General features: G+C 36.9%; 3 protein-coding genes and 2 pseudogenes across 4 annotated transcripts; 3 read left to right on the top strand and 2 right to left on the bottom strand.

Moving 5' to 3' along the window:
• Nucleotides 1–16,416: 16,416 nt before the first annotated feature.
• Nucleotides 16,417–17,157, top strand: LOC146936803 (uncharacterized). Its single transcript, XM_085749283.1, has one exon. It carries the CDS (start codon nucleotides 16,417–16,419, stop codon nucleotides 17,155–17,157), a length of 741 nt encoding a protein of 246 aa, XP_085605409.1.
• A 683-nt stretch (nucleotides 17,158–17,840) lies between these two features.
• Nucleotides 17,841–21,065, top strand: LOC146936802 (F-box protein SKIP23-like). 2 transcript variants are annotated; one of them, XM_085751413.1, is made up of 2 exons: nucleotides 17,841–18,800; nucleotides 20,834–21,065. In XM_085751413.1, exon 1 carries the CDS (start codon nucleotides 17,933–17,935, stop codon nucleotides 18,794–18,796), a length of 864 nt encoding a protein of 287 aa, XP_085607539.1. In that variant the 5' UTR covers nucleotides 17,841–17,932; the 3' UTR covers nucleotides 18,797–18,800; nucleotides 20,834–21,065. The 2 variants fall into 2 exon arrangements, with proteins under 2 accessions (XP_085607539.1, XP_085607538.1); XM_085751412.1 differs by having other exon boundaries at nucleotides 20,740–21,065.
• Nucleotides 21,066–26,693: 5,628 nt separating this feature from the next.
• On the top strand, nucleotides 26,694–28,259 carry LOC146936801 (uncharacterized). The gene has a single exon (XM_085749282.1). The coding sequence runs from the start codon at nucleotides 26,694–26,696 to the stop codon at nucleotides 28,257–28,259; it is 1,566 nt and encodes a 521-aa protein (XP_085605408.1).
• A 16,199-nt stretch (nucleotides 28,260–44,458) lies between these two features.
• LOC146936800 (agamous-like MADS-box protein AGL62 pseudogene) lies at nucleotides 44,459–45,200 on the bottom strand (annotated as a pseudogene).
• Nucleotides 45,201–51,976: 6,776 nt separating this feature from the next.
• Nucleotides 51,977–52,664, bottom strand: LOC146936799 (agamous-like MADS-box protein AGL62; annotated as a pseudogene).
• Between the last annotated feature and the right edge of the window lie 3,665 nt (nucleotides 52,665–56,329).

Here is a 56,329-nt window from a genome sequence, read left to right as displayed (position 1 = left end):
AATGAGGTACTTTAAAGTAACCCCTCTCTGCCGAAATTTCGTGTGAAATGACCAAAATGCCCCTGGGGCTAAAACGACTGAAAATGACTCAGATACAAATTTAAAAATGGCTTTTTAACAAGAAATTAAAGCAAGAACTTATACAAACAGGTTTAAAAGACTCAGAGACAATTTTAAGAGTTTGAACAGGGTTTTGACATATGAAAAGACTAAAATGCCCCTAGGGGCAAAACTGACTCAAAATGACTTCAAATGCAATTTTTGAACTGGATTTTGACATAGAATTGAAATCAAGACTTATTCTAACCAATTGAAAGGACTCAAACAAATTTTTTAAAAGACTGAAAGAAATTTTGACATAGGAAATGACTAAAATACCCTTACATGTGAATTTTGCAAATAACATTGAAATAAAATGCATAGAAAGATGTAATTGATCAGAGACAGTTCAAATAATTTATAATCCAAGATAAGAAGAATTGAGTTAGTATTTTTAGGTCCAAAATTAGGGTATAACAGCTGCCCCTATTTAAGTTTCTTTGTCCGGAGAGTCAAGAGACGAAGTCTTTGAGTTGACGGGACGAAGATACTTAAATATTAACATTTGCACTGCTTTTGGACATAAAAATACCTTTTCAGATTTTTCAAAACATGAATGTCATGCAACACTTTGATTATGAATACAAGACAAACAACTGGAGTCTATGGAGCCTGTCATGTCACTGGGGATTCAGGTGGACATTGACTGGGTAGGCAAACCAGAGGATAGAAAATAGGGTACAAGCTGTTCTTTGGGTCGAACTAGCCACTTGACCAAGGGATGCAAGACAAGAGATAGGTTCAAGCTATTCTTGGGATCGAACTTGGCACTTGTCTTGGAAACATAGACATATAGGCGGATACAAGCTATTCTTTGGATCAAACATGACACTTGATTGAAGATACAAACAGATAGACAGGTACAAACTGTTCTTTGAATCGAACTGGCTGTTTGGCTGGAGGTGTAGACAGAAGGGTAGAGACACATTGTTCTTTGGATCGAACTTGCCGTTGGATCATCACCACATCATGTGGGTAGGTGCAAACTGTTCTTTAGATTGAACTTGTCGTTTGACTGATAACAAAGCATAAGCTGGGTACAAACTGTTCTTTGGATTGAACTTGTCGTTTGTCCGGAAGTATATAAGCAGGTACAAGTCGTTCTTTTTGGATCGAACCTGGCACTTGAACAATAATAAGATACAGATTGAAAGTCTGATTTAACAAGATACCAATTGAGGGTAAATCGTCATTTGACTTGATTTGAGGGTAGACGTGACCATTTTGGTTGGCCCAAGAGTAAATTGAGAGTGGATTAGCATTGATTTGAATTGGATTGAAAGTTGACATTGAAAGTTGACATTGAAAGAGAGATTGAGAATTGAGATTGAGCAGAGACATAGACATAGACATTGGATTGAGAGTTGAAATTGAAAGAGACATTGGAAATTGAAATTGGATTGAGACATAGACATTGAATTGAAGAGTTGCAATTGACATTGAGATTGGATCGGAATTGGATTGAAGATTGACATAGACATTGAGATTGTATTGAAATTGGAGATTGACATTGAAATTGAAGTTGAGATTGCTTCGAATCGAGATTGAGTTGAATTGAAATTGAGATTGCTTCGAATTTGACAGTTGACATGATTTGAAATTGAGATTGGAGAGTTGAGATTGCATCGAATTTGATAGTTGAGATTGAATTGAATTTGACAGTTGAGATTGAAATAGAGATTGAAATTGAGTTTGACAGTTGAAATTTGGATTGAATTGAGATTGAAGTTGGATTGAAAGTTGAAGTTGGAAATGCAGCATGTATGGATGATATAACAAGATTATTGAATGCATGAGCACATAAAATGCATGATTATGCATGTATGAATGCTTGAAATGCATGATTGGTTGGCAGTTTGACAGAGAAGTTTCACAAAGGCAGACAAAACATTGGAAGATTGGGCACGTAGTGGCTCGTGCTGCAACATATTGTATCAAAACCATGGCTGAGAGCAATAAGTCCTGTAAAGGAGGGACCCTTGGAAAGTTCTTGGATACAGGTCGCCGTTGCTAGGCGTGTCAGTGCTGGGTAATCATTGGATGTTCGCATCTGTGGTCAATGCTTTTCAATATCCCATTTTTGCCTGAACCGCCCTTTCGGGTTTTCGGTTCACCGGGGAATAAAGATTCTTTTCATTGCCCCATTTTTGCCTGAATTGCCTTCATAGGTTGTCAATCAGCGGGGTGCTCATTTTTGCCTAAGCCGCCCTTTCGGGTTTTCAACTTAGCGAGCTTTTTATTTTCATTTTCATTTTTCATCTTCATTCTGTTTTTTCATTCTTGCCATTGACCACAGATCATCCTGGGGAGTAACCTGCTTGTAACATGTATTGAAATAGACATTGACACTCATTCATTCATGCATGTTTCATTGAAATGTACCCTATTGCTCAGGCTTGTTTTCAAAATAGACAGGAAAAGGTTTTTCAGTTTTCGAAGATGTTTGCTTCAGACATTGACATTATCAAATAGAAAGAAGATATTTTGTATATAGCATTGAAAGTAGAGAGAAAATAGAGTTTCAAACAATAGCATAGGCTCAAATTGATGTAGAAGAGTGAAAGTCCGCCGAAGGCATGACTTCACGGATTTACAAAGCTTGGAAAATGGTAATTTTATTGGTTGGTGATACATTGAACACGATGACCGCTACATTTCATAGAAATTTTGAATTCACAAGTATAGAAGCCTCTGATGAAGAAAATCATTGACAGTTGCAGATGCCCCAAGGGTGATGGTGATTTGCCAGATATAGTTACTTGTCTTTTATTGTCAACCTCATTTTTGCATGAACCGCCCTTTCGGGTTTTCGGCTCATCGAGGCGCTCATTCTTGCCTGAGTTGCGTACAATCTCAGCGAGCTTTTTCATATTCATTTTTTTTGTCCCTAACTTTTGCCTGGATCGCCCTTTCGGGTTTTCGATCCACCGGGAAGCGCATTTTTGCCTAGGCCGCCCTTTCGGGTTTTCGACCTACCACGCTGTTCTTTTCTTTCTAGACAAAGTATTTCTTGACTATATCGGCATTAACAGGATTTGGAAGCTCAACACCATCCATGTGTGTAAGAATCAAAGCACCACCAGAGAAAGCCTTCTTGACAACATAAGGACCGTCGTAGTTAGGTGTCCACTTGCCCCTTGGGTCGGGTTGTTGACTTATCCTTCTTTTCAATACAAGTTCGCCTTCCTTGAATTCTCGAGGTCGGACTTTCTTGTCAAAAGCATTCTTCATTCGCACTTGATACAACTGTCCATGAGTCATAGCATCCATACGTTTCTCTTCAATCAGATTCAATTGGTCATACCGACTTTGACACCATTCAGCTTCAGTCAACTTTGCTTCCATGATCACTCGAAGAGATGGAATCTCCACTTCCAGAGGGAGAACTGCTTCCATACCATACACCAGAGAGAAAGGGGTTGCCCCGGTTGAACTGCGCACGGTAGTACGGTAACCATGCAAGGCAAAAGGTAGCATTTCATGCCAGTCTTTGTAAGTAGTGACCATCTTCTGAACAATCTTCTTGATGTTCTTGTTAGCGGCCTCAACTGCACCATTCATCTGAGGTCTATAAGGAGAAGAGTTGTGATGTTCGATTTTGAATTCTTCACATAAAGCTTGCATCATGCTATTGTTCAGATTGGAACCATTGTCAGTGATGATCTTGTTGGGAACACCATATCGACAGATGATGTTATTCTTGATAAACTTCACTACCACTTGCTTGGTCACATTTGCATAGGAAGCAGCTTCAACCCATTTGGTGAAATAGTCAATTGCCACCAGAATGAAACGATGTCCATTGGAAGCTTTTGGTTTAATTCTTCCGATCATGTCAATGCCCCACATAGAGAAAGGCCATGGGGAAGATATAACATTGAGAGCATGTGGAGGCACATGAATCTTGTCAGCATAAATTTGACATTTGTGGCATCTCTTAGCATGTTTATGGCAGTCACGCTCCATAGTCATCCAGTAATAGCCGGCTCTTAACAGTTTTCTTGACATGGTGTGACCCGAAGCATGGGTCCCAAAGGTACCGTCATGTACATCATGCATCAATTTCTCAGCTTCTTGCTTATCAACACATCTCAACAAAACCTTGTCATAGTTCCTTTTGTATAGGATTTCTCCGTCCAGAAGGAATTTGCTAGCCCATCGTCTCAAGGTCTTTTTATCCCTGTTGGAAGCACCAGGTGGATATTCACGATTCTGCAAGAATTGTTTGATGTTGTAATACCAAGGCTTTCCATTATTCACATCTTGATCAGCTTGATCTGGCATATTTTCAATAGTAAACACATGAGCGGGTCTATCAAGACGCTGCACCTTGATTACGGGCACATCGTTCCAGTGATTGACACGAAACATGGAAGACAAAGTAGCAAGAGCATCAGCCATTTGGTTTTCATCCCGAGGGATGTGGTGCAGCTCAACCTTGGTAAAGTATGTCAACAGACGTCTTGCATAGTCACGGTATGGGATCAGCTTTTCATGATGAGTCTCCCATTCACCCTTTATCTGATTTATAACAAGTGCAGAATCTCCATAGATGTCAAGGTGTTTGATTCTCAGGTCAAGGGCTTCTTCAATGCCCAAGATGCATGCTTCATATTCAGCTATGTTGTTTGTGCATTCAAAAGTTATTCGAGCGGTGAAAGGAATGTGGTACCCCTGCGGAGTTACAATGATGGCTCCAATTCCTTTACCGTAGGCATTAACAGCACCATCAAACACCAATCCCCATTTGCTATTGGGATCCGGCCCTTCATTGATCAGTGGTTCTTCACAGTCTTTTGCTTTCAGATACATAATCTCATCATCAGGGAAATCAAACTTAATTGGCTGGTAATCATCAAGAGGTTGACAAGCAAGATGCTCAGCAAGGACACTTCCTTTGATTGCTTTCTGAGCTTTGTACACAATATCATATTCAGACAACAACATTTGCCAACGTGCAATCTTTCCAGTAACAGCGGGCTTTTCAAAGATGTACTTGATTGGATCCATTCGGGATATCAACCAAGTTGTATGATTCACCATATAATGACGCAGGCGTTTGGCAGCCCAAGCTAAAGCACACCAAGTCTTTTCAAGCATCGTATACCGAGTCTCACAGTCGGTGAACTTCTTGCTCAGATAGTAGATAGCATGCTCTTTCTTACCAGTCTCATCTTGTTGACCGAGAACACAGCCCACTGAATCATCTAACACTGACAGATACATAATCAAAGGCCTTCCTTCCACTGGCGGGACAAGGATAGGTGGCTCTAACAGGTATGCTTTAATGCTGTCAAAAGCTTCCTGACATTCATCATTCCATACAACAGGCTGATTCTTTCTGAGCAATTTGAAAATTGGTCCACAAGTAGTGGTCATGTGAGATATGAATCTTGAAATATAGTTCAGACGTCCGAGGAAACCTCTGACTTGCTTTTCAGTTTGAGGGGCCGGCATCTCTCTAATGGCTCGGACTTTATCAGGATCAACTTCAATGCCTCTTTGGCTGACAATGAAGCCTAGCAATTTTCCAGATCTTACACCGAATGTACACTTGTTAGGATTCGAACGCAGCTTGTACTTTCTCAGTCTTTCAAATATCTTTTTCAAATACACAACATGCTGCTCTTCATCACTTGACTTCACAATCATGTCATCAACATATACTTCAATCTCTTTGTGAATCATATCATGAAACAGAGTGGTCATACCCCTTTGATAGGTAGCATCAGCATTTATCAAGCCAAACGACATAACTTTATAACAGAACGTTCCCCACGGAGTGATGAAGGACGTCTTTTCTCTATCTTCAGGAGACATTCGTATCTGATTATAGCCAGAGAAGCCATCCATAAAGGAGAACACTTTGGATTGAGCAGTACTGTCAACAAGCACATCAATATGAGGCAAAGGGAAGTTATCTTTTGGACTGGCTTTGTTCAGATCTCTGTAATCAACACACATTCGAACTTTCCCATCTTTCTTTGGCACTGGTACAATATTGGCAATCCACTCAGGGTATTCAGCTGTCATGAGGAAACCCGCATCAATTTGCTTTTGCACCTCAGCCTTGATCTTAAGAGCCATGTCTGGGCGAGACCTTCTCAATTTCTGTTTGACAGGAGGACATTCAGGTCTTGTCGGTATCCGATGTTCCACAATCTTGGGATCTAGACCCGGCATATCTTCATAGGACCATGCAAAGACATCTGGATAATCATGGAGGAGCTGAATAACCTTCCTTTTCACTTCTGGCTCGAGTGCAGCACCGATCTTGATCTCTCGCTCGTTTTCTTCAGTACCCAGGTTGATAAGCTCAATCTCTTCCTGGTGAGGCTGAATGGCTCTTCTTTCTTGCTCAAGTAGTCGAGTGATCTCATATGGTATCTCTTCATCATCATCATCCTCATCTTCAGCTTCATATACCGGGAATTCAAAATTTGGAGGAACCATAGGGTCACTGTGTTCAACGGGTTTATTATGGTTCAATCTGCATAATATGATTGGGATGATTTTAGAAAAATGTTTTTCATGCAGATTTTTGAAATTAATAAGAAAATACAGATGTTTTGGTTTTTTCTGGCATTACCATTATTTCCAAGAAAAAGGCACTAAAAAGTAAAAAACAAAGAGTCGTGAGAAAGACGACAACTTTTATTGATAATGGCAATGCCGAAACAAACACGCCCTTACAATGATATCACTTTCGCCTTGGGCAGAGCGAAAGGATTCTTATTTTGAAAACAAAGAAAACATGAGCAACAAGACACATTACATGGAAGCATGCATGACTAAAGGAACATTAATGGCCTCCCAATTTCTCACAGTGCCTCCTGGTACAACAAATGTAGGCACATAACTACTTTCAGCAGCATCTTCAGTAATAGCATTGATGAACCCAGCACTGTAGAAAGTTCCTGTTGAGACACCAGAGGTTGGGGAGAATCCAAGGCCCTCTTTACGCTTGTTTTCCAAAATCTGAATCACCTTGCCCCAGCCAGCAGCTTGCCCTTCTTGAACAGCTTTCTGGGCATCTTTCAATGAAGCTATGCTAGTACCAGCCCTCCGGGGCTCTGCACCCTCAACAGTCAAGCCTTGAAATGACGTCCCTTCAGCGGACCCTGCTTCAACACAAGAGAAAGATGACACTTGGCTAACTAGATATGCTTCTTCACCATGCACAGTGACAATCTTACCATTCCTCATGAACTTGAGCTTCTGATGCAAAGTAGAAGTTACCGCTCCAGCGTCGTGAATCCACGGCCTTCCAAGGAGACAACTGTAAGAAGCATTGATGTCCATGACCTGGAAGGTGATCTGAAATGTCTCAGGACCAATGGTAATAGGCAAGTCCACCTCCCCAAGAACATCTTTGCGAGATCCGTCGAAAGCCTTAACCAGATAGCTACTTCCTCTTAAGGAGATTCCATGATGACTCAACTGCCTTAGTGTAGATTCCGGCATTACATTCAAGGATGATCCAGTGTCCACCAACACGTTGGATATCATGTCAGACTTGCAGTGCACCGAGATATGTAAAGCCAAGTTGTGGTGTTTTCCTGCTTCGGGGAGCTCATCATCACCAAACCCCAAGTTGTTGCAAGCGGTAATGTTGCCCACTATTCCATTGAACTGATCCACAGAGACTTCATGATCAACATAGGCCTGTTCCAGTATATTCATCAACACTTTCCTGTGAGCTTCTGAGCTCATAAGCAGAGACAAGATGGATATCTTTGACGGAGTTTGCAGCAGCTGGTCAACAATCTTATAGTCACTCTTCTTAATAAGCCTCAGAATTTCATCCAGGTTAGACTCGTCAACAGATTGGCCTGATGGGCCGGGGCTCTTGTCAACAGGAGGAGCAATTGGTGGAGTTATTGTGGCAATAGGTGTCACCACCTTCTTTTGGAACAAGGGTGGACGGACTTTCCCACTCCTCAGAGTTGTGACTTCACTAGCAACATTATCAACCGTAGCTGGGGATACTAGAGGCACCTCCACTCCATTCTCAATCATGGTTGCATTGTACTTGTAAGGAATTGCCTTTGTAGAGGCATAAGACACCGGACCAGGTAACCTGATCACAAAGGGCTCAACATTCCTTGTATGAGATATACTTTCAACAGGAGAGTCATGAAATACTGGCACAATCACACATACATCACTGGCAATCAAGTGCTTGTCATTCATCAGGCTCTGGATATCATCTTGCAGCACACCACAGCCCATATGATTCTGAAGACATTCTGAACAGGAAGCATGATTGTGATTGAATAAAGCAGCCTGGCAAAGCTTGACATGTAGCGGTGCCAAGGGAGTAACAACATTGCGGACATCCAACATGGGATCCTCTTGAAGAACGGGAACTCTTTCGAAAGCCTCGAGCATGTTAACAGCAGCATGGTTTGGAAGCGGATTGTCAAGAACATGCGGAACACTGTTCTCAAAAGTCAACCGTCCTTTTTCTATCAGGTCTTTCACAATATATTTCAGAGCAAAGCAACCTTCAACATCATGGCCTTGAGCACCCTGATGGAATTCACATGCAAGATCCTGTCGGAACCTGGGAGGCAATGGATTAGGCGGAGGCTTGCCTGGTCTAGTGACACAGTGTCCCTTAGCAAGTAGGGTTGGGAGCAATTCAGCATACCGCATTGGTATTGGTGGAAAAGAAGGTCTGGGTCGGGGACCCTGTTGCTGCTGCTGCTGTTGTCGAGCAGGGGGCTGTTGTTGTACTTGTTGAGCATTAGCATTAACGGGCACTGGTGGTTGACCCGGTGGCAGAGGATATTGCTGATAGAGTGGCGGGAAGAAAGGATGTTGAGAGTACTGCATGTAGTGATAGGGCAGAGGTAATTGTGTGGCAGCTGCAGATGGGTTACCAGATACCATCCCTACTTCGGATTCTTTCCTCTTGTGATGGCCATTACCATACTTCTTTGGTGCACTGGCTGAAGATTCACCCTTTTCAAGAACAATGATACCTTCTCTGACAGCCTCTTCTAGACGAGTTCCCATAGTTACCATGTCGGAGAAGTTGTTTGGAGCGGAGACTATCATTCTCTCCTTGTATTCCTTCTTCAGAGTCTTTAGGAATGTCTGTGTTAACTCTTCCTCATCAAGTCGAGGAGAAACACGGGCAGCTGCCCCTCTCCACCTCTGAGCATATTCACGGAATGTTTCATCTGATTTCTGAGACAAGGCCTTAAGAGAGTCCCTATTTGGCTTCAAGCGGGTATTGAACTCATAATGACTTTCAAAAGCAGCAGCGAGTTCCTCAAAAGTATGGATGTTGTCTTTGCTCAAACTAGTGTACCAATCTGCCGCATCATCTGTCAAGCTACTCTGGAAGCAGTGGATCATCAGTGCGTCATTATCTGCGTAGTTAGCCATCTTTCGGACGTACCGGATGACATGGTTGTGTGGACAAGAAGTTCCATTGTATTTGTCAAATTCTGGCTCTTTGAATTTCTTAGGAACCTCAAATCGGGACACCAAGCATAGATCACGAGCTTTAGCAGGAGCACCATTGTTTCCCCGGCTAGCCTTGACCTCACGGAGTTCTCCAGCCAACTCCCTTAACTGTCTCTTCATAGCTTCCATTGCGGGATCTTGTCCACGCGGAGCATCAACATCAATCACATGTTGCACAGTGTGTACAATAGGGTCAGTAACAACAGTAGTCACTTGAGGCATAGCGGTAGATACGGGGATCTGTCCTTGACCAGCAAAACCAGAGACACCAGCAGCAGTATTAGGAGAATAGTAAGCTGAGAGGCCATAAGGACGGCCGTTGGGCATAACAAACCGAGCATCAGTAGCCACAGTAGACAGTGGGATAGAGGGAATTGCTTCAGTAGACACTGGGACAGATGTGGCTGGTCGTTCTTGTGCAGCCATCATGGTGGACATAGCGTCGTGAGCCTTAGCCAAGTCTTCTTTCATAGCAGCCAATTCGGCACGGAGCTGAGCATTTTCTTCTTCAAAGTTAGCCATGATTCTTCTCTTGTAAAATCTTGTTTGATGAATTCTATCTGGTTGGTAGACTTTGCGAGCACGAGCCACTTTTCAGACTGCGGCGGACAAAACCAGGAGGCAATAAGCACGAGAGAAGCTTTTTGTGACCAATGAATGCATATGATGCTTGAAATGTGTAAATGCATATGCAAAAAGATTCTTTTTATGTGTTATCGAAGGGTTTTAGACAAACTAGAAACTTGTAAACATCACTAAACAACAATTAACATAAACGGGGAACAAACAACCAACATATAGTTTTACAAGACGATTCCCTTTGAAATGCTAAGCCAAAGGATAGACTTTAAAGTGTAAAACAATACAAGCAAATGGAAATAACAACAGGAAATGGAGATCCTCAAGCATAGGAAGTGGAAGCATCATCCTCAGACTCAGACTCATAGCTGCAGTATCGTGCATAGAAGTCACGGGCACCCCTAGCCCTCTTAGAGTCCCTCATAAGCAACCTATCTTTCTCTTCGATCTCTCTCTTGGCCTTAGCTAACTCTTTCTTCAGTGTCATCACCTCATGAGTCTGCTGCTCATCCTTTCCATCCAAAGTCATGATCAAGTTCTCAGCCTCATAGTATCTAGCCCTCCACTGATGCTTCTCCCGACTCTCCATAACTAGATGCTCCTGATACATCTCCTGGGTAGGTGGGAGTAGAGGCAAAGGCATGGTAGGAACAGATGCAGACACATATCTCATAGAGGGGTACGACATACCAATCTCCTCAGCTTGGTTTATCACCCACTGTGTATAGGCCTCATGAGCAATACCGGACCTTACACCCATATGCTTCACCTCCTTCTTTCGAAGTTTAGACCAAGCTTCCATGAAATCCTCTCTAATTCCCGTGGGAGCACTGGAGTAGTGAAAGAAGTAAGGGGCTGTAGCAAGATTGATGGGCTTATCTTTCATCGGGAAACCAAACTGTCGCAAAGCAAGCTCCGGGTTATAGTTGATTCCACCCCGGGTACCAAGAAGAGGTACATTAAGAAACTTCCCACCACCAAAGATGATTTCCTTAACCCTAGAAGCGGGAGTAAGCCAAACCACTTCATTAGGAGTGAGAGCCATAATCCTCTGTGAAATAGACCAATTCTCCGGATTGTCATGGAAAGACTCCGGAAGGTGCGAAATAAACCACCTATAGAGAAGAGGCACACAACAAAGAATGTATCCACGGCCCTTGCCGGAACGATCGTGAATAACATGATATGTGTCAGCTAGCAAGGTAGGAACCGGATTCTTGGAGTGGAAGATCATAATAGCATTCATGTCCACGAAGTCATCAAGATTCGGAAAGAGAATAAGCCCATAGATGAGGAGTGCAAGAATAGCTTCGAGAGTGTCTTGACAAGTGGTATTGAGGTTGGCTTTCCCAAAAAGATACTCTGAAGTGAACCCTCGGATACGTGCCTTAGTGACAAGATTCTTGGAGACATCGGAGGTTGTAAGATGGAGATCCTTAGCAATAACCAAAGAAGTAGGAGGATGCTCAAGTCCCGAGAAGGGTACCCCCTTAGCAATAGCTAGACCCATCAAGTGAGAGTAAGCCTCTAGAGTAGGCACCAACTGAAAGTCTGGGAAAGTAAAGCATCGATACTTCTGATCATAGAATTGCACTAGAGTGTGCACAAGCTTCTCATCCACATTAGTATGAAGAATAGAAAGCAAAGCCCCGTAACGATGTCGGAAACCAGTCGGATCCTCGACCTTGAGTGCCAAATCTCTCAAACTAGCCAAATCCACTTCCTTGAACTTGTAGGACTTAGTCTTCTTCATTCCTACAATGTTTACAAATTCAATTTGTCTAAGCCCTTTGATAACAATGCATGGAAAAAGGTTTTATGCATGTATGCATGTATGCATGAATGCATGATTATGTTCAAGTTCGGAGAAAACATGGTGGGTTGAAGTTCAAAGTCGAGGAGTCATGGGTGGACACGGCGTCCGGTGAATCTAGGGCTTTAGGATATAGTAACCGGGTTCTAAAAAGGTTCCCAAGTTGCAACCTCTCCGACGTATATCATGGTGTCACGAGACGAACACTCGCTCCATGATTATACGTGGAAGGTCTAGCTTGAGTGTAGTATCGCGTGACGACTAAAACTCGAGACAACACTCGGTTTAGCCTCCGCACTACATCCTAAAAAAATGGCCATGGATGGGTTTGGTTATCTACGGTTCATAGCGTCATAGAACAATTAGAAGTAAAGTGCCTAAACGCGACAACACGCGCCGACAACATCACCCCCAAAATGCCTCAGCTATGTGGGATTGATCGCATAATCCAAAACACGAGGCAACCCCCGGAATGAATTGTCGATTATATCCCTCCTAAATCCTAAGTTCACTCAGCCCGGGTGCAGGACTTTTGATATTCTCACCCCACACGTTTGCAAGAAATTAAACATTTATTTACATAGGAAAGCAAGTAAAAGAAACAAGTAAAAAGAGCGCAAGCGTGGAAATAAAGACTAGGCGTAACTCTCGAATCTCCCCAGTGAAGTCGCCAGCTGTTTTATCTTGGTTTTTCGGGTGTCAAACATTGATTACGTTTGAACCTTTTTAACCGGCGATATCTCATTTTTTCTTGGGAAGGGAAAAAGTAAGCAAAACCCTTGAGAATCGAGGTCCGGGAGTTGTTTTCGCTACGGGAAGGTGTTAGGCACCCATAACGACTATAGTATCCTATAGGAACCGTCTTTAATTTCTACGCGCGCGCTTTATTTTTAAATGCTATTTTGAAATGATATTAGGCCTAAGGGTTTTCTAAGTGAAGAATTGGAGGGAGGAGAATGTGTTTGAATTTTTATTTTAGTTGAATTGAAGGAATTTTAATTCCTTGCCTACGTACCCGTTTAAGGGATCAAATCCACCGTAGTTCTCTTCCAAAAATGTTTTTGTTTTTGTTGGTTGATTTTAAGTTTGAAAATGGGATTTTGAAGAATGAGAAGGAGGCCTTAAAGGCATGAGAATTTAAGAAAAGGTGAGGTTTGATTAGTCATTTGCAAAAAGGGTCTAAGTATGATTATTTTCATTGAAATTTGATTAAGAAAATGAAAAAGAAAGATTCAATGGGATTTTGATCCCAAGGTTTATTAAGAAAAGCATTTGAGTGAAGTTTGTTCATATTTTTTTGAAAAATTGATTTTTCTAAGTATAAAGCCTAAACATTCATCTAAGCATACAATCCTAAACATACATCTAAACATGCATATTCTAGCTATATACCTAAAGTGGTGTGTGTGCATGTGTCGGTGCTTGTGTCGGTGTACATCATTAGAGTCCATTGTCCTTATTACATCATGCCTTAGATACATTCTATGGTCTTGCAAGGAATTTAAATTGCATGAAAGTAAAGTACAAAGGAAAATCCTAAGTGGTACATTCTAATCCTTGGCAAAATTCTAAAGTGTAAGAAGATGAAGTGAAGCAAGGGATGAAATATGGGATGCTTTATGGAGTATGAAACATGAGATGAAATGGTTAGTAGCACAAGGTGTAATGTGGTAAAAAATATAATCAAGTGAACATCACAAAAAGGGAACTACAAAATACACCAAAAACAAAGGTAAAATATACCTAAAATTTAATCATAAGAGCAAAGCCAATACATGACTCCTAATCCTCCCATTTCAACAAATTTTCATAAGTTTTAATTCAATTGTGACAATGAGGACTAGGGGAAAGTATCAATCTATACAATTATGATGCATTTTTAGGTCTATTTTACACTTTAATCCCACATAGAACTATTTATATAACCCGTAACACAAGTAAACCACAAATCAGCACATCAAACAGTAAAATAACCACAAATTCGGGGACATATATATCATAGAATCACACACCAAATAGCACCATCATATATCAAAGCATTAGAATCAAGAACATAGTAAAAATCCACAAGATCTAACCAAACAAGTGAAGATACTAATGAGGAATATCACATATATTTTTTAACAGCTTCCAACATGCAAAAATATCACAAGAAACAAGTCTCAAGTGTCAATAACAATCACAAGAATTTTCACACAATTTTTTTGGAAGTTTTAACAAGATTTTAACAAAATTAAAAGTACTAAACTAATCAAGAAATCAACATCTTCACCAATATTTATCTAGCCAATATTAACAGGTAAAAATCACCAAGAATCAACAAAAATATCAAGAAAACATTAGGGAATTTTTTTTAGGAATTTTTATCAAAATTTTTGGTATCACAGGGGGTGTGAATAGCAAGGAAATGGCAAGAACATGCAGGAATGGGGGGGGGGGGGGGGGCGCATAGCAACACAAGTAGACAGGCATGGAATTGGGCCTAAGAACGGGTCAGGGTGGAGCCATGGGTTGAACCATGGGTGAACCGGTTCGTTGGCCTATATAAGGCCTTGAACCGGTCCATCACCCATTTCCCTTCTCCACTTCTCTCTCTAAGACAAAAACTAGAGAGAGAGAGTCTGCAAATGACTCTCTCTTCTCCGACGAGACCTTCCTCCTCCGACGTGGTGGCCCATGGTGGCGCCGCCGCGTCGGAGCTTCAACCTTCTCCGATCTGAGAACTAAATACATCTTCTTAAAGCTCTTTCTCTCCTCTTTATGATTTTGAAAACGTTTTCTTGAAAACGAGCTTAGATCGGAGTAGATCTAGGATTGAATCATTCGGTTCTATGTTTTCAACTTTCATGAAACGAAACCCTAACATGCTCTATTTTCTTCTCTGATTATGAAATTGAACTTGTATTTGAAAAACAAACGGTGAATCTTCATGATTTTTCAATTTAGGGTTTCGTTTCAAATTTTCTTTGAATTTCTTCGAAGTTTTCACTTCGATTCACCGTTTATTTTCAATCTTGAGTCTTCGATGATGATTTAAAGTGCAGACGAGAAGATTCTTTTGAATATACCTGGATTTAGTGGAGATTCGAATGAAAATCCTTGAGAAAATTTCTAATCCTTCTTCTTCTCCGTTTCTTGGACTGTGATCGTGTGAATCCACTGGATTTGCACTTGAATTGCAGTCCTCACAGTTCGATGATGATGATTCTTCGAAGAATCTCTGAGAACTGGTACGAAATCCACTTCGATATTGCTCAATTGGTGATTCTGGAAATTTCTTAGGGTTTGCACGTGATTTTGCTAATTTCCTTGTGTTCTTTGAAATTGAACTGATTTCGATGAATGTAATGGTTTCGTGATGTTGAATTTGGCAAAAACTGAAGGATTTTGTGATGAATTTGTTGTTTGGAAGTGTAACTGAATCGGTTAGGGTTTGAAGATTTGTTGAATCTTCAAGTTGTTCTTGAATTTTCTGGGTTTGATCTGTTTTGGTGAAGTGAGAGAAACTGAAATGTGTTTGTGGTGATTTTTTGATGAGTTGGCGTGAAGTGTGTGGTTCTGCAATGATTGAGGCCTTTTATAGGCTGACACCTGTGCCTGAGACCCAGTGATTAGCTGACACGTGTTATGGAATGATGACCTGGACAAAGTTTGGACAAAAGGACCAATCTGCAAATTCTTAAAACTAAAGGGCTACTCTGCAAATAAAAAAACATTCTGTAAATTTTTAAAAGACTTTAAAAAAAACAAGAAATTTCGAAATAAAAGACTAAAAAATATTTGAGACTAGAAAAGGGACTAAAATGCAATTGTTGGAAATTAGGACTTAAAATGAAAAATAATAAAATTGAATTAAAAAACGTAATCTGAAATAAACGTAAAGTGGAACGACTAAAATTGACAAAACGGACTAAAACGAACCAATGGCCTAAATGAGGTACTTTAAAGTAACCCCTCTCTGCCGAAATTTCGTGTGAAATGACCAAAATGCCCCTGGGGCTAAAACGACTGAAAATGACTCAGATACAAATTTAAAAATGGCTTTTTAACAAGAAATTAAAGCAAGAACTTATACAAACAGGTTTAAAAGACTCAGAGACAATTTTAAGAGTTTGAACAGGGTTTTGACATATGAAAAGACTAAAATGCCCCTAGGGGCAAAACTGACTCAAAATGACTTCAAATGCAATTTTTGAACTGGATTTTGACATAGAATTGAAATCAAGACTTATTCTAACCAATTGAAAGGACTCAAACAAATTTTTTAAAAGACTGAAAGAAATTTTGACATAGGAAATGACTAAAATACCCTTACATGTGAATTTTGCAAATAACATTGAAATAAAATGCATAGAAAGATGTAATTGATCAGAGACAGTTCAAATAATTTATAATGCAAGATAAGAAGAATTGAGTTAGTATTTTTAGGTCCAAAATTAGGGTATAACATGGTGGACAACATTCCCAAAGAAAAGTGGACTCAATCACATGATGATGGTCGACGATGGGGCCACATGACAAGTAACTTGGTAGAGTCGCAAAACAACGTGTATAAGGGTATTCGAGGACTCCCGATCACAACTATTGTGAAAGCATCATATTACAGGTTGGCGGCCTTGTTTGCTAAAAGAGGACATGAGGCAGTGGCAAGGGTAAATTCTGGTGAGCCATTCTCAGAAAACATCATGAAATATCTCAGGGATGAGGTGATAAAATCTAACAGTCATCATGTCACTCAGTTTGACTGGGATCGGTATACCTTCTCCGTCCGTGAAACCATCAACCATAAAGAAGGATTACCAAAGGGAGAATACAAGGTGGACCTGCAAAATAAATGGTGTGACTGTGGACGATTCAGAGTGTTACACCTACCATGCTCACATGTCATTGCCGCATGTTCTAGCTTTCGTCACGACTACAAGACTTTTGTCGATAACAAATTCACGAATGAGTGTGTATACGCCGTATACAACATCCACTTCGATGTTGTTCACCACCAGACATATTGGCCTGATTATGAAGGACTGAAGGTGGTTCCCAACAAGTCCATGAGTAGAACAAAGAAAGGTCGTCCACCAATTACTCGCATTGGGACCAAGATGGACGATGTGGAAACTGAGAGAAGATGCGGCGTTTGTAGGATGCCTGGTCATTCCCGCAAAAATTGCATTAATATTAGACATCAGTAGAAATCTAGTCTTTATTTCATATTTATTGTATTACGTATGTTTTTTATTTTATAAATATTATGATTATTATTATAATTACTTTTTTATTAATGCCTAAATTAACATATATTAAAAATGAAAGGAAGTATTTATAGTAGATGAAATAATACATGTTTCATAATAATTGTGGATTTTATGGTATTTTATTTGTTAAATAATTTTAATTTGTTTTTTTAAATTAAGTTATTATTATTTTCTTTTTATGCATGCATACGTAAAACATACTTCAAATTTTTTTTGTCCTTATTATACCACTCTACTCCAAGTAGAGGGATATTTAAAAATAAAAAAAAAACCAAAATATAGGACGCAAGCTTGACTTGCCGGATAATAAAAAAAATTCAAAAAAAAAATAGGAAAGTACCCCGCAACTCCAAGTAGAGGGGTACAATAAAGACAAAAATTTCATCACTTTTTAGGGTACCCCGCAACTCCAAGTGCAGTGTACCAGAGACACCTGAAAAAGTAGGGTTTTTCTGTAATTTTCCGAAAAAGTAGGGCATTTTTGTGTTTTTTGACATAAAGTAGGGTAGAAAAAAAAAATTCCCATATTCATTTTCATGGGATGACCACAACAAACACCTCTTCTCCGGGTTCTTCTTCCTCCAAACCCTCTCAATCCGTTATTTTAACGCTGTTTGTTTGTTTCAATTCAAACTTAGAACTCCTCTATCTCTCCAACCCTAACCCTAACCCTAATCCTAATTTCTCTTTCACTCCTTTCAGTGAAGAATCCATGGCAGCAGATTGGTCTCAGCTTCCAAAGGAACTTCTTCAATTAATATCTGAAAAACTCAACAACGATGAATTTTATCTCATTCGTTTTCGTTCCGTCTGTCCCTCGTGGCGATCTTCCATCTCAAACTTCCATTACAACAACATTGATTCCTTGGGCCCCAAACTATACAAACACAGCATCTTTCTCATCAAACCACCTACAACACCAAACCAACAACAAATCCTCCACCGCCCTTGGTTGATCAGAATCGGACCAGATTCCGATGGTAAAACCAAATTCTGGCACCCACTTTTACCTCATGAACGTTTACCTCCACTCCGTCGTGTGCTTGACTTCAACCAACTCTCTGTCTACAATCTCGGACATGTGTTATACGTAAATGACAGATTACTTCTTTGCAATCTCGGACATGTGATATACAGAACTGGTCGTACTGTGAAGATCGGAACGGACTTGAGCGTACATGTGGTGGCTGAGCCGTTCATTGGTGGCGACATTAAATTCCTGGTCGAGAGTGAAGGTGATATGTTGCTTGTTGATAGATATATAAGTAACGGTGGTGATGATGATGTAAGGATTGATGTGTTTAAGCTTGATGAGAAAGAGAAGAAGTGGGTTAAGTTGGCAAATTTAAGGGATAGGGTTTTGTTTTTGGGGGAAGGCTGTTCATTCTCTGCTTCTGCGTCGGATTTGGGTTTGGAAAATGGGAATTTAGTGATCTATTTTAAAGGCAATGCTATGAAGTTTGAAATGAATGTTTTTCGCTTGGACCAAGGTCGGGTTTTGCTTTTGTCTGATTATCCTGATTACTTCAAATTGTTCTTGCCACCTCCGGAGTGGATCAAAAGCCTGCTTTTATAATAGAGTATGTTATCTTGCTTGCATTAAGTTTCTAATGTGATAGTAATCAATATTGCATTATTGTGCTTCTGTTTCCTTTGTTACTGTGTGTAAACTTTTCAACAAGTAGTTATAAAAATAGGAATATTTAATATCTTACATTTTGAATGAGTTTTTCTAACCAATACCTTCTTGTATAAGTTTGAATTGGTTTCTGGACTTCTGTTTTTTATTAAGTTTCTTAATTTAACTTTTTCATTTACAACTCGCTTCGTTTTTTCCTAACCGAGGAACTGAATACTGAACTCACCTTAGCAGCTAACTAGGGCCTACTACTTACATGTAAGGGATTGACACGTGCAACATGAGATTTAATGTAAGGACTATAGGTCTTCGATATTGTTAAGATATTAGAATTTAGTAGAGGTTTACTAGCTATTAGCTAATGTTATAAACCCGAATTGTATAATTATAGGGTTCTCTCGTTAAGCCGACCCTTCAACAATAGAAAAATATCCCTGAGTAGTGGAGGACTCTGCCATCTGCCTTAGAGAAATGCTAGGGTCATTCGCTCAAAGACTTTTGCACAAATACTCTCTCAATGTATGGTGCCACATTTTCACTTTTGCCAACATTTAACTTGTTTACCGGTTTTTAAAGGTGTGAAATCTTTTAATACTTTCTTTTTGTTATTGGCGACTCAAAGGTCGTCTCTGTAAATGCTTGCACGCCAACGCCGTAATTTTGTAATCCTCACCTCTATGAATAATCTATCTTAGGCCTTAAAAGACTATGATTTTATGTATTGAAAAAATAATTGTATGGAAGTCATGAACAGTCAAAATCTCACTCATAAGCAAGCCAAGCAACGTGTTTATGGGAGAGTGTGTGAGAAAGTGTTAGTAGCATTCCTCATCTGCTTTATCCTGTTTTTTGGCATAAAGCTTAAGTCAAAATTAGTAGTGCATCCTGCCACCACGACAACATTGTCCATACTTGTAATAAGAAGAGGGAAAACTATTGAGATTGTATGGAGATTTCCGCAAATTGGTTTTTGGTTAGATGCTCTGGTTTTGAGGGAAGAGTGGAGTCCGAGGTAGTTGCATATTTTTAAAGTGAAAGTAGAAGTAGTTGTTGCTTAATAGGCCAAAATGGAAAATCTTTGAACAAAATATTATGCCTTTTGGAAACATATTTTCCGTCAATACCAGCAAGTTTCAAAATAAATCTTGCTGGTTATAAAACTATTTATATTTCTTAGAAACATACTACCAGAAAAATACAGCACAAAAAAATGGCCGATCGATTGAATCCTAATTCTTGAAAAAAAATATTTAATTATACTTTCATATCCATAATATGATTCTGTTAGTTATATCTAACTTCAATAGAATGGTCCTAACAATCCTGCGATTTATGTTATATTACACCCTCAGTTTGTTTACTGTTACCTATTTGTGTACTAAATATTCCCAATTAATATCGATTGTCCGTGTGATATTTTTGTACAATGGCGTTATACTAATATTTGTGGATTGTAAATTGAATGTGGAGATGGTAAAATGAAAATTTCTACTTCTCTTGTTAGAATATCTGTGACAAATTTATCGGGAGCTCTTTGCAAATGCAATGTGTGTGCTTGATTTCAGCAATTCAATTATTTCGTTAAGTCTGTTGTAGTAGGAATAAAGTAAATGAGTAAATGTGCTCCCATCTTTACATTGTTGACTTGAAAAATTATGGAAACATGTGTGTATAATTGATTGAATAGTCATAAGATAAATGTATTGTTTGATGACTAAGTCAATATTGTTTCTAAGGTGGTTTAGTGCAACTTTTGTCACTCTATTTGGAATTAAAGATATTCCTACATTCATTTACCTAACATGTCTTGATTTTGTCTATGCCACCATCCTCTTTCTTTGTCTCTGATGTTAAACTACTGTACATGTTTTTCGTCATAGGTTATATATCTTAGTTATGCAATAGAAGAACCAATATTAAGCTTCCTTTCAATAAAAACAAAAATCTGAAGCTTTCTTTTGTTGGAGACTCAAGGACGAACAGATGACAAAGAGGGAAGCAACGAAAGGAGAGACTTGATGTTTGCTGCAGCTGCTGCTTGCACTTTTGCTGGTGTTGCAATGGCGTGATTTGTCGCAATTGAGAAGGGTTTTGGTTTATTTTTCTTGATTTGTAATGTACAATGGGATTGTTGTGTTTAGATTTCATCTAATCGTTACTGTACTACTATAGACTAGTTGTTCATAAAAGCTTAAACTTTGCCTTATTTCTTTTGGTATCACCAGTTTAATGCTCAAACAAGGTATTAAGTAATTAAATTTCATTAATCAAAATATTAACTTTGTGTAGAATCAGTCATATTACCTTTTGGGTCTTTTCTTTTCCTTGTTTGCTTAATTAGAATTTGAAAATTTCTAGTTCGCATTGAAATTTTGGGTTTTTAGTTTCAAGTTTAGTTACATTACTTTCTGAATTTTTTCCCCCTAATACCCGTATAAACCGACCCGAAAACCTGTCACCTGCTCGGCACAAAACCCGTCTAAACCGTAGGGAATAATGGGCGGAGACGGGCTACTATGCGACAACCGTGATTTAGGATGGAGTTGGGATTTAGGCCTGAACTTGTCCCCAATGAGCTAATAAGGTTATAATTATAAAATTCCTTCCTTTAACCTATATTATCAAAATTAACATAGTATATCATATCAATAATTTGTTATATTCAAGTGTTTGAATAAATGATATACCCAAACTATAAATTCAAGGGGAAAAATGATATACCCAAACTATAAATTCAAGGGGAAATCTTTGTCTTCAATATATTATCAATATGAAAATTAGGTTAAATTTAAAGTCTGTCGTGGAAAACATAAAAACTAGTAAGAACATTATTGAATATGATGTTATTATTTTAAATTATACAAGTCTATTTTAGGTTTAGTTACAAATTTAGTTCTCCTATTTTAATCATTGTGGAATTGATTCTCCTATTTTTAAAAATTTCAGTTTATGCTCTTCACCAAATGTTTGGTGTACAATATGGTAATATGATGTGTTTAAATAATCTTTTTAAGGAAATTTTCTTACAATTTTATCTATGTTTGTCTGTTATGATTCAAATAACACATGAGAACATACACTTGGCAAAATGTAATTGGTTGAGGTAAATGGACATGTGGCTAATGATTGTGCATAAATAGGGAAAGGATGAATAATCACTAAAGCTTAGGAAGAATATTGATGAAAATCTCTCCTCTCTCCCTTTGGTACTCTCTGGTAGAGTAATGGTTAAGTCTTAGACTTAATTTTCTTCTATCTTTTCTTTAATGTTTCTATGTACCAAGAACATCAATTTTAATTGAGTTCTAATCTATCAATTTTACCTTTAATTTCACAATCAATTCACAATTATCATTTTATTCCATTATCAATTTTTAGGAACCATTACATTGTCTTTTTTTTTTTTGAAGGATACATTGTCTTTTTTAATTATCTGATCATATACTAAGACATCTAAAACTGTCATACCCCAATTTTTGACCTAAGATATCACTGACACGCGTCGTTTAACCCTGATTAAGTCTTCGACTTCTCGGAAAAAAAATCATTTTAATTCCGAGTCAGACCCTCTTCTCTCATAATTTTTATTTTCGTTTTTTAGTTAAAATTTCCATCTTTTATTCTTTTTTTAAATCATTTAATTTTAATTTCTTAGTTTAGTCTTTTTTATTTATTTCATTTTAGATAAGTCCAAAAGGTCCATTTGTAAATATGCGTATTTATCCTTCTATTTTTAATTTTCTTATTCCCATTATTATTTTTATTTTATTTATTTGTTCATTTGATAAAAACCCAAAAAAATCTGCATAGTCATTTTTATTTTCTTATTATCACTTTCATTATTTCTTTTTCGTTATTTGATAAAATCCAAAAAATGCATATTTATCTTTCATTTTTTATTTTTTATTATTTTCTTATTATCACTTTCATTATTTCTTTTTCGTTATTTGATAAAATCCAAAAAATGCATATTTATCTTTCATTTTTTATTTTTTATTTGATAAGTCTAAAATTGTTTCAAAAAAAAGAAGTCCAAGTTCATGCCTACAGCCTGTCATGCCATTGCCTCAATTCCAATCCAAATCCAGTACACGTTTTGCTCCTCCGTCCCAATCCAAAGCACAGATTTTGTGCTTCATCGTAACAAACCCTAAACCTAAAATCATTCCCTATAAAAGCATCTACAGAACACACAGAAAGGGGGGATTTTTTTCCACTGCACAATCACGGGCCGAAATTCACCAATTACCTGCAATTTCCAACACCCATCACAACCTGCGACCTCATAAACAAGCAATTTCTCAAACCATTTGTTTCACATATCTGATACAAAAACCAACACAAATTCCACACATGAATCCTCACACAAGAACCGCAACACAATAATCTAAAACCTCTCATTCACGAGTTCAATCCCCAAGCCCAAATCACAAACCAATTCATCACAACAATGTTACACACAATTACACAACAGAACCAACAACAATTTCCATCACGCATAACAATCAACCAGTTCGCAACACAGTGACACAACGACGAAACCACACCAAACGCTCGCAGCCAAGCCGTAACCAAAACCCCATTCAGACCGACGGCAGCACTCAAACCAAGCAGACCACGCACAGCAGCAAGGAAAAGGGGACGAAACCACGCCAACCGACGAAATTCATCAACCCAATCAAGACCGACGGCAACAAGAGCTCAACCCACCACTGTTTCAGAACCGTCGTGACGCTGCCAATCGCAACACAACAACCAGCTCAACGCACACGGAATCGGTCACGAGCAAAACCTGCAAGAAGAACAAGAGCAGCCGCGAAACACACCACAAACCCATAGCGGCAACCGAATCAAACTGTCACGGCACTGCATTCTGAGGTAGTATATTTTCTCACTCTTAGATTTAGGCTTGTATGTTTATGTTTTGAATGTTTTAAGTGTAGAATAGTATAGAGGAGAGGGAAAGAATAAGATAGAGCGAAAAAAATCAAAAAAAAGGGAAGCCTTCACCGCGGCGGCGGCGCCGTCGACGGCTAACCGCCGCGCTTCTCATTCCGACCACCGCCTCAGCTCATCGGAGAAGACAGAGGGAGAAGATAGTGAGAGAAGAGAGAGAGCGGCTGTTAGAGGGAAGAAAGAGAAAGGGAATGGTAAATGAATTGAAAATGGGTCTTACACCCTTTATATATTACCCATTCACAAATCGGGTCATCCATAATCCGCTCCATTCCGACCCGACCCAGTTACTTTACCCAACCGACCCGGTTCGGTTTGCTTCAGGCCCAGTATGCATTTTTATTTTTCACAACCCTCCAGAATACTGACCGCACCCCCCCCCGCCTTGCATCACATCATTTCGTTTTTTATTCATGCATTTCAATTTCTCTTATTATTTTGCACTCTATTATTTTCATATGTGTTAGTTTAGGCTGCATATTCAAAATTCATTTATCTATTGCATACATATTTAATTTACATTGCATACTACTTACTCCTTTTACATTCCATTTTTTTTTAATTAAGCTAGGTTCGTTGTATTATTTTGTTTTTTCTTTTAGCATTTAATTTTATTACATAGACTTAGAATGCATATTAGGTTAATATAAATTCATTCATGCATCTTTAGTTTAGGGTTATTATCATGCATATTTAACTCTTCGTTATTTATTTTATCACATGGACATAGTGTGTACAATAGGTTTGAATGTAAATAATTCATGCATTTTTAGTCTAGTCTATCATGCATTTTAATTTATTTTTTATATCATTACTTGAAATTAGAATGTATAAATTAGGCATTGTGTAATTTATTTACTTCTCTTCGTTTTGTATAGAATTTAGGATGTAAAAAGTAGGCTTGGATGTAATTTATTTATTTTTCTGCAGACCATAGAATGTATTAATAGGTTTTTTTGTAATAGCTTAGGTGCATGTGTGCGTGAGTGCGTGTATGCCTTTCTTTTATGCTGCTAGATTAGGTAAAAGGTCCTCGTGGTGGTCCAACGCCACCATAAGGTACCTACGCTTTTATCTTCCCGCTCCGTTAGTGTCAATTTTAGTATAGCAATCATTCAAAAATAACAAAAACATGCAAATAGTTCAAAAATCACAAAAAAAAATATTTTCTTAAATAAACCTTGATCCTAAATCAAGTGACGTCTTTTTTATTTTCTTTCCTTAATCAAACTTCAATCAATTTAATCATATTTCAAGTCATTTTTTCTTTAACATAAAAAACACAAACAAATACTTTTTTTTTTGCCACTTTGGCTTTCTTTCATTTTAAAACCTTTTCAAAAACATTAAAAAACACTCAACCAATCAAACGTCAGTTTTGTAACCCCGAACTACGAGGTTTTGATCCCTCACGGGTACGTAGGCAGAGGACACTCGTCCTTCCAAATCAATAAAATGTAGATAATTAGGTCCTTTTTTTTTTAAACATTTCAAATTATTTTTTTCAAAAATAAGCAAGTTATAGCACATTTTTTTAAATAAAACCAAGAGGTTCCCGTAGAGTACTACGGACATAAAGGGTGCTAATACCTTCCCTTTATGTAACTAACCCCCGAACCCTAAATCTTTTCAAATGTGGGGTGTTTGAACTTTTTTCCCCTTTTTCTTTAAAAATTAAATGTTCAGTCGTGAAATAAAATAGTGAGTCAATAAGCTAATCAAATAGCCTTGATCTCCGAAAAATGACGCGACAGAAATGGCGACTTCACTGGGGACCCCCTAAGAGGGTTGAGCCTAACTTGGTCTTATTTAATTTTTGTGCTATAACTTGCTTAAAAAATCAAAAATTAAAGATGGAAATACCTGTATATATGTTCTCCCTTCTCCTTCTTTCTCCCTTCTTTTAACGTGAGTGGTGAGATAAGTCCTAACCCGGACTTGAGAGCAATATAAGATAGGACGGGGTATAATCATAGTGTCATACCAAGAGCATTCTTGGACCATGTGCACATGTGATAACCCTACTCGGTGGAGGCCTCGCGGAAGGTAGTACTCTTGTTGTCATGAGCATTCATGTCGACGTTATTACTTTCAATGTGAGTGTCCGTCGAAGCCGTGGACCTTAGTAACCCTTAACCCATCTTGGCCTTTTTAGGACGTAGTGCGGTGGCTAAACCAAGAGCATTCTTGACTTTAGTTGTCACGCGATACTACACTCAAACTAGACTTCCTTGTGGATTATGTTGGACTAGGAGCATTCCTATACACCGATATATTCATAAGGGTAGTTGTAATTTGGGAACTTGGTAGAACCTTTGTTACAAGTGCAAATGAAACCATAGTCCTTACCAAATGGCGTTGTTACCTTTAACTCCAACATTATGGAACTAAACCTCGCCATGTTTTCACAGTTCTTTAGCATAATCATGCATACATGCATACATTCATAAAAACTTTTCCTCATCAAAACATCGAAGGACTTAGATAATTCGTCTTGTAAACATCAGAGGTATAGACCTTGTAAAGAGGAACACTAAGAAATACAACTTCAAGAGTCTTAATTAGACTTTAGCTTTGTTAAGGACTTTTCCCTTAACTTTGCTTTTGCTTTTAAAAAGGAAACTGTTTGTAATATTTTCAATTATCAAATGAAACAATGTTCCTTATGATGTTTACAATTACTTTGACAAATCCTTCGATAAATAAAATGTGTCTATTTTTGCATAACATCATGCATCATTTTGCATTTCATAGTTTCAAATCCGAGTCTCACACAATTTGTCTTTCCATAAAAGGGTCAACCAATCTCAAAAGTGTCATGGCGTCCTCGTCCGAAACCAACTCGCATGTACAACACTCGAGCAATCATAAAGAGAAGATGGATTTTCTCGAGCAAGAAAATCAATTGCTCCGGGAGGAAATTGCAGCCATGCAGACCAAGATGGACGAAATGACTGAATTGATGAAGACACTGACGGTTGCTCAAGCACGTCCTCCTGCTCCTCCTATCAGGACTCAAGCCGAAACTGTTTCTATTGGCCCTGAATGGACAATATGTGCCAATACTCCAACACCCTCTGCTCCGCAGCGCTCTGCACCTCTGTTCTCGCCCTTTACTGCTGGTGAAATACTCCGCCCCATTGCTTGTGAAGCTTCAAATTCTATGCCGGAAGGTCGTCCTTGGGGTGTGCCTGTTTGTCTCAGTGAAGTATTTCGCCCTGTTATTTCAGAAATTCCGATGCCTACTCAGCAAAATGCAGCTTATGTTCCTCCGCCTCTTGTAAGAGCTCCTCCAGCCGCTATGACCTATTCAGCACCTGTGATGCATACCATTCCACAAGAAGAAGAGCTCATCTACCATTCAGGGGATATGGAAGCCTATGATAGAATGAATGACTTGCAGCAAAAATATGATGAAATTCAGCGAGATGTGAAAGCCCTCCACAAGAAGAAAGTGTTTGGGAAGACTGCTTACGATCTCTGTTTGGTGCCAAATGTTCAAATACCCCACAAGTTCAAGGTACCAGACTTCGAGAAGTATAAGGGAAAATCCTGTCCTGAGGAACATCTAACAATGTATGTGAGAAGAATGTCTGCCTATTCCAAGGATGATTCAGTCCTTATCTATTTCTTCCATGAAAGTTTGGCTAGTCCTGCCTCAAAATGGTACATGAATCTAGATAAAACAAATATCCAAACTTTTCAAGATCTGTGTGATGCTTTTGTGGAGCAATACAGTTACAATGTGGATATGGCCCCAGATCGAAGTGATCTACAAGCTATGACTCAGGGAGACAAAGAAACGTTCAAAGAGTATGCCCAGCGGTGGAGGGATACTGCTGCCCAAGTCAGCCCGCGCATAGAAGAGAAGGAGATGACCAAGCTCTTTTTTAAAACTCTCAGTCAGTTCTATTACGTGAATATGGTTGGAAGTACCCCCAGGGACTTTGCTGAGATGGTTGCTACGGGTGTACGACTAGAAGAAGGAGTCCGAGAAGGACGATTGATCAATGAAAGTGTCCCCGCTAGTAGTTCGAAAAAGAAAGAGCAGGAGGTTAGTATGGTGAAAGGGCGGCCTCAGCAAAAATATTCGGTCTATCAACATGTGGCCGCTATTACACCCGTTCCCAATGCCGATCAACAACCGTATCAACATCAACAACCTCGACAACAGGCTCCAAGGACACGATTCGATCCGATTCCCATGAAGTATGCTGAGTTGCTCCCATCTTTGCTCGAAGGGAATTATGTCCAGACCAGGCCGCCTCCTCCGATGCCTAGAAAATTGCCAGCAGGTTTTAGAGCTGATCTCTCATGTGACTTCCATCAAGGGGCACCGGGTCACGATGTTGAGCGTTGTTATGCCTTGAGGAATGCAGTTCAAGATTTAGTCGAAGCCAAGGTCCTATCCTTCACAGACTTGAATCAAAATGTGCAAAGCTAATATGATACTGAACCACGGGACCTCATTCTGAAGTGGTGGTGCATAGTTTTAGTGACGTATGGAGTGATTTGCCGCTTTCAGTGTCGTTGTGTTTGTTCCTTCAGCTATTTCCTTTGTTCAAATAATGTGGTGTTTATTGATTTTCGTTTTTCAAAAAATATCCTTTCGTTCTGCCCGAGACGACTGTGAACTTGTGTAGGGCTTTTGCTTTAAGTATTTTCATCATTAATAAAAAGGTCGTTTTGATCCCGACTTTGTTTTTATTTTGTGCTTTGTTCTGGAAAAATGGTAATACAAAAAAAATATAATCATTCTCAAATATCTGCATAATCATAACTTACACTTGTCGAAATCAATAATCAAATCATGCATTAATAAACCCGTTGAGCACATTAACCATGTACTCTCTTCCAACTTTGAGTTCCCTGTGTCCGAAGCTGAAGAAGGAAAATGAAGAGATTCCCGACGAGATCTCTCACATATTGGGGCATCTTAGCCATTGAAGCTGCAAACAAAATATCAAGGAGATTGTCCAGAAGATGACATTCAATTACAAAGACTGGCTCGGCGTGCTACCATTCGCTTTGCTCAAATATCGTACTTCAGTACACATTTCAACAGGGGCAACCCCCCCTCCTTCCCCGATACGCAACATGTCGTGCTTCCCGTGGAGGTTGAAGTCCCGTCAATAGGAGTTCTGCTAAAGTCCAAGCTTGATCGAGTTTAAACGCATGACGACCTTGTACAAATATATCAAAAGAGGTTTAAAACAAGCTTCTAACAAAAAGGTTCGCCCCCATGAATTTCAAGAACGGAACTCTGTACTACTTTCCAACCAGACTCCAGGGGCAAGTGGATGCCTAATTATGAAGGTTCATGTGCAAAAACTTTTACAACTATGGATGATGACAAACTCGCACGTCCTATGAATACCGGTGCAGTCAAGAAACACTCTGTCAAAAAATAAAAGCTCGATAAGTCGCAAATCATAAAAAGCGGCTTAGGCAAAAGTGAGCGTCTCGGTGGACTGAAAACCCGAAAGGGCGGTCCAGGCAAAAGTTAGAGACAAAAAAAAAAAAAATGATAATTATCCCGATAGATTGAAAACCCGAAAAGGGCAATCTATGCAAAAGTTAAGGATCATGACAAGTAACTGCATCAATCAACACAGTCCACTTGGGGCATCCAGTCGTCAAAGGAACCTCCGATTTGAAGCATCTGCAGATCAAAGACTCGGAACTGGGGCATTCAAAGTTGTCAGGGAGTGTGACGGTTATTGTGTTCAATGTACCTTCCCATATATTTACCATTTTCCAAATTTTTCAAAGATCCGTGGGGCCACGCCATTGGCAGGCCACCAATTCATCAAATTTGAGCCTGTGCCATTTATTTGGAATTCTCATTTATTCTATTTGCAAAATTTCTTCTATTTTTGATGGCAATACTTGAAGCAAAAATTTTCAAAATACAAAAATTTTTTTTTTTTTTACATCTTTTGAAAAGTGTGAACAACAAACACATTCTCTTTGAACTCATGAGTAGTTGAAGCGTACATCAACATCACCCTCGAAAACGGTCACATTCCGAAAGAGAAACATGGCTAAGCACAATGAAGAGGACCTCTGCTTTGGGCAAGATGCTGTCACAGTCCAAAAACAAAAAGAAATACAAAAATAAATGCTCGCTAAGTTGAAAACCTGAAAAGGCGGCTTAGGCAATAGAGAGCGTCCCGGTGGACTGAAAACCCGAAAGGGCAGCCCAGGCAAAAATTAGGGGCACAAAAAAAGGAATATATTCCCGGTGGACTGAAAACCTGAAAGGGCGGTCCAGGCAAAAGTTAGGGATTTTCAAAACAAAAAAAATATACAAAAAAAAAAAAAAAAACATGACTGTTGAAGCATGCCAGAGGAAATGCACTCCGCGCTGATTTGCAAATGGTGACTTCTTCCAGACTTTTGGTTAAACAATGGGCTTTCTCCCCAAGATTCATCGGTTGCTATTCACCAGTTGCTACCTTGTGCCGGGTTTCACACCGTCAACGGCTTGATTGGTTCACAATAATATCATCTCCAAGGAAGTTTGTCGAGTGTTTGTACTGCGATGTCAATCCGCCTCCCGTCTTACCTGTCGTGTCATGTCTCATCGAGTTCACCGGTCATATACAGTTCGTACAGTCATACAAATTACGTTCAGACATTTATACATTCATACATTAATACTTTCACATATTCATACACAACATATACACAATATCAATTCATACATGGTTGCATCAGTCACCTAGTGTTTGGTCATATCTTTTCGTTTCAGTCTTCAATTGTTTCAAGCTGCCAGTCCTAAACAACGGACCGCTTGAGTTTACTTTTTGTCTTGTTTCAAGCTGCCAGTTCCAAACAACGGACCGCTTGAGTTTACCTTTCATCATGTTTCAAACGATCAGTTCCAACTAATGAACAGTTCGAGGTCACATTTTATTTTCACAAAAGTGACGTCCCCTGCTTTGTCAGAAAACGAGATGTCACTCAATCTTTATCTTCTCAAGTATCTCATTCCCCGCATGGTCGGATTACGGAATATCAAATGTGTCTTTCCCCGGTTTGTCGGATTACGGAAGATCAAAACCTTTCCCCGGTTTGTCGGATTACGGAAGATCAAAACCATTCCCCGGTTTAACGGATTACGGAATATCAAATCATCATTCCCCGTTTTGTCGGATTACGGAATATCAAGTGTTTCATTCCCCGGTTTAACGGATTACGGAATATCAAATCACCATTCCCCGATTTAACGGATTACGGAATATCAAATCATCATTCCCCGTTTTGTCGGATTACGGAATATCAAGTGTTTCATCCCCCGGTTTAACGGATTACGGAATATCAAATCACCATTCCCCGTTTTGTCGGATTACGGAATATCAATTATCATTCCCCGTTTTGTCGGATTACGGAATATCAAGTGTTTCATTCCCCGGTTTAACGGATTACGGAATATCAAATCACCATTCCCCGATTTAACGGATTACGGAATATCAAATCATCATTCCCCGTTTTGTCGGATTACGGAATATCAAGTGTTTCATTCCCCGGTTTAACGGATTACGGAATATCAAATCACCATTCCCCGTTTTGTCGGATTACGGAATATCAATTATCATTCCCCGTTTTGTCGGATTACGGAATATCAAGTGCTTCATTCCCCGGTTTAACGGATTACGGAATATCAAATCACCATTCCCCGGTTTAACGGATTACGGAATATCAAATCATCATTCCCCGTTTTGTCGGATTACGGAATATCAAGTGTTTCATTCCCCGGTTTAACGGATTACGGAATATCAAATCATCATTCCCCGTTTTTTCGGATCACGGAATATCAAGTGTTTCATTCCCCGGTTTGTCGGATTACGGAAGGTCAAAGTCATCATTCCCCGTTTTATCGGATGACGGAATGTCAACAGTGTCATCTCCTGGTATGTCGGATGATGAGACGCCACTCAATTTCTGTTCTCTCAAGTGTCGTTCCCTGTTTTGTCGGATGACGGAATGACAAAAGTATCATCCTTAGTATGTCTGGTTCAGAGATGTCACCAATCAAATTTAACTTCAAGTGTCAGTTTCTACAAACCATCAGTTTACAAATATATTTCAAAATTTCAAGTGTCTGTTCAAGATTTTGTTTCCTTTCAGCTGTCTTCATATCAGTTATCAACACAATAGGGGACAATCATTTTCCCCAGTGAAACTACATTCCCCCTAGCAGAGTCAGATCCCATTCTTCAACGAATTTGGGTATCCTGTCGTTGTTTCTCATCTCAGTCAAGTCAACTTTGTCGTCCTGCATTCATTTAAGCATTTCACGAGCATTCATAGCATCTTAGGTCCAAAATTGGTGTACTTTGTATTTAAGTCTCTTCGCTCCGATCGAATTAAAGATTCCATCTTCAAATCTCCGGACGAAGAAACTTAAATAGGGGCATCTGTCATACCCCAATTTTTGACCTAAGATATCACTGACACGCGTCGTTTAACCCTGATTAAGTCTTCGACTTCTCGGAAAAAAAATCATTTTAATTCCGAGTCAGACCCTCTTCTCTCATAATTTTTATTTTCGTTTTTTAGTTAAAATTTCCATCTTTTATTCTTTTTTTAAATCATTTAATTTTAATTTCTTAGTTTAGTCTTTTTTATTTATTTCATTTTAGATAAGTCCAAAAGGTCCATTTGTAAATATGCGTATTTATCCTTCTATTTTTAATTTTCTTATTCCCATTATTATTTTTATTTTATTTATTTGTTCATTTGATAAAAACCCAAAAAAATCTGCATAGTCATTTTTATTTTCTTATTATCACTTTCATTATTTCTTTTTCGTTATTTGATAAAATCCAAAAAATGCATATTTATCTTTCATTTTTTATTTTTTATTATTTTCTTATTATCACTTTCATTATTTCTTTTTCGTTATTTGATAAAATCCAAAAAATGCATATTTATCTTTCATTTTTTATTTTTTATTTGATAAGTCTAAAATTGTTTCAAAAAAAAGAAGTCCAAGTTCATGCCTACAGCCTGTCATGCCATTGCCTCAATTCCAATCCAAATCCAGTACACGTTTTGCTCCTCCGTCCCAATCCAAAGCACAGATTTTGTGCTTCATCGTAACAAACCCTAAACCTAAAATCATTCCCTATAAAAGCATCTACAGAACACACAGAAAGGGGGGATTTTCTTCCACTGCACAATCACGGGCCGAAATTCACCAATTACCTGCAATTTCCAACACCCATCACAACCTGCGACCTCATAAACAAGCAATTTCTCAAACCATTTGTTTCACATATCTGATACAAAAACCAACACAAATTCCACACATGAATCCTCACACAAGAACCGCAACACAATAATCTAAAACCTCTCATTCACGAGTTCAATCCCCAAGCCCAAATCACAAACCAATTCATCACAACAATGTTACACACAATTACACAACAGAACCAACAACAATTTCCATCACGCATAACAATCAACCAGTTCGCAACACAGTGACACAACGACGAAACCACACCAAACGCTCGCAGCCAAGCCGTAACCAAAACCCCATTCAGACCGACGGCAGCACTCAAACCAAGCAGACCACGCACAGCAGCAAGGAAAAGGGGACGAAACCACGCCAACCGACGAAATTCATCAACCCAATCAAGACCGACGGCAACAAGAGCTCAACCCACCACTGTTTCAGAACCGTCGTGACGCTGCCAATCGCAACACAACAACCAGCTCAACGCACACGGAATCGGTCACGAGCAAAACCTGCAAGAAGAACAAGAGCAGCCGCGAAACACACCACAAACCCATAGCGGCAACCGAATCAAACTGTCACGGCACTGCATTCTGAGGTAGTATATTTTCTCACTCTTAGATTTAGGCTTGTATGTTTATGTTTTGAATGTTTTAAGTGTAGAATAGTATAGAGGAGAGGGAAAGAATAAGATAGAGCGAAAAAAATCAAAAAAAAGGGAAGCCTTCACCGCGGCGGCGGCGCCGTCGACGGCTAACCGCCGCGCTTCTCATTCCGACCACCGCCTCAGCTCATCGGAGAAGACAGAGGGAGAAGATAGTGAGAGAAGAGAGAGAGCGGCTGTTAGAGGGAAGAAAGAGAAAGGGAATGGTAAATGAATTGAAAATGGGTCTTACACCCTTTATATATTACCCATTCACAAATCGGGTCATCCATAATCCGCTCCATTCCGACCCGACCCAGTTACTTTACCCAACCGACCCGGTTCGGTTTGCTTCAGGCCCAGTATGCATTTTTATTTTTCACAACCCTCCAGAATACTGACCGCACCCCCCCCTGCCTTGCATCACATCATTTCGTTTTTTATTCATGCATTTCAATTTCTCTTATTATTTTGCACTCTATTATTTTCATATGTGTTAGTTTAGGCTGCATATTCAAAATTCATTTATCTATTGCATACATATTTAATTTACATTGCATACTACTTACTCCTTTTACATTCCATTTTTTTTTAATTAAGCTAGGTTCGTTGTATTATTTTGTTTTTTCTTTTAGCATTTAATTTTATTACATAGACTTAGAATGCATATTAGGTTAATATAAATTCATTCATGCATCTTTAGTTTAGGGTTATTATCATGCATATTTAACTCTTCGTTATTTATTTTATCACATGGACATAGTGTGTACAATAGGTTTGAATGTAAATAATTCATGCATTTTTAGTCTAGTCTATCATGCATTTTAATTTATTTTTTATATCATTACTTGAAATTAGAATGTATAAATTAGGCATTGTGTAATTTATTTACTTCTCTTCGTTTTGTATAGAATTTAGGATGTAAAAAGTAGGCTTGGATGTAATTTATTTATTTTTCTGCAGACCATAGAATGTATTAATAGGTTTTTTTGTAATAGCTTAGGTGCATGTGTGCGTGAGTGCGTGTATGCCTTTCTTTTATGCTGCTAGATTAGGTAAAAGGTCCTCGTGGTGGTCCAACGCCACCATAAGGTACCTACGCTTTTATCTTCCCGCTCCGTTAGTGTCAATTTTAGTATAGCAATCATTCAAAAATAACAAAAACATGCAAATAGTTCAAAAATCACAAAAAAAAATATTTTCTTAAATAAACCTTGATCCTAAATCAAGTGACGTCTTTTTTATTTTCTTTCCTTAATCAAACTTCAATCAATTTAATCATATTTCAAGTCATTTTTTCTTTAACATAAAAAACACAAACAAATACTTTTTTTTTTGCCACTTTGGCTTTCTTTCATTTTAAAACCTTTTCAAAAACATTAAAAAACACTCAACCAATCAAACGTCAGTTTTGTAACCCCGAACTACGAGGTTTTGATCCCTCACGGGTACGTAGGCAGAGGACACTCGTCCTTCCAAATCAATAAAATGTAGATAATTAGGTCCTTTTTTTTTTTAAACATTTCAAATTCTTTTTTTCAAAAATAAGCAAGTTATAGCACATTTTTTTAAATAAAACCAAGAGGTTCCCGTAGAGTACTACGGACATAAAGGGTGCTAATACTTTCCCTTTATGTAACTAACCCCCGAACCCTAAATCTTTTCAAATGTGGGGTGTTTGAACTTTTTTCCCCTTTTTCTTTAAAAATTAAATGTTCAGTCGTGAAATAAAATAGTGAGTCAATAAGCTAATCAAATAGCCTTGATCTCCGAAAAATGACGCGACAAAAACATATCACATTATCAATCTTTTAGTTCAAAAGTATGGTGAAGAGACCAAAACTAGTAGATTTTGAAATAGAGGGACTCGATCAGCTAACGATGAAACAATAGGGACTAAAATTTAAATCAAGATTATACTCAAAATATGTAATGTATCGCATGATATGTAAATTATCGCAATCTTTTGGGAAAAAATGGTGACATATCTCATGAATGTCAATTACGAGAGAGTTCAAAATAAGGCTATTATTTTAAATTGTAAGAGTGCGTTTGGATAGAAGGCTTTAAGGTAGTGTAATATTTTGAGGAAATTCAAATGTTTTTAGGTGAATTCCATTGTTTTGATGATAATTTGAGAATTTTTAAAATGATGGAAATTTATGAAGTATTTTGTTCAACTTAAATTTAAAGAATTTAAAATGACACCTAAAAGCTTAGAATTTCAAATTTCTTCATTCTTATAAGTGTTTCAATTTTTGCATTTTGGTCCTCACATATTTTGTTCTACAAATTGACCCCTATTTTTTTAATTAACAAATTTACCCCTTTATTTTTCCAAAAATTATAAATTGACCCCTCAAAATTTGCAAATGGTCCCTATTTTCAATTTTTCGATTTGGCCCAAAAAAAATAAAATTTATAAAAGTTTCCCAAAAACATTGACAGCGAAATTGTTTATTACTCCATCCTAACAAAAATATTTAGAAATGAAAGAAATGTATAAGAATCATTTGAATTGCGTATAATTCTAAATTCTTCAAAAAAAATTAATTACCTAATGCACTCTAAAAGTATTTTATTTTTACATTTTTCCAACTCTTTGGTACTGTTTTCTTAGGAAAAAACTTGTGTGGTTGCTCATACTTTGGTGGTGGGGAAAGTACATTGGCGGAGCTACATAGATATAGAGGTGATGGGATGCAGATCTTTAAAATTTACACTAGTAATTTTAATTTTTTGCTATATTGAATCCCCTGGATATTTAATTATGAACCAGACCGTCTCAATTTAACCTGGCTGACACGCCATAAAGTCTTTTTTCGAATCCATTCTAGTTACTTCTTTGCTGACACACTATACATTTTTTTTACCATGCTCACGTGCTATACTTACTATTTTTTTTTTCTGGTAAAGTAGTTTAGTGCTTAGAATTCACCTTTTTCAAAGTGAATAAGTGGGAGGTCTGGGGTTCAAATCCCAACCCCTGCATATAACAATGGATGTCCCTGTCAACTGAGATATGCTCACGGGAACACTATTCTATATAGGCTTTCCCATCCATTTCATACTTATTTTAATATTATTATTTTGGTTTAATTAAACTCTTTGTCTCTCTATTTTGTTAAACTCGTAAAAATAGTCTTTTGTAAAATCAAACTTTTTTTTTCTTTATCTCCTCTATTTTTATATTTGTTGTAATTTTGTTCACATCTCAATTTTTTTACATAAAAATGATGATTTTTCGTATAAAAAATCATCACTTTAGGGGAATAAAACATGGCTTAGTACCATAGTTGTAAGAAATATGAAAATAGTGAGACCAAAATGTCTGTTTTTTTTTTTAAACAAAAAAAAAACGAATTGATCTTATTATTTTTATTGAATTGTTCCTAAACTTATTTTAAGCAGAGTGAAAATTAGAGGGCTTAGCGAATTGATCCCATGTTTTGACTTTAGAATATGTACTAGCTTCATCACTTGAATCTCCTGATCCTGGACTCTGACAACGCCGCTGTTTTTTTTTTTTTTTTTATAAACTAAGGTGTCTCTTACCCTAGACAACTCCCAAAATATGTTAAACTGAAAAGTGATGTACGGGGGGGGGGGGGGGGGGGGGGGGAATTTGACCCTCATATAAACATTAGCAAAACCTGTAATAGGGAAGACCTGACTTATTTTTAGCCAAGTCCTCCTTACTTACCTCAGGGGTGGAAAACCACGAAGTGAAATTGTTAATAGTTCATCCCGTGTTGGCCACTGTGTATTGCTTATCTTCAACTACATTATCAATATCCATAAATGGAGCACAACAAGGATATTTTTCTTGTTTAAGGGGTATCAGGCAGGGAGACCCCTTGTATCCTCTTTTGTTTTGTTTGGCAGAAGAAGCTCTTAGCAGAGGGATAACAAAGTTGGTGGATGATGGAAAGGTGAAGCTAATTACAGGATCTAAAAATAGTCACGTTCCATCCCATTGTTTCTACGCAGATGACAAAATGATATATTTCAAGGGCAACTTTGAGAGCCTATAAGCTTTGAGAGATTTATTTACAAAGTATGCTACTAGTGTTGGTCAAGTGATAAGTAGCATGAACTATTTATGCAGGAGGAATCTCACCAACAAGACCCCAAAATATCATCAATTTTTAAAGGAAGAGCAAAAGCTTGCCATCTTCAACCAATAGCAGAGAAACTATCAGCTTGGAAGGCATCATTGCTTTCAATTGCAGGAAGAGTACAACTGCCAAATTCCGTGATTACTAGAATGCTAGCTCATACATTATCTATTTATTCATGGCTTATTTATCCCTTGAAGGTCATGAAAAAATGCATCATCTACTTTATCCGGAGTGGAGACACATCAAAACGGAAGTTGGTAATTGTGGCATGGAAGAAGATTTGCAACTTCTATGAAGAAGGGGTCTGGATAAGATCTTCGATTTGTTTGAGTGAAGCATTCAATCTTAAACTATGTTGGGATATGTTACATTTAGATGAAGTTGGGTAAGCATTTTAAAGAGTATGGTTATAAGGAATAACAACCCTATTAATCACCATATTTTTTTCATCAATATGATCCAACATTAAAGTAGAATATATGGTGATTGTGGAGAATTCAACATGGCTCATTGGAAATGGGAAATCTATCATATTATGGCATGACTATTGGTGTGGGGACCCTTTGGAGGTAGCTCTAAATCTCAATGTGAATAACATACACCACCTCCCACAGCTTGTTAGTGGCTATATCTTAAATAACCACTGGAATATTCCGCATGATTTATTATCTCAATACCCACAGCTGAGGTTACTTGTGATTCAAGTTATCATACATGTTGAAGACACAGAAGATCAACTAGTTTGGAAGCATGTTTCAAATGGTCAACTAAATCTCAAAGATGCCACTCATTCAAGAAACACCCTGCTATAAAAAAAACACTAGGCATCAAAAATTTGGTGTAAGGATATACACCCATAAAAATCTCTGCTAGCTTGGAGATTAATGCCTGATAAAGTACCCATCGATGAAAAACTCATGGAAATGGGTTGCACCATTCCATCTATTTGCTCCCTTTGTTATATGCACACTGAAACCTCCTTCCATATTTTCTTTGAGTGCAGCTTTGCTTTCAAATTATGGTGTTAGGTGGCTTCGATTCTTGATTGCACTCTGCATTTTCAATCTCTAGAGGACACCTGGACCGTTTGTGATATATCTTGGTCACCACAATGCAAGATTGTGATCCTATCTGCAATTATCAACATTATAAGCAGCATTTGGTTTTCAACATTATATGCTGAAACTCAAGAGATTATGAAGAAGATCTTAGAAAGCCAAAATAAGCCGAACCCTTAGTTGCACACCTTTAGCTTATTTTTATCTTTTTAGGCTTCTGATATATTCTGATTTATTTCTGCTTCTGATTTAGTCTTCGCTTCTGATATTATATGCTTCTGAACTTTTTTTGTTTCTGAATAATATGAGTGTTTATATCATGCGTATTAGTATTTGCTCTGATAATATTGTCTGCTTTGCTCTGTTTAGTTCATTTTTTGAAGATGGTTAATATGCTTTAAATTATATAGATATTTATTATGCTCTGAACCTTTAGTCTTATGTTTTTCTCATCTCTTCTTTTTGTTTATTTCTTTTTGCTAATGACAAAAGGGGGAGTATATGTGATAGTATTTAAAGGCTCTGAGCCCCATTAATAATATTTGAAAATTTTGAAAAACTCTATCTTTTTGTCTTACCTTTAAAGGGGTGTATCAAAAAGGGGAAGTATCAAATTTAAATAAAGTTAATTGAACCATTCTTCTTATCTATAAGTCAATTCTTTCAATTTTAAACTCTGATATTATTATGCGTAAAATGAATTTAATTAACCTGGATAGAACTTAGGGGGAGCTTACAAACCTCACCTTAAAGACTATCAGACTCAGGGGGAGTTAGAGCTTACAAACCTCAGACTCTGAGCTTACAAACCTCAGAACCCCAAAAGTCAACTCGTTAATTAGATTAACAACAATTGATCAATTTTAAATACTATTGTTTGTCATCATCAAAAAGGGCGAGATTGTTGGAACAAAATGTGCTTAACAATGAACTTTAAAGAGTTTTGATGATAACAAGGTATTAAATATTGTAAATTGGACTAGCTAATATTTGTTCAAGTGTACAGGACCACAGTTAAATTTTTACATCATTAATTGGTTCTGAATGTGCAAATAAAGAGCAAAAGAAATCAACAAAATTGAAGCTTTGGCGCTTCTGAAGGCAAAGTGCTCCTGAAGAGAAAAAGCGCTCCTGAAGTCAAGCTGCTCTTGAAGTGAGTAAAGTGCTCCAGAAGACTAAACCGCTCCTGACGGAATAGTGCTCCTGAAGATTAGTGCTCCTGAAGACTAGAGGTCCAGAAGCGCCACGTCATCATCAGAAGCTACAACATCAGAAGCTGCCTCATCAGAAGCCATTTCACCAGAAGCTGAAGATCAACTGGATATGCAAAATTCAAAGATTCAAGAGTTGTTTCATGGATCGAAAATCATCAAAGGACAGCAGAAGATTAGTGGAAATTTGTAACGGTCATTTCAAAAGTGTTTGAAGGCATGTACTTGGAATTTGGACGAAAGCGTTGACATTGTACTATTGTAAGAACTATACAACCACCTTCTCCACTACTCTGTTTTGTGTCCACGCTACAAGACAAGAAAACAACTCCAGAATACGGCTTCGCCTGCTAAGATGTTCCTTTGGATTAGGAATGGAATTCAAATTTGTTTTTCATAGGACAACAACGAAATCAGGCAAACAATTATTGGCGAAAGATCAAGCTTCAACAACGACTCTTTGATGTGCTGGCAATTTCACAACGTCTCTTTCACACCACTATATAAAGGAGCGAAGACTTAGAGATTTGGCAATGCTGAACTAAAGACTCACAACATTTTTACAAGTGCCAAACCTCTGCTGAAATTGTTCTGCATTCACTTAGAATTTCTGTTTCTCAAGTTTTATCTTAGAAATTCTTAAGTCATTGAGTCTGTATCTGATTTGTATTGTGAGCACCTCTGATTGTATATCAAGTGTTCAACCCCAAACAATTTTCTGTGTAATTTTGTTTGTCTAGAAGTCTCTTGCAGTTGTGCTTGAGCATAGAAGTCTCTTGATTTTGTTCTTGAGCATAGGAAGACTCTTGCAGAGTGTGCTTGAGCAAAGGAAGTCTCTTGTTGTGTGCTTGACCATTTGTAATCAGATATTACATTAGTGAAATCTCCTTGGAAGTGCAAGGGGGACTGGACTACTTCCGGATTGTGGAAGGAACCAGTATAATTGCTTTGTGTCGCTCTTCTTCTCTCTATCTGTTTTATTCCGCAGCGTTCGGATTCTAATTATCACTCCAGAAGCTGTTTCACTTAGCTTCTGATCAGTGTGTTCAGTCTTTAGGAGAACGAAGAATTTTTCTAAAACACAATTCAACCCCCCCCCCCCCCCCTTCTTGTGTTTTTCTCACCTTCAAACTATTCTCAAGAATCCTATCTATCCGATGTGGGACTAAATCCCACCGAGTGTTGGCCGCCAACAGACATGATATCTTGCATGCATAGTAAAGATTTCATCTCTTTTTAAATAAAGAGCAAGAACAACATTGTGTATGTTTGGATTTACAATGAGTTTGATTGAATGATAGTGCACAATTTTGTTTTTGTTAAAAGCCTAGCTTAATAAAATAACAATTTCAACGTAATTTTGTTAAACTCACTACAATTATTTTTTTAAGGAGCTTGCCGTGAATCTAAATACTATTGAATATGTTCCTGTGAGCTTAACTTAATTGGTAAGGACAATGCATAATATATGCAAGGTCCGGAGTTCGAATCTCAGACAACAAAAAAAAAAATACTATTGAATATCACAATGTGTTTGGTTTTTCTTTTGTTAGCATATACATGGATAGCACCAATGTAACTAATTTCACATGTACTAATAAGTTAGTTTAATGACCTTGAGTATATGTATATATATAAAAAAATAAACTAGTTATAATGACTAAAAATATATTTTACTAAATTACTTATAACATTGCCAATAAGGCAATAGAAGAGTTGAAAACATGAATCTCCTTAAAAAAAGAATTTTGATTGATTATCTGAATTGTCCATTTTGAAGGAAGCCTAAACCCTAATGTAAAAACTAAGCAAATGTTCCGCTTCCAACTTGAGGGTTAGTCTCATAGGACTAGCATAATTTGTCTAAGTCAAGGTGATAGCTTCGGGACACCTACTTAAGGTCAAAGACAAGGAAGAATTTGTTACCATCTTAATTAGGCTAAAATTTAAAGAATAGGGATCCAAATGGAAGCATCAATACAATTACCATCTAAAAATTATATTTAAAAAAAAAAATTATTTTCTCAATATTGTCACACGTGATTCATTCATATCCATAATGCATTAGTTAACACACACCGGCCATACACTTCATTGGTAAATTAACATCAGAAATGAGAACAATTGACTGCACTTTTGCTGAGACCTTGAAAATTGAAGCTAAAGTCATTAAGAGGTAGGAGATGAGATCAGCTTCGACACAACAATGTTCTATATAAAGACACAACTAGCTTCTCCATTTCTTATTCATACCCCCCTTGAAACACAAACCTTGTTTTTTATTGATCTAATCTAATTATATTTCTTTGATCATTTTGAACTATGGACGGCAAAGGAAATGGCAATGTTGGTGCTGCTGCAAACAATCCCAAGGACAACGTTGGCAGTGCCAGTAAGGGTGATACAATGAAAGCACCTGGAGGAGATGGATCCAACATTTCAAGGGAGGAATTTGAGAAAAATCCTAAAGGCTATTTTGCTGATTTGCATGCTGCTCAGAAGGATAACAAGAAGAATTAGCTAGCTAGTCAATTTCCTTTTCTAATAATGTTATGGCTATGGTATTATATGTTCTTTAGAATATATTTTGTCATGTGCTAAGGAATAAATAAGAATTAATCTCTAAGTTTGTTTCCTACATTACCTGCACTGCTGATCTATAATAAAGCACTTTTCTTTGTTGGTCTCTCTTCTATACTTGTTTGGTCTCTAATTTTTATCTTCTTTAATCAAGAACAAGAATAACATACCATGCCAGCCATCAAATTTACCTACATTAATATGTTTTCTATTGACTAAGTCTGATTGATTCATTTAAATAAGTACAATTAAGATATTGCTTCAAATTTCGCTTTAGGTCTCATTAAATGTCGGACAGGCCCTATTTACCATCAAGTGATAATCTACTAGGCCGTTTGATTTTTTTCAAATGTTTGGTGAAGAGAGTGAACCAGACAAATTTGATACTTTGTATGCTTAACTTAATGACGATTTCATCTCCTTTTTTATATCAAGAATAACTATATGTATGTTTGAATTGACATCAAGTTTGGTAGAATCATAGTACGCCATTGTGATTTTGTTAAAATTGCAATTTAGAGTTCAATAAAAAATCACAAGAATCTAACCATACCATTTTGGTTTCTATCTCTCTCGTCATTCCTCTCTCTCATCCTCATCTCTTCCTTTTTTCATTTGTCTCTCCTCACTCACAAAAATTGCATGGACTGCAGTCATATGTCTAGCAACTGATCCAATTCCAAGTGATAATTTTGGACATCTATTAAGGTCAAGACCCTAGTTATACTGGATTAAAAAAAATGATCACATTAAATTTTAATTGACGCTATAAATCTATCAATGTGCATAAAGGAATTTGTAAAATACTTACTTCCTCAGTCCGCATGTATAAATAAGCATTTGTTTTGCTTTTTTCCATCCTAAAAAGTTGATAATATAGTTGATGTTTCATTTTATGTGTGAATATCTAAACTACCCTTTGTATGTGTATGTAGTGAACTACCCTTATTAAGAGTTTATTTGGAAAAGAAGCAATAAATGCATTTAAAAATTTGAAAAAATAATTATATTTAATTTAGGGACAAATTTTTATTCAAATTGATGCTTATATTTAGGGAAAGAGAGAGTATTATCAATGAATGTAGTGTACTAATTTGATTTCAATTAGTTGGTTGAAAAAAATAAGAATGCAAAGCAGTTCTTATAAAACAAAATGCAAGGCAGTTACCAAACAGGAGTATAAAATACATTTCATCAGATAACATTAGGGTACAATAATTTGATGCAGGTTTTGGACATTCATTTTTTAACATATGCAAGACTTGGAAACGTTTTCATCTTAACCAGATTCAGAAATACAAAAGGACAATTTTCATGTGAACTATTGATATATAGTACCAGTTTGCTAACCTTTTCATCTCAACATTAGAGTATAATAGCTTCACTAAATTTATAGCATCAATTGCACTGCATAAAAAAACATTAGCAGGCCTGAATGTTTGTCTGCACCTCCCACCAACTTCAACTAGACTATAAAACAAACCTCATTGTAAAAACCAAACACAACAAACTGATCAACCAAAATGTCGGAAAGCCCTATATTGATTTTAAACATTATCAATTCATCTTTCCTCATCTATCCTCGATGCAGATCTAATTTTCTGATTAAAAGCATATTTCAACTTCCATCAAATTACCCTAAATAAGCTTATCTAAAAACAATTACCCTAAATAAAAAGGAAAATTCTATGGTGAAGTCATGAGAATGACTTTTTTGGTGAAGTTAAAAAACATGTTCAACACTTGCAGTTGCTACCGTGCGTGTGTGCTATATGTGTTTTATCTACTAAAAATAAAAAAATAGGGAAAAGCATGTGGAGCTATAGTCCCACATAGCTCCAACATGCATCCGCCCCTGGCCATGGTGAAGCATCATTGATCTATCAAACAAATGAGGCTGCAATTGCAACATAGGATTTTGAAAAATAATGTGATGGCAACATTTCAGATTGTTGAGTATTTGGCTGATCATGGAGATATATGTTCGAGAAAGAAGCATTGCCAACAAAAAATGGAAGAGTTCGAGTTGTAGCATGTTGAATTAGAAGTTTCTTAAGCACCTCTAATGCCTTTTTGAATAATTCAAGTTGATCCTTATTCATTCCGTCAACCGGACAAGCCCACCAAAAATTAGTCTCCGTTTCCTTGAGCAAATGGCTCAGCTCATCGTCAATCTTCTTCTCGGCATCCAGTGTGTTGTTGATTTGAGTCATCTGAGCATTGAGTTCACGAACGTTGGCATTGCGGTGAGCCTCAATGAGTTGCATGGTGTTGTAGTTTTGTGGTGGTACAAGAGAAAGATAGTGGTCTATGACCGTATGAAGATTCGGGTGACCAAAGGAAAATACCTTTCCACTAGGTGAGAATACAACGAGAGCAGTATCTGCACCACAAAGGTTGCAAAGCTCACTAGCTTTCTTGAAGAGTCAGCTACGACTCTTTGAGAAAGTCACTTGTAGGTTGCTCTCGTTGCTCATCTTTTTCATCTCGATCTTTAGGCGACCTCGGCCTTTCTTTCCACTCGACATGGCTGACACATAGAGAGAACAAAGAAAAGAAAAGGGTGGGTGTGTTTGTTATCGTAGAGTAAGAAATGAGACATTGAAGTTGGGTGTGAAGGGGTCATTTTATATAGTCAACTTTTGTGTGTATGTGTTTTAAGTATTGTATTATGATTTTTCTTTGAATACCAACCGTGGCTATCTTTTTCAAATGTTGCATCTTTTCTTATTGATAATTTACTAGATTAGGAGATTCTTATCAAATCTCTTTTGCATGCCTTTTATGGCAGGAAATTCAATGTAAAAATATGGCGCCTTTTTGCAAATTTGTATATCTTACCTTATTCAGCAAACTATTGGATATGTGTACCTGGTTATTTCTATATGTTGTTGAATTCTTTGCACATTGGTTAGTCTTTATCAACTTCGATTAACTTTGTATTCATGTGTTGAATTATTTGCTCATATGCTCATTGATTATCCCTTTAAAAAGTTGATTTTTTTCTTTCAAAATTTTATAGACTTTTTTTTTTTTTTGATTTAGGGTAATTGTTTTTAGATAAGCTTATTTAGGATGATTTGATGGAAGTTGAAATACGCTTTTAATCAGAAAATTAGATCTGCATTGAGGATATATGAGGAAAGATGAATTGATAATGTTTAAAATCAATATAGGGCTTATTTTGGTTGATCGGTTTGTCGTGTTTGGTTTTTACAATGAGGTGTTAATGTTATGTATCAGATAGAAAAAATGGAAATTTGAAGGGAAAGTACTCTTTTTTTATTAAAAACACAAAATGGCTTTTTAAATAGCCTTACACCAGAACCACCACATCTAAACGTGGGTTAGCCACTAACAATAACTTAGCTACAAAGAGGGAAAATATCTTAATGACTAAATCAAACTAAAAGAAGTCAGCAACGGTTCCTAATTTAAAGGATAACAAAACAACCTTACTTCCTAATTAATAGGATTTATTAGACAGAAAAGCATAAACAAATAAAAACAGCTACTAACTTCAACACTCTCCCTTAAACTGAATGTTCATAAGCAATCAGTTTATTTCTTCAATCGAACACATGCCAAGTAATGCCCTTAAATTCAAATAGGAATCAACTTTCAGAGGTTTTGTAAAGATGTAGGCAATTTGCTCATCACTTTTGCAGTAACATAGTTCCACAACTCCCTCTTTAGCAAGATCACGGAGAAAATGAAACCTCACATCAATGTGTTTGCTTCTTCCATGTAAAACTGGATTTTTTGACAATTTAATAGCTGAACTGTTATCGCAAAATAACATAAGTGGACCTTGTTGTGTGCATTTTACCTCTTCCAAAATTCTTCTAAGCCAAATACCTTGACAAGCACATGCTGCAGCAGCTATAAATTCTGCTTCAGTTGTAGATAAAGTCACAACAGGCTGTTTCTTTGAAGACCAAGAGACTGCAGCTCCACTTAAGAGAAAAACATACCCAGAAGTACTTTTACGATCATCTAAATCACCACCATAATAACTGTCACTGAAACCAACTAGCACATTTATTTCACTCTTCTTATAGAACAAGCCATAATTAACAGTACCTTTCAAGTAGCGAAGTATTTTTTTTACTGCTTGATGATGAACTTCAGTTGGTGACTCCATAAACCTGCTAACAAGGCTGACAACATACATTAAATCTGGTCGAGTGGCTGTCATGTACATCAGACTTCCAACCATTTGTTTATAGTAGGTGCTGTCAATCTTCATTCCTTCATCATCCCGAGTAAGTTTAGTTCCAGGAACTATAGGGATCTGAACTGGATTACAATCATCCATTTTAAACCTTTCCAATACTTCTTGAGCATATATCTTTTGACAAATAAAAATGCCCTCTGCAGATTGAATCACTTCTATGCCAAGGAAGTATTTCATCACTCCCAAATCAGTCATCTCAAATTCTTTCATCATGGATTGTTTAAACTCTCTAAATAAGAATTCATCATTTTCGGTAAATATCAAGTCATCAACATACAAACACACAATCAAAAAATTACCTTTGTCTCCAGTTTTGATGTAGAGTGTATGCTCATAAGGACATTTGTGAAAACCCGCCTGGCTGAAATAGGTGTCAATCCGACTGTACCAAGCTCGAGGAGCTTGTTTCAATCCATAAAGAGCTCTTTTCAACTTATAACCCATATGTTTGCTTCCATTCTTTATATACCCTGGAGGTTGTTCGACAAAAACTTGTTCCAAAAGCTCTCCATGTAAAAATGCAGACTTGACATCAAGTTGAAACACAGTCCAATTATTTAGAGCAGCCAATGAGATAACCATTCTAATTGTGTCATGCCTTGCGACTAGAGCAAATACTTCAGAATAATCCACTTCATACTCTTGAGCGTACCCTTTAGCTACTAAACGAGCCTTGAACTTGTCAATTTCTCCTTTTTCATTTAGCTTTGTTTTGAAAATCCATTTTACTCCCACTGGTTTTTCTCCTTCTGGAAGCTCCACTAACTCCCATGTATTATTTCTTTCAATTGCTTCAATCTCCAAATCCATAGCCTTTCTCCACCTTGCACTTTTAATTGCCTCATCGAATGAAATGGTATCACTTCCAGCAACAAAGTGAGCCAATGTCTCTTCATCTGAGAGCCCTTCACCACTTGTGTAATCATTCATCCAAACCGGTCTCTGCCTTTGGCGCTGAATATTTTGTAGTGGAGTTTCAGCATCTTCACTTCCATGATCAGATCCACCAAGTTCATTTAATTCTTCCAAATCACTATGTACATCCTCTTCTATTTCTGTACTTTCATTGTCCTCTAGTTCAAGAGCCACTGATATACCTTTATTTGGACTTTCCCAATTCCAACCGATGCTTTCATCAAACACAACATCTTTAGAAATACAAATCTTCTTTGTTAAAGGATTGTAAAGACGATAGGCCTTAGACTCTTCACTTACGCCAAGAAGAACACACTTCTCTCCCTTATTATCAAGTTTCTTTCTCTTCGGGTCACGAACATGCACATATGCTATGCAGCCAAATACTCTAAAGTGATCAACGACTGGTTTGCGACCAGACCAAGCTTCTTCTGGTGTCATATTCTACACAGAAAATATTGGACATCGATTGAGAATATGAACACTCCAATTAACTGCCTCTGGCCAAAAATTCTTTGGCACATTCTTATTTGCTAGCAAACTTCTCACCATATTCATGATAGTTCTATTTTTCCTCTCCGACACACCATTTTGATGCGGTATGTATGCTGCAGTCAATTGTCTCCAGATTCCATTTCTTTCACACAAATCCACAAACTCCCTTGATGTGTATTCTCCCCCACGATCTATTCGAAGGCATTGAATAAGTTGATTTGTCTCATTTTCAACTCTTGCTTTGAATCTCCTAAACATTTCAATAGCTTCAAATTTCTCTTTTAGGAAGTATACCCATGTTTTTCTACTAAAATCATCAGTGAAAGTTATGAAGTATCTTTTATTGCTGTTTAAAGTTGGATTCAATGGACCACATATGTCTGAGTGCACTAGTTGAAGGACCTGATTAGCTCTCCAAGTACTCTCTTGAGGAAATGACTTTTTGTGCTGCTTTGCAATCATACATTCTTCACATACATGAGATGGAGTTTTAATTTGAGGCAGCCCTTTCAGCATTTCTTTTTGCTGCAAGGTTCTGAGTCCATTAAAGGTTAAATGTCCGAACCTGTAATGCCATAACCATGAAGGATCTGAAATAGATACTTTGAGACAAGTTTGATCTTCAACGGTCTCCTTTTTTAATTGAAACATTCGATTTGCAGACATCTTAACAGCAACAACTAATCCCTCTTTTGGATCATGAATTTGGCAGGTTCCCTTCTGAATTACAATTGCATAACCTGTTTCTTGCAATTGTCCCAGGCTGATCAGATTGCTTTTAAGTTTTGGTACATAATACACATTATCTATTTTCTGCATCTTCCTGTTCATCTGCACTTTAACACTTCCTTTTCCCATAACACTCATGCTAGAGTCATTACCAAGCTTGACACTTTGTCGAAAACTTTCATTTAAATCACAGAAAAGGTTTTTGTTACCTGTCATGTGATTGTTGCATCCAGAATCAAGGTACCAGATCTCCCTATTTTCAGCTTGCTCGTTCTCCATGTAAGCCATCAATAATAATTCTTCCTCATCTGCTTCAATAAAGTTTTCCTTTTCTTCTGTTTTACCAGGACATTCCCATTGAAAGTGGCCAATTTTGTGACAATTGTAGCATTCAATGGATGACCTGTAAGAACTTCCTTCTCTAGTGCCACGACCACGTCCCCTGCCTCTTCCTCTAAAGCTTCCTCGGCCACCGCTTCTTCCAGAAAAATTTCCAGCATGAGTCACTTTGAGAGCTTGCTCTTCCTCAACATGATTTGACATGCGTTGTTCATGCACTAATAAGGAACTTTGTAATTCATCTACTGACATGGTGTCGATGTCATTTGATTCTTCTATTGAACACACGACATAGTCAAACTTAGATGTCATAGAGCGTAAAATTTTCTCTATAATTGTCACATCTTCCATCTTATCTCCATCCTCATTCGGTTTGCAATCATCAACGTCCTTGCAAAATACTCATCAACATATTCTCCAGCCTTCATGTGCAGAATTTCAAACTCTTTACGAAGAGCTTGTAATTGAGCACGCTTGACTCTACTATTGCCTTGATACTTCTTCTCTAAGGAGTCCCATATGTCTTTGGAAGTATCCTTCTTGAGAATGGTTTCGAGAACAACTCGATCAATTGCTTGATACAAGTAATTCTTTGCCTTTAGATCCTTCAGCTTCAATTCGTTTCTCGCCTTTAACTGTGCATCAGTCAAGGTTGTTTCATCCCTTACTTCTGGAATTCCTTCCTCAATCAGTCCCCAATATTCTTTTGATCTCAAAAAATTCTCCATCAACAAGCTCCAATGATCGTAATGACCATCAAGCTTTGGAATTGCTGGCTGAACAAATCCGCTACTGCTCCCTTCAGTTACCATTGCCTATGTTCACAGAAGACTGCTGCTTCAGGTTATCAGGCCCCTTGTGGAGCTCTGATACCAAATGTTATGTATCAGATAGAAAAAATGGAAATTTGAAGGGAAAGTACTCTTTTTTTATTGAAAACACAAAATGGCTTTTTAAATAGCCTTACACCAGAACCACCACATCTAAACGTGGGTTAGCCACTAACAATAACTTAGCTACAAAGAGGGAAAATATCTTAATGACTAAATCAAACTAAAAGAAGTCAACAACGGTTCCTAATTTAAAGGATAACAAAACAACCTTACTTCCTAATTAATAGGATTTATTAGACAGAAAAGCAGAAACAAATAAAAACAGCTACTAACTTCAACAGTTTTCTAGTCTAGTTGAAGTTGGTGGGAGGTGTAGACAAACATTCAGGCCTGCTAATGTTTTTTTATGCAGTGCAATTGATGCAATGAATTTAGTGAAGATATTATACTCTAATGTTGAGATGAAAATGTTAGCAAACTGGTACTATATACCAATAGTTCACATGAAAATTGTCCTTTTGTATTTCTGAATCTGGTTAAGATGAAAACGTTTCCAAGTCTTGCATATGTCAAAAAATGAATGTCCAAAACATGCATCAAATTATTGTACCCTAATGTTATCTGATGAAATGTATTTTAATTTATACTCCTATTCGGTAACTGCCTTGCATTTTGTTTTATAAGAACTGCTTTGCATTCGTATTTTTTTCAACCAACTAATTGAAATCAAATTAGTACACTACATTCGTTGATAATACTCTCTCTTTCCCTAAATATAAGCATCAATTTGAATAAAAATTTGTCCCTAATTTAAATATAATTATTTTTTCAAAATTTTAAATGCATTATTGCTTCTTTTCCAAATAAACTCTTAATAAGGGTAGTTTATTACATACACATATGTACAAAGGGTAGTTTAGATATTCACACATAAAATGAAACATCAACTACATTATCAACTTTATTTTTAGGATGAAAAAAAGCAAAACAAATGCTTATTTATACATGCGGACTGAGGAAGTAAGTATTTTACAAATTCCTTTATGCACATTGATAGATTTATAGCGTCAATTAAAATTTAATGTGATCTTTTTTTTAATCCAGTATAACTAGGGTCTTGACCTTAATAGATGTCCAAAATTATCACTTGAAATTGGATCAGTTGCTAGCCACATGACTGCAGTCCATGCAATTTTTGTGAGTGAGGAGAGACAAATGAAAAAAATGAAGAGATGGGGATGAGAGAGAGAAATGACAAGAGAGAGAGAGAGAGAAACCAAAATGGTATGGTATGGTATTCAATATTTAGATTCTTGTGATTTTTTATTGAACTCTAAATTGCAATTTTAACAAAAGCACAATGGCGTACTACAATTCTACCAAACTTGATGTCAATTAAAAAATACATGTAGTCATTCTTGATTAATAAAAAAGGATATGAAATCGTCATTAAGCATACAAAGTGTCAAATTAGCATAAAAATTACTGGTTTACTAGACAAAACAAGTATAGAAGAGGATTCAACAAAGAAAAGTGCTTTATTATAGATCAACGGTGCATATACTTTAGGCAACAAACTTATAACTACCCTTTCCTCTGCCATCTAATATAGTTCAAAATGATAACAGAGATATGATTAGACTCGTAAACAAAAGTTTGAGTTTCAAGAGAGGGCATAGATGAGAAATTGAATTGGTTATGGATTTTCATACAACACAAGTAAAGTGGCGAAGCTGAACTTAATGACTCTAGAACTTCAATAGAATCTTGGGGGTCCATATCCTCCTCCTCCCATATTGTTGAAGCCAATTAAATGAGGTTGCAACATAGGGTTATGAAAAATTTGTGGCAAAAACATCTCAATTTGTTGAGGATTTGGCTGATAATGGAGAGGGATGTTAGAGGATAAATCATTACCAACAGAAAATCGAAAAGTTTGAGCAAAAGCACCCTGAATTGCAATCCTATCAGCATGATGAGCAACAAGTTTCTTAAGCTCCACCAAAATCTTCTTGAATAATTCAAGCTGAGCCTTATTCATCCCATTAATCAGACAAGCCCACCAAAATTGAGCCTTGAACGCCTTGCACAAAAGACTCAACTCATCACCATGCTTTTTCTCCTCGTCTAGTGTGTTGTTGATTTGAATCAACTCAGCATTGAGCTCACACACTTTGGCGCTATGGTGAGCCTCAATAAATTCTATGGTGCTATTGTTTTGCGGTGGGACCCCAGAGAGATAGCGATCTATGACCGTATCAACATTTGGATGACCGAAAGAAAATACCTTTTCACTAGGTGAGAATACAACGAGAGCAACATCTACACACTTTCTTGAAGAGCCCGCTACGACGCTTTGAGAAAGTCACTTGGAGGTTGCGCTCGTTGCTCATTTTTTTCATCTCAATCTTTTGGCGCCCACGACCTTTCCTTCTGCTTGACATGGTTGAAGTACAAAACGATAAAAGAGAAAAATGAAAAGGGTAAGTGGGTGTGTATGTTACTTTAGACTGAGAAATGATATATTAAAATCGGATGTGAAGGAGTCATTTTATAGCCACTTTTGTTGTGTATATTCCCACTCCCGCGTTGTGATTTGACTTTAAAAAACCAATATGTATTTATCTTTTTCAAACGTTATGCCTTTTCATTAAAATATTTATGGATTGAGAGATTCTCGTCAAATCTCATTTTGCATGGCTAATATAACATTATATTCAATGCAAAAAAAAAAAATGACGCTCTTTTGTCAATTTAACTTGGATAAAACTTAGGTTGTATGTACCTAAATATTTTCAGGAATTTGCAATTATTGCATTCATATTCTTATCGTTATTAAAGAAAAACAAGTGAATATGGTACATACTTCAAAATCTATCATATTTTCGTATACTTATTGTTAAAAAAGATATGAGTGGTCATGTTAACTTGTGTCCTTAGGGCACATGTTAAGCAACGCAAAAATATATTATTTTTTTTTTAAATTATGTGCATTCAATTAATCAAAAGTAAAAAAAATTAAATTCAAATGCATTAATTACAATAAAATATTTCTACCTTTGACTTATTAACTTGTGCCTTATGGACACAAGTTAGCATTTCCCAATAAGAAATACAAATCATTTAATTTTAAAATCAAAACACCAATGGTAACATAGGATTCACTTTTTATTTTCTTCTTTTTTGCCCCAATGCACTTTTGATTCTCGTATTAAAAAAAGGAAAAGAAATTTTGGTCCCTCATTTTGATCTTCATATTATAAAAAAAAAAAAAAAGGAAAAAGAAATTTTGGTCCCTCATTTTATAAACTAAAATTTTGATTATCTACTTTAACTTTTTTTAGAATTTCCACCCTATTATATTTTAGGGTTATTTTTGTTGATTTGACATATTCATTATGGATTGGACTACAATACTCCCACTTGAAATAGATTAGACTACAACACTTCAAATGTTATTGGCAAATAAGTTACATCAACGAAGATGACCCCAATATAAAATATGAGTGGAAATTTTAGAGAATGTGAAATTGGAGGTATACACTATGCTTTGTAGTCTCACATTAATAGTTTTGATTCTCTATGATCTCATAGCAGTGTGTGAGAGTAGCAATATTTCTTAATCTTCATACTCCTTATCGTTCTTCACATAATAACCTCTCAGATTTTAAGAAGCCAAGTTTGGCAACACTTACTTTAATTAACAAGTCATTTTTTATGGAAATTCATATGCCTGGAAGCTTTTGTAGACGTTCAATTTGACAATCATATGCCTTTATGAATTAATTATCCTTTCTTGATGGAATGTATACAGAGTACAATTCTTGCTCTTGGATATCATTACTCATTTGTGCTACTTTCTTTTTGGCGTTTATGAATTATATCATTACTCATTTGTGCTACTTTCTTTTTGGCGTTTATGAATTTGGAGGAAAGGATCACATAACATTTGTGATTTGTTATTTTGGGTTTTGTTTTTTTATCATCAAAGCAAACTGTATAGGTTATAAAGACAAATTACATTATTTTGTCTGGTTCACTCTTCACCAAACATTTGAAAAAAAATCAAAAGGCCTATAGTAGATTATCACTTGATGGTAAATAGGGTCTGTCCGACACTTAATGAGACCTAAAGTGAAATTTGAAGCAATATCTTTACTAAAAATTCAATGGTCTTCTTAATTCTACTTATTTAATTGAATCAATCAGACTTAGTCAATATAAAACATATTAATGTAGGTAAATTTGATGGCTGGCATGGTAGGAGTAAGTAAATTCAACGGATAGAGTTCAAATAGTAAACCATTCAATGTGTTTGATTTCAAATTACTATGAAGTCTCTTAAGCATTTTTGCCCCTTTCTCTATGCTGAATTTTTGCCCCTTAGTAAATATTTGGACTAAGTTTGACAACATCAAAGTGGCATTGTAATTTTATTGACCTTCAATAAAATTACATTTTAATATTTGGAACCACAATATGCATATACACTACCACCAGCTAGGCATCTAATTCAAAAGTAACAGCTTGAAATTGGATAGTTATTCTTGTTCTTGATTAAAGAAGATAAAAATTATCATTACGCTTGCAAAGTATCAATTCAACATAAAAAATAATAGTTTGAGACAAAACAAGTATAGAAGAGGGACCAACAAAGAAAAGTGCTTTATTATAGATTAACAGTGCAGGTAATGTAGGAAACAAACTTAGAGATTAATTCTTATTTATTCCTTAGCACATGACAAAATATATTCTACAGAACATATAATACCATAGCCATAACATTATTAGAAAAGGAAATTAACTGGCTAGCTAATTCTTCTTGTTATCCTTTTGAGCAGCATGCAAATCAGCAAAATAGCCTTTAGGATTTTTCTCAAATTCCTCCCTTGAAATGTTGGATCCATCTCCTCCAGGTGCTTTCATTGTATCACCCTTAGTGGTATTGCCAACGTTGTCCTTGGGATTGTTTGCAGCAGCACCAACATTGCCATTTCCTTTGCCGTCCATAGTTCAAAATGATCAAAGAAATATAAAAAACAAGGTTTGTGTTTCAAGGGGGGTATGAATAAGAAATTGAGCAGCTAGTTGTGTCTTTATATAGAACATTGTTGTGTTGAAGCTGATCTCATCTCCTACCTCTTAATGACTTTAGCTTCAATTTTCAAGGTCTCAGCAAAAGTGCAGTCAATTGTTCTCATATCTGATGTTAATTTACCAATGAAGTGTGTGGCCGGTGTGTGTTAACTAATTCATTATGGATATGAATGAATCACGTGTGACAATATTGAGAAAATTGATTTTGTTTTTTTAATTATAATTTTTAGATGGTTAATTGTATTGATGCTTCCATTTGGATCCCTATTCTTTAAATTTTAGCCCAATTAAGATGGTAACCAATTCTTCCATGTCTTTGACCCCAAGTAGGTGTCCCGAAGCTATCACCTTGACTTAGACACATTATGCTCCTATGAACCTAACGCTCAAGTTGGAAGCGGATCATTTGCTTAGTTTTTACATTAGGGTTTAGGCTTCTTTCGAAATGGACAATTCAGATAATCAATCAAAATTCTTTTTTTTAAGGAGATTCATGTTTTCAACTCTTCTATTGCCTTGTTGGCAATGTTATAAGTAATTTAGTAAAATATATTTTAAGTCATTATAACTAGTTTTTTTTTTTTTATATACATAAACTCAAGGTCATTAAACTAACTTATTAGTACATGTGAAATTAGTTACACTGGTGCTATCAATGTATAAGCTAACAAAAGAAAAACCAAACACATTATGATATTCAATAGTTTTTTTTTTGTTGTCTGAGATTCAACCTCCAGACCTTGCATATATTATGCATTGTCCTTACCAACTGAACTAAGCTTACGGAAACATATTCAATAGTATTTAGATTCACGGCAAGCTCCTTCAAAAAAAATTGTAGTGAGTTTAACAAAATTACGCATAAATTGTTATTTTATTAACCTTGGCTTTTAACAAAAACCCAATTGTGCACTATGATTCAATCAAACTCATTGTAAATCCAAACATACACAATGTTGTTCTTGCTCTTTATTAAAAAAGAGATGAAATATTTACTATGCATGCAAGATAT

The sequence above is a fragment of the Medicago sativa genome, chromosome 3 (assembly GCF_051527215.1).
Source record: "Medicago sativa cultivar Bolivia chromosome 3, Bolivia_mono, whole genome shotgun sequence".
Taxonomy (NCBI): Eukaryota; Viridiplantae; Streptophyta; class Magnoliopsida; order Fabales; family Fabaceae; genus Medicago; species Medicago sativa.
The sequence above is the reverse complement of the archived record's forward strand: the minus strand, read 5'-3'. Positions and strand labels throughout refer to the sequence as shown.

Excerpts from the sequence above, each read along its gene's own strand:
- LOC146936803 (XM_085749283.1), top strand. The coding sequence starts at position 16,417 with ATGGTGGACAACATTCCCAAAGAAAAGTGGACTCAATCACATGATGAT.
- LOC146936801 (XM_085749282.1), top strand. The coding sequence starts at position 26,694 with ATGGATTTTCTCGAGCAAGAAAATCAATTGCTCCGGGAGGAAATTGCA.
- LOC146936802 (XM_085751413.1), top strand. The coding sequence starts at position 17,933 with ATGGCAGCAGATTGGTCTCAGCTTCCAAAGGAACTTCTTCAATTAATA.